This window comes from Doryrhamphus excisus, chromosome 4 (genome assembly GCF_030265055.1).
Source record: "Doryrhamphus excisus isolate RoL2022-K1 chromosome 4, RoL_Dexc_1.0, whole genome shotgun sequence".
In the NCBI taxonomy this organism is placed as follows: Eukaryota; Metazoa; Chordata; class Actinopteri; order Syngnathiformes; family Syngnathidae; genus Doryrhamphus; species Doryrhamphus excisus.
The window spans coordinates 27,477,995-27,550,083 of NC_080469.1; the positions used below are offsets into that span (position 1 = coordinate 27,477,995).

At 42.9% G+C, this 72,089-nt stretch overlaps 1 protein-coding gene across 2 annotated transcripts; it reads right to left on the reverse strand.

The window, feature by feature from the left end:
* Positions 1–3,225: 3,225 nt before the first annotated feature.
* On the reverse strand, positions 3,226–16,055 carry LOC131128719 (uncharacterized). Of its 2 annotated transcripts, none has more exons than XM_058071826.1 (3): positions 15,416–16,055; positions 5,519–13,804; positions 3,226–3,782 (listed from the first exon to the last, which is right to left on the reverse strand). In XM_058071826.1, exons 1-2 carry the CDS (start codon positions 15,578–15,580, stop codon positions 6,539–6,541), a joined length of 7,431 nt encoding a protein of 2,476 aa, XP_057927809.1. In that variant the 5' UTR covers positions 15,581–16,055; the 3' UTR covers positions 3,226–3,782; positions 5,519–6,538. The 2 variants fall into 2 exon arrangements, with proteins under 2 accessions (XP_057927809.1, XP_057927808.1); XM_058071825.1 differs by lacking the exon at positions 3,226–3,782 and adding an exon at positions 4,687–5,043.
* Between the last annotated feature and the right edge of the window lie 56,034 nt (positions 16,056–72,089).

Below are 72,089 nucleotides of genomic sequence, written 5' to 3' on the forward strand. Positions count from 1 at the left end.
CCTTCTTTTTATTAATTAGAGTTTAGGTGTGCCCTATTACATAGGTCTCAATCGTCTAAGGGAGGGGGAACAGTTCACATGGTTGAGACTGGTTTCAACATAGAAAGCAGAGACAGATAGTTCAAGGAGACATTCTGTTATTGAATGTCTCAAGGAGACATCAAGCATATTTTGAGAAAGCAGAATGTCTCAAGGAGACATCCTGTTATTGAGTGTCTAAAGGAATGTGATGAGTTATGCAAACGTGTGATCTATGTGCATGTAATAGTAACTTGGATAATATGAAGCAAGCTTATTGAATGTGATTACATGATATATACAGCTTTATTCCAACAGTGATCAAGGAATGTGCAGACATCTTCAACACCTCACTGGCCCAGGCTGTCCTCCCCCCGTGTTTCAAGTCTGCCACAATAATTCCGGTGCCCAAGAAATCCTCCATCACATGTCTAAATGACTTTCGGCCCCTTGCACTTACATCCACCATCATGAAATGCTTCGAGAGGGTGGTTAAGGACCATATCACCTCCAAACTCACCCCATCACTCGACCCATTCCAATTCGCATACCAGCCAAACCGCTCCACTGAGGACGCCATCTCCACTGCTCTCCACCTGAGCCTGGAGCACCTGGAGAGGAGAAACACCCACGCACGGATGCTGTTCCTGGACTTCAGCTCAGCATTCAACACGATCATCCCCCAGGACCTGGTATGCAAGTTGGAGCCGCTGGGCCTCAAGACCTCCCTGTGCAACTGGCTGCTTGACTTCCTCACAAATAGAACCCAGTATGTCAGAGTGGGCAACAACACATCCAGTGTCATCTCCCTGAACACAGGCTCACCTCAGGGATGTGTTCTCAGCCCCCTGTTGTTTACCCTAATGACCCATGACTGTCGCCCCAGATACAGCAGCAACCATATCCTGAAGTACGCGGACGACACAACAGTTGTGGGCCTCATTCAGAACAACAACGAACTGGCTTACAGGGAGGAAGTGAAATACCTTGTGGATTGGTGCAAGGCAACAACCTGATCCTGAATGTTGACAAAACAAAATAGATCATCGTCGACTTCAGGAGTTCCAGACCCAGCCACACTCCACTCTGCATCAACGACACAGCTGTAGAAGTTGTGAGCACAACCAAGTACTTGGGGGTGCACATCACGGACAACCTCGGCTGGTCACTTCACGCCTCCTCTCTGGCAAAGAAGGCACAGCAGCGACTGCACTTCCTGCGGCGGATGAGAAGAGCCTCCCTCTCCCCTCCTATCCTGACCACTTTCTACAGAGGGACCATCGAGAGCCTGCTGACCAGCTGCATCTCCGTCTGGTCTGGGAGCTGCAAGGCCTCGGACTGGATGTTACTGCAGAGAGTGGTGAGGACAGCGGAGAAGATCATTGGGACCCCGCTCCCCCCCATTAAGGACATAGCAAACAGCCGCTGCGTATCAAGAGCCCATCGGATCTACTCTGACCCCACACACCCCCAGCATGGACTGTTTTCTCGCCTGGCGTCAGGGAGAAGGCTCTGAACAGAACAACCAGGTTTAGAGACAGCTACTTCCCCCTGGCCATCAGACTGCTCAATGCCAAATAATCCCCTCTACCTGCCCACACGCACAACCAAAACTTTAAATTATTATTATTATGTGATGACTGCTCCTCCACAGTGAGACCCCCCCCCCCACCTCCACACACAAAAACACATCACACTGACACAATTTAGTACGATAAAAAAACATTTCTCTCATCATTAAAGTTTGTGTTGCGCACACTAAAGACTTCTGATAGCAGACACCGCTGCTCCAATTCATTCTGTGTGTGTGTGTGTGTGTGCGCACGCCTGTTCGGAGAGAGCGCACACACATAACACGACACGCATTTAACCCCAGCCCGGCGTTGGCTGAATGAAACTCTTACAAACACCATGGGACTGAATTGCCAAGGTTGCCATTAAAGCGGTGTTGGTAACAGCTGTACATATTAGCCTCCAACTACATCAACAGCTCCCCAATTCCAACGGTAGGCACTTTTAAAGATGAAGCATTCAGCAGCATTCCTGGTTTTCACACCCACAAACTAAACTATATTTTCAAGCACGTATATTGCATGCACTTGGCGTTCATGTTTCATATTTAAACTAAGTTTAACTGTTAAAGGCTAATAAAAGTTGAAGACTTACCGTTGTCGTGATTCACCACTCTTGCAGTGGGGAGGGTTACCACGACTGGTGTGTTGCAGGGTCCTCCGGCAACACAAAGCTGCCCGGTGGATGTCTGTCTGTGAATCATGCCGCGGAAAAATACATCGGCGAACCCACGCGCGTATCGGCCAATACGAATTCACGTAAAGAACAAAAATGCCGGCCCGATATATTGGCCGGCCAATGTATCGGTCGACCCTTAGTGGACAGTATCTCTGCCTGTCACATGGAGGACATGGGTTCGATTTCCCGACCTGGAGTTCCTGTTTTGTATGTCACAATGTCACGTTGAACCTTGAGCAGGGTTGCGGTTGCAACAACCAGTTGGGTAAAACAAACCCTTCTTACTAGAACAAGACCTCTATTAATCTTCTTCTCAAAGTGCTCAGCTGTGTTGTACAATCTTACAGTCATTTGCTGCCAAATCATTTCAGTTGTGGATAATGGACCTGTGACTGAAATCAAGTCAGCTTTTGAGCTGGTCATGCCTAATTCAATACAGAAAATCATTCTGGAAATGACTAATCTAGAAATGAGGCATGTTTTTGGGGAGAAGTGGAAAGAGTTGGACAAAACCCATTTAGATGCATATTTAGGGCTCCTCATCCTGGCTGGGGTCGATGAGTCAAAGGATGAATTGACAGCAAGTCTGTGGGATGCAGCGACAAGCAGAGAGAGCTACTATATTTCGAGCCACAATGTCTCTGGAGACTTTTCACATTTTCTCCAGAGTGATCCAATTTGATAATCAAGAAACATTGGCTGGGAGACAGGAGAGAGACAAGCTGGCAGGTATTAGGACAGTCGGGGACAAGTGGGTAGAGCAGCTTCCACTTCTCTGTAATCCAGGCCCTAATATCACAGTGGATGAAAGGCTGGTGGCATTCAGAGGTCGCTGCCCATTTAGGCAATACATGCCTTCCAAACCAGCTAAATACGGGATAAATATCTGGGCAGTGTCACGGTCTGTGTTGCGGTGCGACCCCAGGATGCAGAGAGCAGGACCAAATGGAGGTAAAATAATATTTATTTTAGCTATAATAGCAGCAGAAGAAAACACAACTCAACTAGCTGACGGACAAACTAACAATGATCCCACAAAGGGTGAAGCGCACACCTGAACTAAATAGAGGACAAATTAGGGACAGGTGTGGGTGGCCATGGCAACGAAGGCAGACGAGGCAAAACAGGAAGTCCAATACAAAATAAGTGTCCAAAACGGAAACCAAAGCCCAAGAAGGTAACCCAAACTCAACATGTCACGTGCAAACCCACACAGAGCGTGACAGTACACCCCCTCAAGGACGGATCCCAGACGTCCGAAACAGTTCAAAGTCAGAGCGATGGGTGGTGGGGGACCGGAGGTGGGTCGCCGACGGACCCCTCAGGGAGTCGGCCGGGGCGGCAGGCCAGCAAGACCCCTCCAAGTGATGGAGGGAATGGTTGGGTCGGCAGTCGTGGTAAACACCCTCCGGCGGGCCCCCTTGACCAAGCGCGAGGTAGGCATCCTCAGGGGGGCGCCCTGGGTGTAGAACCTGGGCTCCGGCAGAAAGTCTAGAAGCAGGCGGCGTCCGGCCCTGACGCGGCGACGGTGAAGCAGAGTTGTCAATATATGTCATAACACCCTGCGACACAGTCAATTATGGACAAATCTATATCCCAGCTATATTTCGATGAGAGGTGGGGTACATCCTGGACTGGTCCCAGCCCATGGCAGGGCACATATAGACAACCATTTACAGTCAATTTTTCATCAACATCAATTTTACATTGCAAGTATAAATACACACAAATGTAATTTTTTAATAATTACTTTAACAGCGCACATTTGCATCAAAGAGGTCTGGCTACTATATGTAGTTAATAAATTGGACATGACATTTTTCATAATTGTTGGTGTGTGCATGAGAGAAGTATGTAACTTACATGTACAGTAAAAACCAATCCCCTTAAGGAGTGGTGTCCACCTATTTATTAAATTAGTGGGGATTAAAGTGGCAATAAGGTGTTTTTTCCTCAAGACAACAGTTGTTAGTGGGTTGGAGCAAGTGTGATCCTACAATTTATCTTACGGTTACTTACTTTTATTTGGGGAGGTGACACATATCGAAGTAGCCAGAAAGCTTTGGAATATACAAATTATTGCATTTTGTATCATTTCTATTTTCACTAATTTATCAGTGGGCAGCCAGTATGCTGTGCTGGTGGACTGGCTTATGAATGTTGGTTAGCGGGCAGCCTGTGTGCCATGATGGTGGACTCGATCACGATTGCTGGTTGGGTCCTTGGTCTGTGAAGCATCTCTGTGGTCCACCCAGGGTCAAGTGGGTGGAGTGTTTTGCAGGATAGCAGCAGAGACTGAGTTGACATTGTAGATTGTCTAAACTATGAATGAACACGTGTGGGGTTATATACTAAACATGCAGAAATGACAAAATCAGTTATGTCAAGCCAATTTATTTCATATAGTGTCAATACAAATCATCATATGGAAGTTTTCTAGAATCACAGGCTCGAGAGAGGGAACCAACTGAACCCCACACAAACAAGCACTTGGCAACGGAGGCAAGGAAAAACTCTTTGAGAAACCTTGGACAGAACCCAGGCTCTATGGGGCGGCCTTCTGTCTCGACCGGTTGGGTTGAGAGGGATGACGGAGAGATGGTAGGTAGACAGTGGTGAAGAAAGGACAGAGGGTTAAGAATGGGTGGAGGAAAGGATCAGCAGTTGCAGTCCCATGATGACCAGTTCCCGGAATCACCAGTATCCTTTCCAGTCAGCAATGAGTGGATGTCAAGGTGCAACGGTGGGACCTCCTCTGGAAGCAGCCAGCATTCACTACAGGTCAGACAAAGCGTGAAACAAATGCGTTAGTAAACTTGCTATGATCATATAAAAAGGTCAACAAAGACAGCATGAGGAAGGTTTTTTTTTACTACAAGTACCATGGCATTCTATGTATAATTTTAGTAGCACAAGCACAAGGCCCCCATACATTTTGGTTAACAGGTTAACATTTTTCCCCTGCAGAACATAAACTCATGTAAGATTCTGTGTCCCATTTAGCATGGTGGAGGTGTTTCCAACGTCCAGCTAATTAAAGCTACTTGGTCAAAAAGAAAATGTTTTATGTGACTGGCAACATTTCAAGATGTATTTTATTTACTAAGCAAAGTTTAACTTGTGGTCTGGAGCTCGGTTTACGTATCGGGAGAAATCACATGAGTATAATGTCAAGTGGCAAAAAGTCAAGTGTTTCACACATGAACAGAATTTGACCAATATGAATAGTGAAAACAGCTCCATATCTTACCACATGCAGCAGTTGTCAGAGGACACTCACACCGTCAGAGGGGTCTTGTCCTGTTGATGAAACCTCACATGCATGCAAACGACTACATTGCTATTATAATAGTTGGTATGATGCACTTATGGGATTAGTTTTACTTCTATGCTATTCTACTGCTACTATGTTAATATAAAGATGATGTGCGTGGAACTGAAGACAGGCGGCAACTAGAAAGACAAGAGCAGAGGTTAGTCACAATATCCATTCACAGTATTCACATATTTACATTATTTACATTTTTACATATTTACATTGCCCTCATTGTCTTCATTACCGTGTCTGAAAAAGCGTATTTTTTCATCAGTGATTGACAAACACAATCCACCGTTCTTGTGGTTGAGTAAACTCGTGGATTGTAAATTGTCCACTGGTAAGAAAAATACCAACTATGTGTTCAGAAAAGTCCATAGTTTTAATCCCTTTGAATCTTAATTTTGGGCAGTGGTTGAATTTTGCGCCAGTGATTGACTAATACAATCTGGTTAGAAAAATATCAACTCTTTGTGTTCAAAAAGGTTTGAATCCCTTTAGTATTTAATTTTAAGGCAGACATGCGGTAACTATCAAGACAAGAGGACAGGTGAGTGAGGCAGCGCTGGGATCATTTCATCAGGTACTATTTACATATATACATATATACATATTTCCAATATGTATACTATTTAAAATATATGCAGAGGTTACAATATTTACATATTAACAATATGTACATGTTTACAATATGTACATGTTCACAAAATGTACATGTTTACAATATGTACAATGTTAATTTTCTGGTTTGACAAATAAGGAAAATAGTTACCATCCTAAACAGAAACTGGGATCTTAATTTTGGCCAGTGGTTTCACTTTTATTCAGTGATTGACAAATACAATCCACCGTTCTCGTGGGCAAGTAAACTCGTGGATTGTAAATTGTCCACTGGTCGAACCTGAACCTATTTTACACACTATAAGATGCTGAAGTGGAGTGTGTGTGTGCATTTTAAATTTGGTGTTTAAAAGAGCACAAAATCCCTTCATGGTTACTGAAATAAGTGGGCATCACAACCGATTCTACATCAAAGTGTGATGTTTTGACATAAACATGGTCAATTAGTGTACCCTTTTCTGTGGTTGGATGTTTGACTGACTGGCAGAACCCTTTCCTAGCCATGAATGTGCTGATAGTGGAAGATTTTAACAAATTTTCATTAAAATCTCCCAGTATGACAATGCTGGCGTACTTCTGGTGCAACCAATCCAGCAGCGTGCCAAGGTGACCTTGAAACAACGCCATTGGATAGGAGGGTGGTCGATACACAACTGCTATTAACACACTGGGTGAGGAGCAGTTCACCAGTAAAACTTCCAAGTTGAAGTTTGGGGCGGAGACAACACTACAGTGCAGGTGGTCTGCAATGTACATGCCAACTCCGCCATGCTGTTGCCCTTGTAATTCTACCAAAGCAGGGTTACTGCTGGAGTAAGACAAACATCGTGGTTGGCTATGGAAATGATACCCAGGAATGGTTACACTGCTGGGTGTACATGCCGTTGGCAGCCACGTTTCTGTCACAGCGATGCAGTTAGGCTGCAGGTGCTGTGTACATGCTGCCAAATCTGACGCATGTTTTGTCAAATTTTGGACATTCATCAAATAAATTGTGAAATGTGGTGGTTGTACATTTGTTTGTGTTGGTTCACTTTCTGTCAAAAATGCTGGCATCCTACCTACAGCATTCTTAATGGCATCATTACAGTAAATCTTTTCGGCATTAAACTTTTCAATAATCAAACCGTCTAAAGCTGTGACCCGACTCAATGCAACATACGCCTGCCCTGCGGAAAACACCCTGTCTAGAGACACAACTACATTGCTCACGGTAACACCCTGGACTTTATGTACCGTGCAAGCCCAAGCGAGCTTCAGAGGGAACTGGCGACGCATGCCACCACTTTTAGTTACTTTTTCTTCCTCTGGCAGAATAAATGTACTGTCTTTTAGCGTGACAGACTCAGCAGTTTGTGCGCGCCTTTGTTGACCTACTTTGGCATCATCAAACTTTATATAGATCTTACTCGGAAATGTGTCATCCTTTTGGAAAAGAACATCAGAGACAGTGCCACTAACCCTGTTAACTAAGCCGTCCTCAATATCAATGTGTTTGCAAAGCATTACACGTGCATCTTTAGCGATGTGCAGAGTTTCCTCTAAACACGTGTTGTAAACTTTGCTGTGGTGCCCTACTTTTCTTTCTAATTTACCGGATTTTTTGTTTTGGCTGAAATCCTCAGCTTTTATCGTCGTGTACTCCGGACAGATCCTGAAAAGCTGTTTTAGATTGTATTCGTTTACTTGTTGATTGGTTGGAAACACATGTAACGCGGAGCTGACCTCACCCGTTTCGCGCTGTTTCAAAAGTTCTATGTCTGTTTCCAACAACGCCGCGCCTTTTGGATGTTTGCGGAGTCTATTTAGCAATGCTGCAAACTGATTATCTTTTTGCCGGACTATCGTTGTCAGTTCGACAACACTGAAAAGATTTGTCCACAAGTTGAAAGTGGCGTCTTCGACATAAAGAGGCTTTCCTTTGACTGGCGGTAACTGGTAAAAATCACCGACTGCGATGATGCTGACGTTGCCAAATGCAGCATAGTCACCGGTTTGCTTAATTTGTCGGAGCCTACCATGAATGTACGTCAACAACTTGTGATCAACCATCGATATTTCATCGATAATCAAAATTTGGAGGTCCGCGAACTTGGCACGCAAGGAATTCACCGTTTCCTCACCCAGTGGTGTGTAAGGCAAACGGGTATCCTTGCCGATGCTCAATGTGCTGTGTATTGTTGTGGCATTCAAATTGTAAGCAGCAATCCCTGTTGGTGCAGCTAGACAGACAGAAATATTGTCCGGTTGCCGACACATTGTTGACAACAACCTGGTAGCCTCATATTGGATGGCTTTAATTAGGTGGCTTTTTCCTGTCCCGGCACCACCTGTGATGAATAAGTGTAAAGGCTCGGGTTTTCTCCCACCTACTTTATCAAGGCACCACTGTCTAATTTTGTAAAAAATGTCCATTTGAGTATTATTTAGGGAGCGGATTAATGCCAAGCCATCATTTCGACTCATTGACTTTTGCTTTTGTAAGTTTAGAGCGGTTCTATTTTCATTTGCCAAGTCAGGTATTACTTCTGCCTCTTCTTCGACCAACTGTTGTTTTTTCCGGCGTTCTTCTTCGCATTGTAGCCTTTCCAATTCTTGCTCTGGACACAGCAGACACCACGCATCCTCAGCAACACCGCTGTGATCAATAGATCTTTGGATGCTGTCCAGTTCATCCCCGCCGCTGTCGAAATGTTGTTTATTTGTTTCCACTATGGATCGAACAGAATGCATCGACCCATCATTTAATCGGACCGCACCATTGTCATAAAATTCTTCAAATGTTGGGCAGTTGGCAGGTCTTAACTGCAAATCCACCCGGTATGGCAGATACAACTGCAAAAGGCTACGATAATACAACTCTGGGTTTTTGGTTTCTGAAAAGCGCGCAGAGCGTACGACGGCAGGTTTGGTCCGTGTACGTTTTGTCACATGTCCGTAGTTGTTTTTAAGTTCTATTTTGGATGCCGACCTTTCGTTTTTGCTAATGATGCGGTATTCCGAAGCAAATTGTGCCAAGCACATGTCATTAAACGTGTCGTCGTTTGGTCTGTTTTTATAACGGTCGACAATGCTGGTCATCCACATGTCTTCCGTTGTTAATTCGGCCGATGAAGCTTTTTGACGCAAAACACTCACAGGCAAACTCATTTTGACCACATTGTCCCCTGTTGGAACAAAAACTACTTTGCGCGAGCATTCCTTAAGATGCATATTTGTCACCCGGTAAACGGCCTCTTGTGCACACACGTCTCTATTGTGCAGGTACACACTGCCAAGACTTTTTAAGGCCTCTTTGGCACTGACGTTTGCCTGTTTGGATGCTTCTTTCTGGGCATTACTCAGCAGCAATCCAATCTCCCTCTCAGCTTTGGAAATATACGAGATTATATAAACCACGCACGCATACGCATCAACGACATACTGGATGTCCATATTAGCATTCCAGCATTTAAGCAGAGGTTTGCTGTATGGATTGATCCAAACCTCATTGATTTGACGCTTCATTATGACTTCCGTACGACGACCCAAGCGGCGATGTGCGGCCTCAAAAGTATTTTGTGTTATACCGAGACTATGGAACAAATGTTCCACGCTTTGATATGCGTGGTTCTCGTCAGCCAGGGCTGTTTTAATGGATTTTATGATTTCCGACGCCTCTTCTGCTTTCATGTTTACGGCATTTTGGGATGCTTTTGGACATGTGCATGTTTTAACACCGGTTGATTGGCTAACCTGACAAGTGCATGTTTTTTGTCCCTGTCCGTCAAACTGATGGCTAATAAATGTTCGTCCTGACACAGGTTTGGGAAAACCGAAACGACACACTGTGTTTTTCTTTTTGCACGTTTTAGAGTGTCTCTTAGAATGCTGCTGTACGGAAGACACTGTCTCTGTCAATCCTTCATCCTGTGGCTGCAATTCACAAGTAACATATCTATCAATAAACTTTGTGACTTCTTCATCTGAGTTCACTTCAATACGTGGGGCATTCTCGACCCAGAACAAACAATGTACATGCGGGGAACCACGCTGCTGAAATTCCACCCGGTAAAAATAGTCTACAACTTTGCCAATCGGTTGGCTCGAAGACATTATCACCTCTCTGAGAAAGACATGCCACCGGAAATCAAACATCCGTGCAGCAGTCACAGGATTCCGTCTCAACAAATCACACCTGTCAGCCCACTCCAACTCTGCAGCCGTTTGCGTTCTACCCTCTTGCCTCAAAACACAGTCTACCAAGTTTTGCCACCGTAAATCAGCAGACGAAAAAGAGCAAAACCACGTGGGAACACCAAGCTGACGCACACAAGCCAAAATATCGCGCTGCGTACTCTGCCAAAAGGCTGGAGTACCTCTGATGGGCTTCAGAAAACGATAGCCCTGGTCACATTCCAACAATGTCTTTAACGACTCATCGTTGGTCAACAAATCCTTGGCCATTTTTGCCACCAAACCAGCAATTCCTTTGCGTAAAGCAATGGAAATGCTCGACACCACCTGCACAAGTTCACACAAGTACTGAGCATAGAATATGTATTCCACATTCTGCCCAAACCGCTTATCAGCATGCATGATACGATTATTGAAATATCGCGACGCCGTCAGCCTATATTGTCGAGTGTCATGAAACGTGAAACGGCCGCGTGGAAACAACACTGGGAAACATTTAGCTTCATTCGAATGGTCAGAAAGCAACCTCACAGGATTATTGCCTTCTGCCGGAGCCACATTCAATATATTGTCATAATACTGATCTAGCGCTTCCTGACCAATGTCAACTGGCATTAAACATGTGTCCTGAAACATGCAGTGTTGCTGTCTATCATGAAGAAGCTCATCTTCTGCATCTAGAGGCGGTGTGACATCTACTGCAGGAACACTGTCCTCCACCTGAGAGGCATCAGGTTCCCTACAAAAGTCATTGACCCACTCCTCGTTGTACTCTATATCTTCATAATGCACATTAGACTCTTTCAGATACCTCAAGGCTTCACGAATGTGCATGCTGTCAACAAAATGGTACTCGTAGTGTCCTTTGTAAGTCAGCTTCCTTTTGAGTTTGACACGGAGCATAGAGCCTTCCATATTGGACCGTGGCAACAAATTTGTCGTTTCTACAACATTGGCCGGAACACAAGTCACAGGCCCATGGACACCATTTTGCCCCCCTTTAGGCAAAGCTAGCATTTTCATGAAGGGGATATTTAGTGCAATTAAGTGTTGCTCTAAGCTGTTTAAGCAAGCCAGCTCAGGAGGAATCGGGTCCACCCCCAAATTATTTGCCACACATTCAGGTGGGAATTCCCCTTTGCTAATCTTGTAATGGCAAGTGTAGCAAACCCACAGCTGCCCTCTACCAGACTCCAACAACAAACAAGGCACCGTGCACTCTGCACTACATTTGTGCAAATAATCCTCATTAATGCACGTGTTCACAAGAGAAGCACTTGCACTTTTGCTGTAATGCTCTCTGTGACACTGCAGGACCTGATGTTTAAACATCAACCTATGGCACACACAGCAGACAAACTGGGGCCCATTCTTCACTTTCTCTAAAAAATTCTCAACAACAACATCAAATTCTTCCTCTCGCAACTTTGCAGCATGCCTTCGTGCCTTCACATCTGCAATGACACGCATTTTGCGTTCTAAATTACTGTGATATTTCTTCATACTGGCTAGTTTGACACTGGCCCGGTGCCTTGTATCAATTTTATATTTTTTGACGCCCTGCATAATGACCCTGGCCCGATGCAAGCTGTCACTTCTATACTTACTCGCACTATACATCTTGACCCTGTCCCGATGCAAGCTGTCATTCCTATACTTATAGATGCTAGATGTTTTAACTCTATTTTTATGAATGACATCATTTCTATACTTTTCAACACTCCTCGTCTTCTTTCTCTGCCTAAAGACTGCTTGTTCTCTGTAATTCTTCATAGTCATTACCTTCTTTGTCTCCCTTATGCTCATGTCAGCGACATATTTACATCTGTTGTCCAGGGCCCTTTTCCTTTTTAGATATTTGGACGGGCTTACACGTGGAACCATGGACTGATGTTTTTCTTTGCCTGTTTCAACAACATCATTCAAACCAACTGCTACTTCACTATCAGCGCTAATTACTTGATGCCGATGTGACCTGGTACCATACTGACTGACCTGAGATGTACCATTCTGACAAATGCCAAAGCAACTTCCTAACTGACCCTCATTGACACATGTCACACACTCATAGTGATTACCACTCGAGTTGTCCAAATAAATCCCACGACTGGATTCTGACGTTGAACTATATCTCAACCAATGACCACCGTAAAAAGTAAAGATATTTATTCCTAAACTATCCGCTGCAGCCTGAATTTCCACCTCAGTTGCCCAGCTATTGACATATTTCATTTTGGAAACACTAATATACTCTGTCAAACAATTGTACTCACTCCTGAGAAGCTTCTCATAATCTTCACAGTGGTTTTCCGTATGTTTAACCACATGGAGTCTAATTTTTCTGTGATTTTTCTGTGTGCCACTCACCGCTTGTGATATGGCACGGAAAAAACAGTTGCCGTCAGCAACAATGCTCTCCTTTTTACAGGGAGCTCCCAAGGGTCCAACACGCAAATTGACAGGCACAGTTTTGACTTCACAATCTATATTCAAAAGTTGGCACACATCTTTGGAGTCATTTTGAAGCATTGGACAAAAGGCATGCTGTGTGGTAACAACACTGATGACCTCAACATCAGATGCACATGTACTAGAAATGTCAGCCATTTTAAACTTTTTGCCATCATCACCAGTCATCATCTCCAAGTGACGTTTCCTGTCAGCCACAACAGTCACAACAACACCAGCTATTTCAAAAAGTTTCTCTGCTCCTCCAAACCCTGCAGCCAAATTGCTAATGTGATTAGCAAGGGCACCAAGACCACCAAAACACAGAACAACACTGGTTCCATCACTGCACACCATGCCATTACAGCTGCGCGAGTGCGAATCCACCAGACAATACTGACCAGCATCACAAATTATGGCACAACTACTTTGACAGACTGTAAGAATGCATGTGCTGTACTTGCCAAACATTGTGTGCAAAGCATCATGCAAAGTGACATGAATCCCGTTTTCAATATAATAGCCAGAAACTACATTGACATCACCTAAAGCATAATCATCCTTCACACAAAACTCAAATTTGTGTCCAGCAATCACCTCCTGTTTAGGCAATTCTGTGGCACACAAAAAGTGGGATTGGTGACAAATTACGTGACGTTCCCTTAGAGTGGTATACAACTGATCGCCTTCAACAACAGCCATGTCAAGATCAGCAGTATCCCACAACAAGACATTTTTAATACTGTGTAAAGCAGTGGCACAAAAGGCAATCGCCATACACTGTGTTCCTGCATACTTAAACCTTGTATTGCCTTGATGAAATGACCCTTTGACCACCTTTTGTAACCCACCTGTTGGTACCTCCACTGGTGACAGTGAAGATACTTCTTCCCTACCTTTTGTTGCAACTGCACAATCAACAGCTTGGGTAGCCTTGGGTGTGCGTCGCATACGGAAACCCTTCTTTCGTGGCATCTAAAAGAAAACAATGAAATCAATGTCAGTTCACACGCCATGTACTTAAGCTTCTAAATGCTCTTTTCCATGCTCTCTGGTTACCCCGTGTGTGCGTGGGATTTTTTTTGGCAATGCCATATTGTCCATAGGCAAGAAAGTGGGTGTGAATGGTTGTCTATACGTGCCCTGTGATTGGCTGACAACCAGGATGTACCCCTCCTCTCGCCCGAATACAACTGGGATAGACTCCAGCAGCAGAAAATGAATGAACATATCCATACATTTTACGTACTGCCTATCCTCACAAGGGTCGCGGGCATGCTGGAGCCTACCCCAGCTATATTCAGGCGAGAGGTGGACTACATCCTGGTCACCAGCAAAACACAGGGCACACAGACAACCATTCAAAGTCACATTCATGGCCACAGACAATATGGAGTGTGTGTGTGGGGTGGGGGTCAAATGAAAGTGAGTATAAATGGTTGTCTCTATGTGCCCTGTGATTGGTTGACAACCAGGATGTACCTGCCTCTCGCCTGAATACAACTGGGATAGGCTCCTGCAGCAGCGGTAGAAAATGAATGAATAAATCCATTTATTTTCTGTGCTGCTTATCCTCACAAGGGTCGTGGGCATGCTGGAGCCTACCCCAGCTGGCAAGAGGTGGACTACACACTGCTCACCAGCCAAGCATGGGTCACAGAGACAACCATTGACAGTCACATTAATGCATATGGACAATTTGGAGTCGCCAGTGGGGGAGGGGGTACACAGAGAAACACACACGCACAGAATACATGCAAACTCCACACAGAGATAAAATGATAAATCAAACTTTGTCAATAAATACAACTATTATGCAGAAAACAAATAAATAAACACCAGCTGTGTGTTTTACTGCAAGAGCACCATCTTCCCCCACCCCCCTCATATTGTGTGCGTTTGAGTGGGCACATGCACACTTGGGTGTGGCCCTTTGGATGAATGACGGATTAATCATTGCAAACAAGAAAAATGAAGAAAACGTAAGGTGGGCGTCTTCTCCTCCGCAACGCGGTAGTGGTTTAGATGAGTGACGGGGGTTAAAATAATTGGAAACAGAGAAAACAGGTAAAAAAGTTGAAAACCTTCCGTGAGAATTTATTTTCTCCCCGCCCGCTGCGATAAGATGGCGCGCGGGGGGGGGGGGGGCGATCGCCATTTTGGGGCCTGTGGCATCAACGACGCCATTTACGACGCCGCCATTTCGGGGCCTTTGTCATCAGTGCCGCCAATTTGCCCGCTAACGGCTCGTTTAAGGTGCGGCAACAACGAATATAATTTTAGCTATACAGCGTTAAGCTCCGACCGTTCGTGTATCCTGAACAAGCGGCCTACGTGCAGCACCACCGAATATAACTTGAGCTATATTGAGTTAAGTTCTGACCGTTAGTGTATCCCAAACATGCAGTTACCTTGCGGCGGCACCAACGACAACATACAAATACATAAAATTATACACATGTGGAGAAAAAGCCGAAGAAAAAACAAAATGGAGTTAAGCTCCAACCGGACGTGCATTCCTGCGATGGTGCTCATTCTTACAAATGAATATATTTCAGTTTACTAAGTCTATTTAAAAAAACTCACCTCTATGTCAGCAGATGAAGTCCAACACAATGGCAAACTGCAGTTTCCGTCGAATGTAGGTCCTTTGTCTTTGTCTTTGTCTGAGGCAATGCAAAAAGCGTTCTCTCGAAAAGTTTTCTGTTCGCTCGAGCAGAAAGGGGGGGGAGCGGGCACGCGAAGCAGCATTTATAGCACCATGCACCACACCGTGGAAGAACTGACCAATCGTAGCTCACAAAACCAACCTGTCAGGCTCCGCCTTTGGATAAATGACCAATCGTAAGTCACCAAACAAACAACCTATCAGCGATCGTCTGATTGAATGTAATGTGAAAGTTGGGCGGGTCAATATTTTTTAAATTGACCAATCGTGCCTCACTCACCTGTCAATCGATCAGCTATTGGCGGAATGAATGTAATTTGAAATTGGGCGCATTAAACCAAACAATGTTTACGTGGACGAACGGAGGGAAAACTAACCAATGGCATTGCGTGCTCACTGTATAAATAAGCGGAAGTGCGACTATCGCCATAACGATGAACAGGACTCAGAGGACAACGTTGTGGCTCATCGGCAGCTCCATTGTGACCCGGCTGGAAAGACACGTCAGGCGATATCGGCGGGACCCCAATTTCGGGCTCCCTTGCCAAGTCACCTGGCATGGACAAGGCGGCAGGAGGTGGGAGCATCTGGTGCCTTTTATACACCAGAAGCTGCAAACGGGAGCGACACCTCCACAGTTGCTGCTCATACACCTTGGTGGCAATAGTTTTGGCTACGGCGGCCAACATTGCTGCCAGCTTCTCCTCAAGATGATTGCGGATCTCGACTACATCATCCACTTGCTACCCGGCACAGTGGTGATGTTTTCGGATATCTTGCCTCGTTGGAACTGGCGTTACCAGACGGCACCCAAAATGTTCCAATGCATTCCACACACCGCAACGCACTGCTTCAGAATAAAACGTAAACAAATGGTTGTCGAAAGGATCTGACCGATTAGAATGATGTACAAAATACTACACTCAGAAAATGACCCAGAGCCTTATTAAATATAACAATAATAAAGTTTACTAACTTAGTAAAACCTCTGAAAATCATTTAATCGCTTACATAAATAAATGCTTAAGTCCAGCGCTTAAGCTTGGTGACGTAGACCGTCATGACGTGCCCCATTCGCGGCTATTAAACTAATAGCGACCTCGTCTTCCTTCAAATACGCTGGGTGTTGTTTTTTAATGTCACCGCTATTCTGTTCGTAAGCTAACTTTAGCTATGTTTGCTAGCCACCAAATTGCTCAGCTAACATGGTTCGTTGGGCGAACATACTTTAACAGGTAACGGACCATCGAACCGGAAAAGTGAAGCTTTTAACCGCGCTCTCTTTGTGTGTACGCCGTGTTTTGCTTGGTTTTACTTTGTTTTTGTAACATGACGTGATGTCGATATGCTCCGATGGGAATCTCTTGTGGGAACAGCCGAGCTACTTCCGGAGCTCATTACAAATGTAATACAAGAGTATTCAGCATTCGTTTTCTACCGCTCACCCTCACGAAGGTCGCGGGGGGTGCGACCTAGAGTCTACTTAGAATTAAATTTGCATGTTTTTGGAATGTGGGAGGAAACCGGAGTACCCAGAGAAAACCCACGCATGCACGGGGAGAACATGCAAACTCCACACAGAGATGGGCAACAGTATTCATTAAAATTATTTATTCATGGTTTCATATACAAAATATTAATTCTAATTATGAATTACTGCATGTTTTCCTGTAATTATATTTGCAGATATAATTAATGTCAATGTGCATTTTTGGCAGGCGAGTGATTAGCGTGCAGACCTCACAGCTAAAAGATGCCACTTCAATTCCACCCTCGGCCATCTCTGTGTGGAGTTTGCATGTTCTCCCCGTGCATGCGTGGGTTTTCTCCGGGTACTCCGGTTTCCTCCCACATTCCAAAAACATGTTAAGTTAATTGGCCATAGGTATGAATGTGGGTGGGAATGGTTGTTTGTCTATATGTGCCCTGGGATTGGCTGGCCACCAGTCCAGGGTGTACCCTGCATCACGCCCGAAGACAGCTGGGATAGGCTCCAGCACCCCTCGCGACCCTTGTGAGGATGAGCAATCAAAAATGAATGCATGAATGAATGTGCATTTTAATTCATTCTTTACAACTGTGGATTTAAAACACAATCCAAAAACGATGTACATGAAATTGGACAGCACTTTTAAAAACAAACCATCCTAACACTGTTTATGCTCCTTTTTAAGGTGGCGGCCCGTGGCCTGGCAATGTAGGCGCTGCACATTGGAGGATACAAAAGGGGAGCTTCTCAAGCATTACCAAGTCAAGCACAGTATTTATGGATGTGGCTGTAAGTACCCTGTCTTCATTTAAGATGTCCTTGCTCCCTTAAAACATGGAACAGTGGTGAAGTGGTATTCTTCCTCGCTATCCTCCAGGAGCTGAACCAAAACCAACTAATCACCAATTAAAGAAGAGAGACAGCCCAGTCATTAAGGACTTGATGTGGAGAACTTTTGCACATAGAGGAACATACGACATACAAATGAGCATCAGTGACATGAAGCACAGGTGGCCTACCTTGTTTAATGTCTCACAGGTGAGTATTTGGATCTTTTGTGTTAAACACATTAAGGACTGTAAACAACTACTGTATGTTTCACAGTTATACTTAAGTATGCACTTCACTTTTTGTTGTCACTGGTTCTTTTGTCTCTTCTTTCATATCTCTCAGGTTGGTGCAGAGTTTCTAATGCTCACAAAACAGAAGGGAGGCAAAAGGACATTGCGGTAATTGAACAGTCTTACTCATCTGTATTCCTAAGGAGAAGCTTACACAAGTGCAGCTTCATCTTGGAATGCCAAACAAGAAACTACTGCAGGAGGTTGAGACACGATGGAACAGCACATACTTAATGCTGCAATGATTGGTCGAATTAAGGGAGCCAGTTGGAGCAGCATCCGCAGGGCTCCAACACGACAGACCACTCCTGACATCTGATGAATTCACCATTGTTGGAGGGTGCCTTTCCCTGCTGTCTCCGTTTTATGATGCCACAGTTGAGCTGTCAGCAGAGAAACATGTGTGTGCCTCTAAAGTTGTCCCCCTCTTGAAAATGCTTGAGCAAACTCTTCAGGAGGAAGTGACAAAGCCGGCCTCAGTAGTTGCACGTGAAATGGGAGAGCAACTCATAAGGCTCCTCCGGGAGAAGCTCCACACTTTACAATCAATGAGCATCATGTCCCTAGCTACACTCCTGGACCCGCCATTTAAAGTGATAGGCTTCTTCAGCCCAAATAAGGCATCAGAAGCGATCAAGCGGCTGACCTCTGAGTGTGCCACGTTGATAAGGTCCAAACAGGACATTCCCCAAGCATCTACTTCTCATGATGACACCGGAGGTAATCTATTATTTTGAATGTTGAAATCTATCATTCCTTTCAGAACACTTATTCACATGATATGTGGTTTCTTCTAGGAAGCAAACTGTGGCTTCGTTTTGACACGAGTGTAAAGGAGGCACAGAAGACTCAAAACGTGACAGCAGATGCCACGGTAGAGGTCCAGCGCTACATATCGGAGCCAAATCTGAGCAGGATGGAAAATCCTTGGACTACTGGGAAAGACAAAAAACCCTGTACCCCAATTTATACATGTTGGCTTTAACCTATTTATGCACGCCTGCATCCTCTGTGTGTTAGAATAAAATGGAGATAGAATGAATATAGTATTAGTTATCACCCTTATATGACACCGTGCCATGCGAAAGAATTTTCTCAAAGGCCGGAGAGGTTGTATCAAAAAAGAGGAATCGCCTCAAACCACAAATTGTTGAAAAACTATTACTTTTCAATAAAATGTCCAACGTCTTGTCCAAGTTACACAAGCATACATCTTTAGCACTTTAACTGTCCTCTGCCTGTATGAGGCCATGCCAGGTAACATAAAACCATGATGAAGCAAGCCATATCACATGATGCTGGAAGCATTTCTTGACATTAAAACATTCAGCATTTCATATATACTGTATATGTTTTCCTACATGTTTTAGATGACTCATTTGTCAATGAAAATTGTGGAATACATAATTATAAGAGCCAAAACATATGAATTGCTGCCTGCAATTGTATCCAAGGCCAGCAGGTGTGTCGTGTGCACATGTAGCTTCAAGAAATGAATCCATTCTCGAACCAGTTGACTGAAATGGTTCCAAGCCTCATGGGGCTTCATCACACCAACACTAGCAAAAACTAAACTAAACAGCCAAACAAGAACAACAGCATGGTGCAGCCTGAAGTCTGAAGAAGGGGCAGGAGAGAGCTGTTGGAGGTGGAGCCCTTTTATCCTGGGAGCCTCCTCCCAGGTGCTGCACATCAGCAATCAGGCTCGGGTCCCATGGCAACCTCAGGGAAGCAGCATGTTAATGACGGGTCACATGGAACCCAAACAGGGCCATCACAAGGGAAAGGTTTTAATCATAAAGCTGTGATTTTACTTTTGCTTTTACTATCAGCTCTGTTTTTACCCCCCAAAGACATGTGCTTTTAGAACTGGATTGGGCCATCATTTATTTCCTTTGGGGCTCCAAGTGGGAAAGAGTGAGGAGAGACATCCTCAAAAGGCCAAAGGAAAAATGAGGAAAAGGAGTACCAGATCTCCAACGGTTCCTGGGAGCAAGATACTCATCCAGTACACCCAAGACCAAAGCCCTGGCACGACAAGGATGGGCTCCTACCTAAGAAAGCTAAAACTGATCCCAACAGACCTACGAGTACCTGTGGCATTGTTTAACACCAGCATATGTAGCCGGTCTAGCCGACCCTCTCTTGTCTCACGGTGATCAAACTCTGCGTTGTGTTGTGTGAACAGATGAGATGGGAATCACCGCTGTTTTGCCAGTGGAGCAGGATTTATTCCAAATCAGCTGTACGAACAAAATAAAATCAGTACAGGAGCTCGTCTCTCCTCAGCGGGATCTCGCGCCGTCTCAGCTAATGCACGTTTCTATAAGTTTGCTTAATCCATTCAACAGTGGCATTTTTCCTATGTTTCATCATGAACGTTATAACAAATGAACAAAAAAACCATGAGCTTACGTACCTGTACGAACAAAACAAAATCAGTACAGGAGCTCGTCTCTCCTCAGCGGGATCTCGCGCCGTCTGAGGAGAGTACCGCGAAACTGCGGGGAGTGCCTTCCTTACAGGAAGTCACCAAAATAAAACAAATTTCAAAATAAAATGACAATATACGTAAAATAAATAATTCAACATGAAAATTATATGACAAAATGAAAACAAATACTAAGGATGGACTTTTGGTGAATTACAACGCCATTGCTGGAACACACCTGTTACATCCACCCCTCCTAACTTCACCAAAATCCAGACTGTACATGTGAGCGTTTCAAAAAAAACAACAATTCACACACTCATTGAAACCCGACGGAGGTAGTTAAAAAGCTCTGAGCTTTACCTTCCATGAGAAACCCACAAAATAGGTTCAGAAAGAACATAAGGGTGATCAAGCCTTAGTCTCTCCTAGGTCGCTATGATGCCGTGTACACCATACACATTCTCCGTCACCTTAAACTTCGCAAAACATACCGCATACAAAATCACTACGGTAGTGACATTGTCCATTAATCACAACACATTTACATATCTGGACACCTTGATACACTAAAACAAAGTTAGGAGTGACTGAGATTTCCTGCTGAATGAACTTGCCATATCTTTTATATCAAAAGGCTTTTGAACCATGGATTCAATAAGACGATTGACCTTTCTACTGACTCTGCCAAACCGTGTCCTGACTACATGTTCCGTAGCTGCTGATGGGTTAACTTGTATGCCTCTGTCATGAACAGCATCTACTGATGGCACCTGTGAGTCTGTGGAAAGCACTGGGCTTGCCTGAAGTAACCCTGACTCTGTGTCACAGTCAGTGTCTGGATTAGACTTGGTGTCTGTGTCTACTGGAAGCATGTCTGACGGATGTAGGAAGTCTGAGTCAGGTTCTGCAGCTAGACTGTTAATGTCACTGTCTCTATTGGAGTCTCTGCCGTCTGGTGCGCACTGGATCAACTCATCTGCAGACAGCTCCTCATGATCCAACGCTGCAGCATCCTGACTGGGCTGGTCCAGTTCTGACTGTCCTCCACTCAGGCTGGCCTGACTCTCGGCATCTGCTGATTCACTCATAACCCATGCGCTTGTCCTCTCCTCTGAGTTCTCCTCCTCCAAAGAATCCAGGGAATTTGTCACACTTGATCCATCCTCATTCCCAGTGTCACACAGTTCTCTTTCAGTCGCCACCACAGGTAAGAAACTGATGTTGAGGACTAAGTTGCGGTGCACTACTTTCGTTTTGCCCTTATTGTCCTCCAGCCTGTACGTGTGGGTCTGCAGATTTCTGTCTTTGACCGTGTACACTGTAGGATCCCACTTATCAGCTAACTTTTTCTTCCCTTTTTCGCCTTTGTTTGCAATGAGTACTCGGTCTCCAATGCTGAGGTGAGTGCCTTTTACTTTTTTGTTGTACTCTCTTGCTTGTTTGTCTTGTTCCTTGATTGCATGTGTTTGAGCGATCCTGGCTGCTTCATTAAGATGTGACATCAGAGTGTTCACGTAGCTTTTGTGATCGACAACCACAGGGTCGTGCAGCACCTGTTTAAACATTACATCCACGGGGAGCCTTGGAATACGACCAAACATGAGCTGGAAAGGGGCATATCCAGTGGTTTCATGTACTGTTGCATTGTACGCAAACGTCAAAGTTTGTACTTGTTGTGTCCATTTGTGTTTCTCCTTGAGGGGCAACGATCTGAGCATGCTGCCTAACGTTCTGTTAAAGCGCTCAGTTCCTCCATTTCCCATCGGGTGATAAGCCGTAGTGTGTGACTTTGAGACTCCTGACAGTCTGAGCAGTTCGGCTATGAGCTCACTCTCAAAGTTAGCCCCCTGATCGGAGTGGATCCGTTCAGGGAACCCATACACACAGAAGACGTGATCCCATAGCTTTTTAGCTACTTGCTTGGCGGTCTGGTTTGTGCATGGAAAGGCATGGGCCAGCTTCGTAAAATGATCTGTCAGGACAAGAACATCGACGGAGCGCTGCCTGCTGTCTTCTGCACTCCAAAAGTCCAAACATACGAGCTCCATGGGAAAAGAGGTTCTGATGCTTTCAAGTGGTGCTCTAGCAGAAGGGTCTGGTGTTTTTGCTAGAATGCATCTTTGACAGCACTTGACGTAATCTCTTACGTCAGACTCCATCTTGGGCCAAAAGAAGCGTTGTCTCGCCAGGTGTAAAGTTCTCGCTTGCCCCTGGTGTCCAGCAATGTCATGGATACCATGCAGCGCTGTCTCCTTGAGAGTCTCTGGCAAGACAAACTGATGCCTCTTTTGTTTACTGAGGGGGTCTTTAGTCACACGGTACAGGACACCATTCTGAAAGTGAAGCCGGTCCCACTGTTTGAGCAACGTCACAGCTTTCGAGTCAAGACCTGCTCTTTCACGCCTGGATGGTCGTCTCTTTCGGATGACAAACGGCACCAGCTTCGAGACGGTGGCGTCGAGCTCTTGGCTTCGCTGGAGGTCTTCCAAGGTGAAGACAGGAAGTGAATCCTGGCCCTGTGTCAAAAGATCCTGCACAGACTGAAACAGCTCCACAGCCCTGGTCTCAGCAGCTGTATCCCATTGGTCATGAGCATCCAAAAGAGCCTTGACGGCCACAGAGTCACAAGGATGTCTATTTGGACTAACCTGAGATGATGGGCTGGTACGGGATGGTTTCTTTACCCGATGACACTGGACCTTTAAACGGAGAGTGTCCTGAATGCCATCATAGCTGACATCCTCAGCTTCAGCAAGCAGTTGGTCGTAGTGCTCTGTGATGAGCCGATGACCGACTGTCGTGGCAAAGGGATCTCTGCTAAGAGCATCAGCAACTGTGTTCTTTGTACCAGGTATGTGTTTCAGGTCGAATGTATAAGGAGCAAGCTTGGACACCCAACGCTGCTCACAAGCATCGAGCTTTGGCTTTGTCATGATATAGGTGAGTGGGTTGTTATCTGTCCATACTGTAAATGAATGACCCCTCAACCAATGGCTAAATTTCTCGCACACACTCCACTTCAAGGCTAAAAATTCTAGCCGGTGAGCTGGATACTTTTTCTGAGAACTGCTCAGGGTCTTACTGGCAAATGCTATGGGGCGGGCCTTCTCTTGTCCAGCTGGTACTTGTGACAGTACAGCGCCGAGTCCATCTAGCGAGGCATCAATGGACAAGATCAGGGGCAGCGTAAAATCCGGATGCGTGAGGACAACACAGTTCAAAAGACAGTCTTTAAGCTTCGACAGAGCTGCGTCACACTCACCGGACCAATCTGAGGGTTTGAGCTTCCTGAAAGAGCCAGCATTTGCTTGTGACTTGACTTTTCCTCTTTTCTTTTGTCCAGCAGTGAGAGCAAAGAGTGGCTTTGCTATGGCAGAGCAACTTGGAATGAAGTGTTGGTAGTAGAATACCATCCCAAGGAAAGACTTTATCCTCTTCACTGATGGGGTGCAGCCATCTTCTTCCATCAGATCACTTTTGGACATGTTTGTGATTACGTCAACTTTTGATGGATCCACAGCCACTCCATTGCCATCTATGACGTGACCAAGAAACTTGACTGAAGATCGCATCAGGTGACACTTTTTAGGACTTAGCTTAAGGTTGTGGAGTCGCAGCCTCTGAAACACAACCTCAAGCCTCTCCAAAGCTTCCTCTTCTGTTGAAGCAAACACCAGCAAATCGTCGAGATAGCATAACAGACTGCTGAAGTTCAAGTCACCAAATATGCTGAGCATCATGCGCATAAATGAGGCGGGGCTATTGCACAGACCCTGTGGCATTCTATTATACTCATACAAACCCACAGGGGTCGTGAATGCAGTGTACTTCTTGTCTCCCTCAGCCATCGGGATGTTATAAAACCCGGAGGTCAGGTCCATGGTGCTGAAGTAGGTGTTTCCTCCCAGCGCAGCAAGGCAGTCCGACTGATGTGGCAGTGGGTGCGCATCTTTGAATGTGCGAGCATTCAGCCACCTGAAGTCGGTGCACAGTCTTAAGCTGCCGTCCTTTTTCCACACCAAGACTAGAGGAGATGCATATTCACTCAAAGATTTCCGGATTATTTCCTGCTCCTCCATCTCAGACAGGACCTGCCGCAGTTTCTGGTAGTGGGCTGGTGGCACACGGCGGTAAGGAAGACGAAAAGGTTTCTCATCGGTAAGTCTGATGTGGTGGGTAAAGCCTTTCGCCTCACCACAATCCAACGTGTGTTTTGAGAAGATGTCATTGTACTTTTCGAGCAGCTCAACTAACTTCTTTTTCCCTTCATTACCAGCGTGACACAGGTCAATGTCAATGTTGCTGAGACCAATTTGTTGCAGCCGCTGTTTCAGATCTGTGAGCTTGACATAGTCATGACTGTTGTCTGTTTCAGCTTTTCCAGGCTGACTGGAACCCTGGAAAACTTCAAAATCTTCTACAGCTAGGCAGGGAGACACATCTGCCAGCTTACTGTTCCTCCTGAGGGTTATCGGTTTGTTGGACAGGTTAGTCACTTTCATGGGAACCCATCTGTCTCCCCAAAGTGGCGTAATGACACGGCCGACCATGATGTTGCGTGGCATGGACTTTGATGAGGTGGGTTCGACAATGACTGTGCTTCCTGGTGACATTGGGACATTATTCGGCAGCTTACCCCACACAAGGTGTTCTTGTCTCACCAGCAGGGTGACTGACTGTTGAAGCTTGACTGTGCCAATCCTTTCCGGGAGCTCCTCACCTCTCCACCTGGATGAGTTTGCCATGAGGTCAAGAAACTGCTCACACTCAGGAAGAAGATTGCCACTGGAGACGAGACGCCAATAGTCACTGCTTATTTTCAGCTGGTGCATAAGAAATCTGATGACATTTGTGCCCAAGATTAAATCATCACGTTGACCTGGCACAACAAGAACAGGAACAACACAGGTTTCTCCGTACGCTTTCATCTCAACTTCATACATGCACTTAGGCTTGCTGATTTTTCCACCACAGCCCACAAGAACAATCTCTTGAGTCAGAGGAATGGAATTTGATAGAACATTGTCACTTAACATCTGTAGTTCTGCTTGCTCACTTAGTGTGCAGGCCATGGAGCCAGAGTCCAGCATCCCCTTCACGTGTGACTTGTTGTTGATGCTGACAGGAGTGTAAAACAGTTCATCAAAAGGACCTATTCTCTGTGTATTCTGCACTATCACCTTTGCATTGACTGGAGCAGCTGCACATGCCCTAATATAATGCTGTTCAATGTTGTCTTTACTGAGGGTTGCTTCTCTAGCGTCCACATGACCCCTCTCCCAATGCGGACCACTTAGTTTAAAGGCTGGAAGTTTTGTGGTTGAGGGATGAACTGACTTTGAGCAGGCATGCGACGAGGGCAGTTTCTTTTGATGTGATTTGGCTCAAAACATGACAGACACAAGCGTTTCTGCCTGCAGTGTGCAAGGGTAGAGTGCTCAAGAGACTGACAGACTCTACAGGACCTTTGGTAAGTCTGTGCCGGATGGATCGGTTTGTCTGTGGCCAGGACATGTTGTGATAAAGCACGATCAAAGAGACCGATCAGTGTTCTCAAGCAACCATCATCGCAGGGGGGTTTGGCTGCTGGGTTATTCTCAACCTGCACAGGAGGCTCTCTGGGTTGACATGTCGGCGCCAAATTATCAGGTGCAGGGGTCTGGATGTTAACCGTGACAAGTGCAGGCTGCTTTGACTTGGAGAGTTTCTGTTCTCTGGCCTCGATCTGGTATTGATCTATCTGCTCTTGAATATCACTAACAGTCCACTTGTCCGGTGCTTTAAACTTGAGGACTGCTGCCAGTGAGGGATCTGGACAGTACTTAACAAACATCATAGCAACTTCTTGGCAGGGGTTGTCTAAACGTCGACCTAGCCTTTTCAAACCTTCTTCTGCTGCATCAACTGCCTTGTTTAGCCGAACCCAATACTCTAGAGGAGTTTCTCCTGCTGTTGGGACTGTACTGTAGAAGTCCGCCATGGGCATACATGAAAAACTCACCTCACCAAAATGTCGACTGAGGATGTTGTAGATCACTTCTGGGCTCTCTCCTGGTTTCAGTGAGGGACTGCTTCTCAGAGTGATTCTTACAATGTCTTTGGCTTTTCCCATTAACTTACACATTATCTCAGAATGTTGCTCTGCTACGGGTGTGGCTCGTTTCTTGAAGTAGGTTTTCATCAATTCTTCCCACTCACACAACGTGATCTTGTCCGACTCATCTCCTCTGAAGACAGGAGGCTCTTTCACATCTGACTGCAGGACTAACTTGGCACCGGTCAGGTTAAGGTAAGTAGAGTCACTAGGTAACTGGCCGACACTGCTCTGAGCTTGTGCGCCTCTAACACCACTTTCTCTACATTCTTCCTTTAACTGATCCCTTATAGTTTGTCCCACCTGCTGTGCAATGCTTGTTATCAAGTAATTTAATGCCAGGTCAGTTGTAGCTGAGTTGTCAGAGAGTGCGTTACTGGGCTGAACGGTTAACTCTGTACGGTTAAGAATGCGAGTAGAACAGAAAGCTGGGGAGCCTGCAGCATTCACATCTCTAACTGGTGTGGCAGGCAGCCTACCTCTCCCAAAACTGAAACTGTTAAGCTGACTGTTATCATCCATTTTTTCACAACAGACACATAAAGCTCACTTTTAACCACTTGAATAACCCTTTTTCCTTAGTTTTTTTTTTTTTTTTTAAACCTTGTGAATAAACATTTTAACACTAATATGTGAGACAAAGCAACCTCTGGTGACCAAGCTGATGTTGATCCACAGCTCCAGGAACCGCGATGACGATGAACCAGCCTGGAGCGGAGTGAATCCGGGTCACGGCACCACTGTAGCCGGTCTAGCCGACCCTCTCTTGTCTCACGGTGATCAAACTCTGCGTTGTGTTGTGTGAACAGATGAGATGGGAATCACCGCTGTTTTGCCAGTGGAGCAGGATTTATTCCAAATCAGCTGTACGAACAAAACAAAATCAGTACAGGAGCTCGTCTCTCCTCAGCGGGATCTCGCGCCGTCTCAGCTAATGCACGTTTCTATAAGTTTGCTTAATCCATTCAACAGTGGCATTTTTCCTATGTTTCATCATGAACGTTATAACAAATGAACAAAAAAACCATGAGCTTACGTACCTGTACGAACAAAACAAAATCAGTACAGGAGCTCGTCTCTCCTCAGCGGGATCTCGCGCCGTCTGAGGAGAGTACCGCGAAACTGCGGGGAGTGCCTTCCTTACAGGAAGTCACCAAAATAAAACAAATTTCAAAATAAAATGACAATATACGTAAAATAAATAATTCAACATGAAAATTATATGACAAAATGAAAACAAATACTAAGGATGGACTTTTGGTGAATTACAACGCCATTGCTGGAACACACCTGTTACACATACAACATTCTAACTACATTTATAGGTCAGAAAACTGGTAAAAGCATAATAGGTCCCCTTTGACGGACAAAATTAGTTTTTTCTTGACCTGACAGTTTCGACTGCCTGCTAGCAGTCTTCATCAGAGTGGTCACATGATGTTCTTGTGACGTGTCAGCTGGCTTATACAGATATAGGCGGTGACCACATCACTATAAATCAGCTGACATGACAGTCACAGACGTCACGGGAAGATTACGTGACCACTGTGATGAAGGCTGCTCACAAGCAGTTGAAAAAGCCAAATATGGAATAAACTAACCTGGTTTTGTTTGAATGTATGAATGTTGAATGGTGCTGACCATTTTGAAATCTGTAATCCATTTTTGGATTAAAAGTGGTTCAAGATGTTTAGCTTTCTTCACTTTATTAGGGCTCGAACACTGACCAGTGCGAAAGCCCTATTGTAATCGTAATGTTTATTATGGACTGGCTCAGTAGCCAGCCCATAGACTGCTACTTGCAGTAGCAGTCTATGGGCTGGCTACTGAGCCAGCCCATATTGTTATTCCTTGTGGTGTTTACCAATTTTTATTATGGACTGGCCCAGTAGCCAGCCCATAGACTGCTACTTGCAGTAGCAGTCTATGGGCTGGCTACTGAGCCAGCCCATATTGTTATTGCTGTTTAGTTATTATGGACTGGCCCAGTAGCCAGCCCATAGACTGCTACTTGCAGTAGCAGTCTATGGGCTGGCTACTGAGCCAGCCCATATTGTTATTGTTGTTTAGCTATTATTATTATTCTTATATCTTAATCTTCCCACTTTTGTGCGCGTAATGCGGCCAAAACCGCAGGAAGGATCCCCACACATGTTACACCGCCGGAAACGTGGCACTCGGGACTACAGCGGTATTTATTTTTTGGAACGTTTTGTGTAACCATGGCGACGCTATTCGCGTTTGAAAAACGCAAAAATCAATGGTTCAAAAAATTAGGGACATTTGGGCTATTTTTAGAACAGCTCATGCCAGTGAAAAGAATGAGAATTTACAGACTTTTCACAGCCTTGTAGCTCAGCCATACGGCCACGTAGAAACGTGATTGATGGCTAATTTTTGAGATAAACTTCTGAAGTCTCTCTGTGGCTAAATGCTAATTGCTAGCATGTTAGCATGTTAGCATTTAAGCTAATTTACTCACATCTAAAGGCAAATACACACATGGCATGATGTAGGGAGGTTATAGGACAACCTTGGCACTTTCTAAACTTGAGGCTCTCTTGCTAGGTGCTAGCATAATGATTGTTAGCATGTTAGCATTCAAGCTAATTTACTCACGTTAAAAGGCAAATACACACATGACATGATGTGGGGAGGTTATAGGACAACCTTGGCAGTTTCTAAACTTGAGGCTGTCTTGCTAGGTGCTAGCATGTTATCCGTTAGCATGTTAGCATTTAAGCTAATTTACTCATGTCTAAAGGCAAATACACACATGGCATGATGTCGGGAGGTTATAGGACAACCTTGGCACTTTCTAAACTTGGGACTCTCTTGCTAGGTGCTAGCATGATGACTGTTAGCATGTTAGCATTTAAGCTAATTTACTCATGTCTAAAGGCAAATACACACATGGCATGATGTAGGGAGGTTATAGGACAACCTTGGCACTTTCTAAACTTGAGGCTCTCTTGCTAGGTGCTAGCATGATAACTGTTAGCATGTTAGCATTTAAGCTAATTTACTCAGGTCTAAAGGCAAATACACACATGACATGATGTAGGGAGGTTATAGGACAACCTTGGCAGTTTTTAAACTTGAGGCCGTCTTGCTAGGTGCTAGCATGTTAGCCGTTAGCATGTTAGCATTTAAGCTAATTTACTCATGTCTAAAGGCAAATACACACATGGCATGATGTAGGGAGGTTATAGGACAACCTTGGTACTTTCTAAACTTGATGCTTTCTTTCTAGGTGCTAGCATGGTAGCCGTTAGCATGTTAGCATTTAAGCTAATTTACTCATGTCTTCAGGCAAATACACACATGGCATGGTGTAGGGAGGTTATAGGACAACCTTGGCGCTTTCTAAACTTGAGACTCTCTTGCTAGGTGCTAGCATGATAACTGTTAGCATGTTAGCATCTAAGCTAATTTACTCATGTTTAAAGGCATATACACACATGGCATGATATAGGGAGGTTATAGGACAACCTTGGCAGTTTCTAAACTTGAGGCTCTCTTGCTAGGTGCTAGCATGTTAGCCGTTAGCATGTTAGCATTTAAGCTAATTTACTCATGTCTAAAGGCAAATACACACATGGCATGATGTAGGGAGGTTATAGGACAACCTTGGCACTTTCTCAACTTGATGCTCTCTTGCTAGGTGCTAGCATGGTAGCCGTTAGCATGATAGCATTTAAGCTAATTTACTCATGTCTTCAGGCAAATACACACATGGCATGATGTAGGGATGTTATAGGACAACCTTGACACTTTCTAAACTTGAGGCTCTCTTGCTAGGTGCTAGCATGACGACTGTTAGCATGTTAGCATTTAAGCTAATTTACTCACATTTAAAAGCAAATACACACATGGCATGATGTAGGGAGGTTATAGGACAACCTTGGCACTTACTAAACTTGAGGCTCTCTTGCTAGGTGCTAGCATGACGACTGTTAGCATGTTAGCATTCAAGCTAATTTAATTACATTTAAAGGCAAATACACACATGGCATGATGTAGGGATGTTATAGGACAACCTTGGCACTTTCTAAACTTGGGACTCTCTTGCTAGGTGCTAGCATGATGACTGTTAGCATGTTAGCATTTAAGCTAATTTGCTCATGTTTAAAGGCAAATACACACATGCATGATGCAGGGACGTTATAGGACATCCTTGGCAGTTTCTAAACTTGAGGCTGTCTTGCTAGGTGCTAGCATAATGACTGTTAGCGTGTTAGCATTTAAGCTAATTTACTCACGTTTAAAGGCAAATACACACATGGCATGATATAGGGAGGTTATAGGACAACCTTGGCACTTTTTAAACTTGAGGGTCTCTTGCTAGGTGCTAGCATGATAACTGTTAGCATGTTAGCATTTAAGCTAATTTACCCACGTTTAAAGGCAAATACACACATGGCATGATATAGGGAGGTTGAAGGAAAACCTTGGCACTTTGTAAACTTGAAACTCTCTTGCTAGGTGCTAGCATGTTAGCCGTTAGCATGTTAGCATTTAAGCTAATTTACTCATGTCTAAAGGCAAATACACACATGACATGATGTAGGGAGGTTATAGGACAACCTTGCCACTTTCTAAACCTGAGGGTCTCTTGCTAGGTGCTAGCATGATGACTGTTAGCATGTTAGCATTTAAGCTAATTTGCTCATGTTTAAAGGCAAATACACACATGCATGATGCAGGGACGTTATAGGACATCCTTGGCACTTTCTAAACTTGAGGCTCTCTTGCTAGGTGCTAGCATAATGACTGTTAGCGTGTTAGCATATAAGCTAATTTACTCACAATTAAAGGCAAATACACACATGGCATGATGTGGGGAGGTTATAGGACAACCTTGGCAGTTTCTAAACTTCAGGCCCTCTTGCTAGGTGCTAGCATGGTAGCCGTTAGCATGTTAGCATTTAGGCTAATTTACTCACATTTAAAGGCAAATACACACATGGCATGATATAGGGAGGTTATAGGACAACCTTGGCACTTTCTAAACTTGAAACCCTCTTGCTAGGTGCTAGCATGGTAGCCGTTAGCATGTTAGCATTTAAGCTAATTTACTCATGTCTTCAGGCAAATACACATATGGCATGGTGTAGGGAGGTTATAGGACAACCTTGGCACTTTCTAAACTTGAGGCTCTCTTGCTAGGTGCTAGCATAATGATTGTTAGCATGTTAGCATTAAAGCTAATTTACTCATGTCTAAAGGCAAATACACACATGGCATGATGTAGGGAGGTTATAGGACAACCTTGGCACTTTCTAAACTTGAGGCTCTCTTGCTAGGTGCTAGCATGATAACTGTTAGCATGTTAGCATTTAAGCCAATTTACTCACGTTTAAAGGCAAATACACACATGGCATGATGTAGGGAGGTTATAGGACAACCTTGGCACTTTCTAAACTTGAGGCTCTCTTGCTAGGTGCTAGCATAATGATTGTTAGCATGTTAGCATTTAAGCTAATTTACTCAAGTTTAAAGGCAATTACACACTTGGCATGATGTGGGGACACTATGGGACTGCATCAACCTTTTCCGTACTTGAGGCTTTCTTGCTAGGTGCTATCGCGGTAGCCGTTGGCCCACCGGGCCCGAGGTTCACAGCACAGGTGGCCAGTCCATCAAAATTTCCGCGGGAATTTTCTAGTTATTCCGTATATCTTAATCTTCCACTTTTTGCGCGCGTAATGCGGCCAAAACCGCAAGAAGGACCCCCACACATGTTACACCGCCGGAAACGTGGCGCTCGGGACTACAGCGGTATTTAATTTTTGGAAAGTTTTGTGTAACCATGGCGACGCTATTAACGAAAACGTTAAAAAATGGGCCACTTGATTAGGGAATCGCTGTTCTATTTTTAGAACAGCACATAGAAAACGAGAATTTACAGACTTTTCACAGCCTTTTAGCTCAGCCATACGGCCACGTAGAAACTTGATTGATGGCTCATTTTTGAGATAAATGTCTGAACTCTCTCTGTGGCTAAATGCTAATTGCTAGCATGTTAGCATGTTAGCATTTAAGCTAATTTACTCATGTCTAAAGGCAAATACACACATGGCATGATGTAGGGAGGTCATAGGACAACCTTGGCAGTTTCTAAACTTGAGGCTCTCTTGCTAGGTGCTAGCATGTTAGCCGTTAGCATGTTAGCATTTAAGCTAATTTACTCATGTCTAAAGGCAAATACACACATGGCATGATGTAGGGAGGTTATAGGACAACCTTGGCACTTTCTAAACTTGAGGCTCTCTTGCTAGGTGCTAGCATGATAACTGTTAGCATGTTAGCCTTTAAGCTAATTTACTCATGTTTAAAGGCAAATACACACATGGCATGATATAGGGAGGTTATAGGACAACCTTGGCACTTTCTAAACTTGAAACCCTCTTGCTAGGTGCTAACATGGTAGCCGTTAGCATGTTAACATTTAAGCTAATTTACTCATGTCTTCAGGCAAATACACATATGGCATGGTGTAGGGAGGTTATAGGACAACCTTGGCACTTTCTAAACTTGAGGCTGTCTTGCTAGGTGCTAGCATAATGATTGTTAGCATGTTAGCATTTAAGCTAATTTACTCACGTTTAAAGGCAAATATACACATGACATGATGTGGGGAGGTTATAGGACAACCTTGGTAGTTTCTAAACTTGAGGCTGTCTTGCTAGGTGCTAGCATGTTAGCATGTTAGCATTTAAGCTAATTTACTCACGTCTAAAGGCAAATACACACATGGCATGATGTAGGGAGGTTATAGGACAACCTTGGCACTTTCTAAACTTGAGGGTCTCTTGCTAGGTGCTAGCATGGTAGCCGTTAGCATGTTAGCATTTAAGCTAATTTACTCATGTCTACAGGCAAATGCACACATGACATGATGTAGGGAGGTTATAGGAAACCTTGGCACTTTCTAAACTTGGGACTCTCTTGCTAGGTGCTAGCATGATGACTGTTAGCATGTTAGCATTTAAGCTAATTTGCTCATGTTTAAAGGCAAATACACACATGCATGATGCAGGGACGTCATAGGACATCCTTGGCAGTTTCTAAACTTGAGGCTGTCTTGCTAGGTGCTAGCATGTTAGCCGTTAGCATGTTAGCATTTAAGCTAATTTACTTATGTCTAAAGGCAAATACACACATGGCATGATGTAGGGAGGTTATAGGACAACCTTGGCACTTTCTAAACTTGAGGCTCTCTTGCTAGGTGCTAGCATGGTAGCCGTTAGCATGTTAGCATTTAAGCTAATTTACTCATGTCTAAAGGCAAATACACACATGGCATGATGTAGGGAGGTTATAGGACAACCTTGGCACTTTCTCAACTTGATGCTCTCTTGCTAGGTGCTAGCATGGTAGCCGTTAGCATGTTAGCATTTAAGCTAATTTACTCATGTCTTCAGGCAAATACACATATGGCATGGTGTAGGGAGGTTATAGGACAACCTTGGCACTTTCTAAACTTGAGGCTCTCTTGCTAGGTGCTAGCATAATGATTGTTAGCATGTTAGCATTTAAGCTAATTTACTCACGTTTAAAGGCAAATACACATATGGCATGGTGTAGGGAGGTTATAGGACAACCTTGGCACTTTCTAAACTTGAGGCTCTCTTGCTAGGTGCTAGCATAATGATTGTTAGCATGTTAGCATTTAAGCTAATTTACTCACGTTTAAAGGCAAATACACACATGACATGATGTGGGGAGGTTATAGGACAACCTTGGCACTTTCTCAACTTGATGCTCTCTTGCTAGGTGCTAGCATGGTAGCCGTTAGCATGTTAGCATTTAAGCTAATTTACTCATGTCTAAAGGCAAATACACACATGGCATGATGTAGGGAGGTTATAGGACAACCTTGGCACTTTCTAAACTTGAGGCTCTCTTGCTAGGTGCTAGCATAATGATTGTTAGCATGTGAGCATATAAGCTAATTTACTCACGTTTAAAGGCAAATACACACATGGCATGATGTAGGGAGGTGATAGGACAACCTTGGCACTTTCTAAACTTGGGACTCTCTTGCTAGGTGCTAGCATGATGACTGTTAGCATGTTAGCATTTAAGCTAATTTGCGCACGTTTAAAGGCAAATACACACATGCATGATGCAGGGACGTCATAGGACATCCTTGGCAGTTTCTAAACTTAAGGCTGTCTTGCTAGGTGCTAGCATGTTAGCATTTAAGCTAATTTACTCATGTCTAAAGGCAAATACACACATGGCATGATGTAGGGAGGTTATAGGACAACCTTGGCACTTTCTATACTTGAGGCTCTCTTCCTAGGTGCTAGCATGATAACTGTTAGCATGTTAGCATTTAAGCTAATTTACTCACGTTTAAAGGCAAATACACACATGGCATGATGTAGGGAGGTTATAGGACAACCTTGGCACTTTCTAAACTTGAGGCTCTCTTGCTAGGTGCTAGCATAATGATTGTTAGCATGTTAGCACTTAAGCTAATTTACTCAAGTTTAAAGGCAATTACACACTTGGCATGATGTGGGGACACTATGGGACTGCATCAACTTTTTCCGTACTTGAGGCTTTCTTGCTAGGTGCTACCGCGATAGCCGTTGGCCCACCGGGCCCGAGGTTCACAGCACAGGTGGCCAGTCCATCAAAATTTCCGCGGGAATTTTCTAGTTATTTTTCTTCTTATTATATCTTAATCTTCCCATTTTTGCGCGCGTAATGCGGCCAAAACCGCAAGAAGGACCCCCACACATGTTACACCGTCGGAATCGTGACGCTCGGGACTACAGCGGTATTTATTTTTTGGAACGTTTCGTGTAACCATGGCGACGCTATTCGCGATAGAAAAAAAAATCGGCCACTAGATTAGGTACACCATTCTATTTTTAGAACAGCCGCATTCCAGAGAAAACGAGAATTTACAGACTTTTCACAGCCTTGTAGCTCAGCCATACGGCCACGTAGAAACGTGATTGATGGCTCATTTTTTAGATAAACTTCTGAACTCTCTCTGTGGCTAAATGCTAATTGCTAGCATGTTAGCATGTTAGCATTTAAGCTAATTTACTCACGTTTAAAGGCAAATACACACATGGCATGATATAGGGAGGTTATAGGACGACCTTGGCACTTTCTAAACTTGAGGCTCTCTTGCTAGGTGCTAGCATGATAACTGTTAGCATGTTAGCATTTAAGCTAATTTACTCACGTTTAAAGGCAAATACACACATGCATGATATAGGGAGGTTATAGGACAACCTTGGAACTTTCTAAACTTGAAACCCTCTTGCTAGGTGCTAGCATGGTAGCCGTTAGCATGTTAGCATTTAAGCTAATTTACTCATGTCTAAAGGCAAATACACATATGGCATGGTGTAGGGAGGTTATAGGACAACCTTGGCACTTTCTAAACTTGAGGCTGTCTTGCTAGGTGCTAGCATAATGATTGTTAGCATGTTAGCATTTAAGCTAATTTACTCACATTTAAAGGCAAATATACACATGACATGATGTGGGGAGGTTATAGGACAACCTTGGTAGTTTCTAAACTTGAGGCTGTCTTGCTAGGTGCTAGCATGTTAGTCGTTAGCATGTTAGCATTTAAGCTAATTTACTCATGTCTAAAGGCAAATACACACATGGCATGATGTAGGGATGTTATAGGACAACCTTGGCACTTTCTAAACTTGGGACTCTCTTGCTAGGTGCTAGCATGATGACTGTTAGCATGTTAGCATTTAAGCTACTTTGCTCATGTTTAAAGGCAAATACACACATGCATGATGCTGGGACGTTATAGGGCATCCTTGGCAGTTTCTAAACTTGAGGCTGTCTTGCTAGGTGCTAGCATGTTAGCCGTTAGCATGTTAGCATTTAAGCTAATTTACTCATGTCTAAAGGCAAATACACACATGGCATGATGTAGGGAGGTTATAGGACAACCTTGGCACTTTCTAAACTTGAGGGTCTCTTGCTAGGTGCTAGCATGATAACTGTTAGCATGTTAGCATTTAAGCTAATTTACTCACGTTTAAAGGCATATACACACATGGCATGATATAGGGAGGTTGAAGGACAACCTTGGCACTTTGTAAACTTGAAACTCTCTTGCTAGATGATAGCATGTTAGCCATTAGCATGTTAGCATTTAAGCTAATTTACTCATGTCTTCAGACAAATACACACATGGCATGGTGTAGGGAGGTTATAGGACAACCTTGGCGCTTTCTAAACTTGAGGCTCTCTTGCTAGGTGCTAGCATGATAACTGTTAGCATGTTAGCATCTAAGCTAATTTACTCACGTTTAAAGGCAAATACACACATGGCATGATATAGGGAGGTTATAGGACAACCTTGGCACTTTGTAAACTTGAAACCCTCTTGCTAGGTGCTAACATGGTAGCCGTTAGCATGTTAGCATTTATGCTAATTTACTCATGTCTAAAGGTATATACACACATGGCATGATGTAGGGAGGTTATAGAACAACCTTGGCACTTTCTCAACTTGATGCTCTCTTGCTAGGTGCTAGCGTGGTAGCCGTTAGCATGTTAGCATTTAAGCTAATTTACTCATGTCTAAAGGCAAATACACACAACGCATGATGTAGGGAGGTTATAGGACAACCTTGGCACTTTCTAAACTTGAGGCTCTCTTGCTAGGTGCTAGCATAATGATTGTTAGCATGTTAGCATTTAAGCTAATTTACTCACGTTTAAAGGCAAATACACACATGGCATGATGTAGGGAGGTGAAAGGACAACCTTGGCACTTTCTAAACTTGAGGCTCTCTTGCTAGGTGCTAGCATGATAACTGTTAGCATGTTAGCCTTTAAGCTAATTTACTCATGTCTACAGGCAAATGCACACATGACATGATATAGGGAGGTTATAGGACAACCTTGGCACTTTCTCAACTTGAGGCCCTCTTGCTAGGTGCTAGCATGGTAGCCGTTAGCACGTTAGCATTTAAGCTAATTTACTTATGTCTAAAGGCAAATACACACATGGCATGATGTAGGGAGGTTATAGGACAACCTTGGCACTTTCTCAACTTGAGGCTCTCTTGCTAGGTGCTAGCATGACGATTGTTAGCATGTTAGCATTTAAGCTAATTTACTTATGTCTAAAGGCAAATACACACATGGCATGATGTAGGGAGGTTATAGAACAACCTTGGCACTTTCTCAACTTGATGCTCTCTTGCTAGGTGCTAGCGTGGTAGCCGTTAGCATGTTAGCATTTAAGCTAATTTACTCATGTCTAAAGGCAAATACACACAACGCATGATGTAGGGAGGTTATAGGACAACCTTGGCACTTTCTAAACTTGAGGCTCTCTTGCTAGGTGCTAGCATAATGATTGTTAGCATGTTAGCATTTAAGCTAATTTACTCACGTTTAAAGGCAAATACACACATGACATGATGTGGGGAGGTTATAGGACAACCTTGGTAGTTTCTAAACTTGAGGCTGTCTTGCTAGGTGCTAGCATGATAACTGTTAGCATGTTAGCCTTTAAGCTAATTTACTCACGTTTAAAGGCAAATACACACATGGCATGATATGGGGAGGTTATAGGACAACCTTGGCACTTTCTAAACTTGAAACCCTCTTGCTAGGTGCTAACATGGTAGCCGTTAGCATGTTAGCATTTAAGCTAATTTACTCATGTCTAAAGGCAAATACACACATGGCATGATGTAGGGAGGTTATAGGACAACCTTGGCACTTTCTCAACTTGATGCTCTCTTGCTAGGTGGTAGCATGGTAGCCGTTAGCATGTTAGCATTTTAGCTAATTTACTTATGTCTTCAGGCAAAAACACATATGGCATGGTGTAGGGAGGTTATAGGACAACCTTGGCACTTTCTAAACTTGAGGCTCTGTTGCTAGGTGCTAGCATAATGATTGTTAGCATGTTAGCATTTAAGCTAATTTACTCACGTTTAAAGGCAAATATACACATGACATGATGTGGGGAGGCTATAGGACAACCTTGGTAGTTTCTAAACTTGAGGCTGTCTTGCTAGGTGCTAGCATATTAGCCGTTAGCATGTTAGCATTTAACCTAATTTACTCATGTCTAAAGGCAAATACACACATGGCATGATGTAGGGAGGTTATAGGACAACCTTGGCACTTTCTAAACTTGGGACTCTCTTGCTAGGTGCTAGCATGATGACTGTTAGCATGTTAGCATTTAAGCTAATTTGCTCATGTTTAAAGGCAAATTAACACATGCATGATGCAGGGACGTTATAGGACATCCTTGGCAGTTTCTAAACTTGAGGCTGTCTTGCTAGGTGCTAGTATGTTAGCCGTTAGCATGTTAGCATTTAAGCTAATTTACTCATCTCTAAAGGCAAATACACACATGGCATGATGTAGGGAGGTTATAGGACAACCTTGGCACTTTCTAAACTTGAGGGTCTCTTGCTAGGTGCTAGCATGATAACTGTTAGCATGTTAGCATTTAAGCTAATTTACTCACGTTTAAAGGCAAATACACACATGGCATGATGTAGGGAGGTTATAGGACAACCTTGGCACTTTCTAAACTTGAAACCCTCTTGCTAGGTGCTAACATGGTAGCCGTTAGCGTGTTAGCATTTAAGCTAATTTACTCATGTCTAAAGGCAAATACACACATGGCATGATGTAGGGAGGTTATAGGACAACCTTGGCACTTTCTCAACTTGATGCTCTCTTGCTAGGTGCTAAAATGTTAGCCGTTAGCATGTTAGCATTTAAGCTAATTTACTCATGTCTTCAGGCAAATACACATATGGCATGGTGTAGGGAGGTTATAGGACAACCTTGGCACTTTCTAAACTTGAGGCTCTCTTGCTAGGTGCTGGCATGATAACTGTTAGCATGTTAGCATTTAAGCCGATTTACTCACATTTAAAGGCAAATACACACATGGCATGATGTAGGGAGGTTATAGGACAACCTTGGCACTTTCTAAACTTGAGGCTCTCTTGCTAGGTGCTAGCATAATGATTGTTAGCATGTTAGCATTTAAGCTAATTTACTCACGTTTAAAGGCAAATACACACATGACATGATGTGGAAAGGTTATAGGACAACCTTGGTAGTTTCTAAACTTGAGGCTGTCTTGCTAGGTGCTAGCATGTTAGCCGTTAGCATATTAGCATTTAAGCTAATTTACTCATGTCTAAAGGCAAATACACACATGGCATGATGTAGGGAGGTTATAGGACAACCTTGGCACTTTCTAAACTTGAGGCTCTCTTGGTAGGTGCTAGCATGGTAGCCGTTAGCATGTTAGCATTTAAGCTAATTTACTCATGTTTACAGGCAAATACACCCATGGCATGATGCAGGGAGGTTATCGGACAACCTTGGCAGTTTCTAAACTTGATGCCCTCTTGCTAGGTGCTAGCATGGTAGCTGTTAGCATGTTAGCATTTAAGCCAATTTACTCATGTCTAAAGGATAACACTGGGGAACACTCAAAATGTTGCATTTAAAGTAAGACTTGTTTTTAGTCAATTTAAGTGTGCTGAGTTCAAATCTGAAGTTAGTTTTTTTCTGCAAGCTACAGATTTTATGCAATCTTTAATTTTTATTAAAAATAGAAAAAAATCGAGCATTATTATAGGATATTGCAATGTCAGCCACAAATCAGTATATTTAACAAGGCAAAAGAAACAGAACATTAAAATGTGATTTTAGATTAAAGTACACCATTGTTAGAAGTGCCATATGTTTTTCTGGAAGCATTTCTCAGAAAACAGTCTTTATCGCAACGTGAAATAAGCATAATTTACAACGTTCTTCAGATAAGAGTCAATCACAGCTAATAACGCTTATCACTTTCTGTCAGTACAGTATTTTAGTCTGGCAGGAATTTGCGTTTGTAACTTTTGCGTTTGTACACTTCATCTGGGCAATCTCGTTTAATACTCCAGCAGTAGTCGGCCATCATACATAGCGACCTTGGTAGCGTTCTTCCATGATCTTTAGGTCTTGGTGGAACCGCTCTCCTTGTTCGTCACTCACAGCCCCCAGGTTTTCAGGGAACTGGTCAAGGTGGCTGTTCAAGAAATGAAGCTTGATGCTCATGTTGCACCTGAGAGCACGAAAAGCGAGGAGCATTCTGTTCACAAGTTCATTGTAGTTCTCTGCCTTGTTGTTTCCAAGGAAGTTCTAAGCGACTGCCACAAAGGATAACCATGCTGCCCTCTCCAAGGCGGTCATCTTGGCAACAAACTGATCATCACGAATGAGGGTTCGAATCTGTGGGCCATCAAACACACCTGCTTTGATCTTGTCGAACGACAACATTCACCTTCGGTATCCAGTGCCTTGACAAATTGTTTCATCAAACCTAGTTTGATGTGCAGAGGAGGAAAGATGATCCTATCTCTGTCAACAATTGGGTCATGTGTGATATTTGGCATGCCTGCTTCAAGGGTTTCACGAACAGGCCAGTCCTTCTGGACCCAGTGTCTGTCTCGTGCTCGACTGTCCCACATGCAGAGGAAACATGGAAACTTGGTGAAACCTTTCTGTTGACCAAGAAGGAAGTTTACCATTTTCAAGTCTACACAAATGATCCAGTTGTGCTCACGATATTTTAAGAATTCCATGACCATTCTGATGTCATCATAGTCTTCCCGCAGATGAACTGAATGACCTACAGGCACTGCCCCGTAAACATTGCCATTATGCAAAAGAACACACTTGAGACTGCGTTTAGAACTGTCTATAAAGAGCCGCCATTCAGTTGGATCTTAGTGAGGAACACCCAGTTCTTTGAGAAGACCTGGGATATCATGGCAGTAAACAAACTGTCTGTCTTCAGAAAAGAAGGTCACAAAAAGCTGGTCGCGCTTTCTGTAATATGACACTTTAACAGTGTGATCAACAAGATTTTTGCCTTGTAATCTTGATGCCAAAAGCTCAGCTGCTTTCTTTGAAAGACCTAAATCCCGAACTAAGTCATTCAGTTCAGTTTGGTGAAGAGGCTTGGGGACTGGGGGAGATTCAGTCTCTGAAGAACATTCCTCGGATTGTTCCCACTCAGTTTCTGGCAATGCATTGTCACAACTGTCTTCCTCGTTCGTATCATGTCCAATGTCTTTATCGTTTAATGAAGGCAAACCTTTGAAAACTGGAACAGGAATGGAATCTATGTATATAATCTCAAAACGCATAGATTTGGGTTACGTAAGTTCATATATTTAGACTATTTCATCTATCTCAAATTGCATGAAAACTAGAGCTTATGGAGAAAAACTAATTTCAGATTTGAAATCAGCACCTAAAAATCATTCAGAATCAGTTAAAAAATCCAATGCAACAGAAAGTTGAAAAAATATTGTTCCCCAGTGTAATACACACATGGCATGATGTAGGGAGGTTATAGGACAACCTTGGCACTTTCTAAACTTGAGGCTCTCTTGCTAGGTGCTAGCATGATGACTGTTAGCATGTTAGCATTTTAGCTAATTTACTCATGTCTAAGGGCAAATACACACATGGCATGATGTGGGGACACTGTAGGACTGCCCCAAACTTTTCAGGACCTGAGGCTGTTTTGCTAGGTGTTAGCATGGTAGCCGTTAGCATGTTAGCATTTTCGCTAATTTTCTAAAGTTTAAAGGCAAATACACACTTGGCATGATGTGGGGACACTGTAGGACTGCCCCAAACTTTTCAGGACCTGAGGCTGTTTTGCTAGGTGTTAGCATGTTAGCCGTTAGCATGTTAGCATTTAAGCTAATTTACTCATGTCTAAAGGCAAATACACACATGGCATGATGTAGGGAGGTTATAGGACAACCTTGGCACTTTCTAAACTTGAGGCTCTCTTGCTAGGTGCTAGCATGATAACTGTTAGCATGTTAGCATTTAAGCCAATTTACTCACGTTTAAAGGCAAATACACACATGGCATGATGTAGGGAGGTTATAGGACAACCTTGGCACTTTCTAAACTTGAGGCTCTCTTGCTAGGTGCTAGCATAATGATTGTTAGCATGTTAGCATTTTAGCTAATTTACTCAAGTTTAAAGGCAAATACACACTTGGCATGATGTGGGGACACTATGGGACTGCATCAACCTTTTCCGTACTTGAGGCTTTCTTGCTAGGTGCTACCGCGGTAGCCGTTGGCGCACCGGGCCCGAGGTTCACAGCACAGGTGGCCAGTCCATCAAAATTTCCGCGGGAATTTTCTAGTTATGGACTGGCTCAGTAGCCAGCCCATAGACTGCTACTTGCAGTAGCAGTCTATGGGCTGGCTACTGAGCCAGCCCATATTGTTATTGCTGTTTAGTTATTATTCCGTATATCTTAATCTTCCACTTTTTGCGCGCGTAATGCGGCCAAAACCGCAAGAAGGACCCCCACACATGTTACACCGCCGGAAACGTGGCGCTCGGGACTACAGCGGTATTTAATTTTTGGAAAGTTTTGTGTAACCATGGCGACGCTATTAACGAAAACGTTAAAAAATGGGCCACTTGATTAGGGAATCGCTGTTCTATTTTTAGAACAGCACATAGAAAACGAGAATTTACAGACTTTTCACAGCCTTTTAGCTCAGCCATACGGCCACGTAGAAACGTGATTGATGGCTCATTTTTGAGATAAACGTCTGAACTCTCTCTGTGGCTAAATGCTAATTGCTAGCATGTTAGCATGTTAGCATTTAAGCTAATTTACTCATGTCTAAAGGCAAATACACACATGGCATGATGTAGGGAGGTCATAGGACAACCTTGGCAGTTTCTAAACTTGAGGCTCTCTTGCTAGGTGCTAGCATGATGACTGTTAGCATGTTAGCATTTAAGCTAATTTGGTCATGTTTAAAGGCAAATACACACATGCATGACGCAGGGACGTTATAGGATATCCTTGGCACTTTCTAAACTTGAGGCTCTCTTGCTAGCTGCTAGCATAATGACTGTTAGCGTGTTAGCATATAAGCTAATTTACTCACGTTTAAAGGCAAATACACACATGGCATGATGTGGGGAGGTTATAGGACAACCTTGGCAGTTTCTAAACTTAAGGCCCTCTTGCTAGGTGCTAGCATGGTAGCCGTTAGCATGTTAGCATTTAAGCTAATTTACTCATGTCTACAGGCAAATGCACACATGGCATGATGTAGGGAGGTTATAGGACAACCTTGGCAGTTTCTGAACTTGAGGCCCTCTTGCTAGGTGCTAGCATGATATTTGTTAGCATGTTAGCATGTAAGCTAATTTACTCACATTTAAAGGCAAATACACACATGGCATGATGTAGGGAGGTTATTGGACAACCTTGGCACTTTCTAAACTTGAGGCTCTCTTGCTAGGTGCTAGAATGACGACTGTTAGCATGTTAGCATTTAAGCTAATTTATTCATGTTTAAAGGCAAATACACACATGACATGATGTGGGGAGGTTATAGGACAACCTTGGTAGTTTATAAACTTGGGGCTGTCTTGCTAGGTGCTAGCATGTTATCCGTTAGCATGTTAGCATTTAAGCTAATTTACTCACGTCTAAAGGCAAATACACACATGGCATGATGTAGGGAGGTTATAGGACAACCTTGGCACTTTCTAAACTTGGGACTCTCTTGCTAGGTGCTAGCATGATGACTGTTAGCATGTTAGCATTTAAGCTAATTTACTCACGTTTAAAGGCAAATATACACATGGCATGATGTAGGGAGGTGTTAGGACAACCTTGGCACTTTCTCAACTTGATGCTCCCTTGCTAGGTGCTAACATGGTAGCCGTTAGCATGTTAGCATTTAAGCTAATTTACTCATGTCTAAAGGCAAATACACACATGGCATGATGTAAGGAGGTTATAGGACAACCTTGGCACTTTCTCAACTTGATGCTCCCTTGCTAGGTGCTAGCATGGTAGCCGTTAGCATGTTAGCATTTAAGCTAATTTACTCATGTCTTCAGGCAAATACACATATGGCACGGTGTAGGGAGGTTATATGACAACCTTGGCACTTTCTTAACTTGAGGCTGTCTTGCTAGGTGCTAGCATAATGATTGTTAGCATGTTAGCATTTAAGCTAATTTACTCACGTTTAAAGGCAAATATACACATGACATGATGTGGGGAGGTTATAGGACAACCTTGGTAGTTTCTAAACTTGAGGCTGTCTTGCTAGGTGCTAGCATGTTAGCCGTTAGCATGTTAGCATTTAAGCTAATTTACTCATGTCTAAAGGCAAATACTCACATGGCAGGATGTAGGGAGGTTATAGGAAAACCTTGGCACTTTCTCAACTTGATGCTCTCTTGCTAGGTGCTAGCATGATGACTGTTAGCATGTTAGCATTTAAGCTAATTTACTCATGTCTAAAGGCAAATACACACATGGCATGATGTAGGGAGGTTATAGGACAACCTTGGCACTTTCTAAACTTGAGGTTCTCTTGCTAGGTGCTAGCATGTTAGCCGTTAGCATGTTAGCATTTAAGCTAATTTACTCATGTCTAAAGGCAAATACACACATGGCATGATGTAGGGAGGTTATAGGACAACCTTGGCACTTTCTAAACTTGAGGCTCTCTTGCTAGGTGCTAGCATGATAACTGTTAGCATTTTAGCATTTAAGCTAATTTACTCACGTTTAAAGGCAAATACACACATGGCATGATATAGGGAGGTTATAGGACAACCTTGGCACTTTCTAAACTTGAAACCCTCTTGCTAGGGGATAACATGGTAGCCGTTAGCATGTTAGCATTTAAGCTAATTTACTCATGTCTAAAGGCAAATACACACATGGCATGATGTAGGGAGGTTATAGGACAACCTTGGCACTTTCTCAACTTGATGCTCTCTTGCTAGGTGCTATCATGGTAGCCGTTAGCATGTTAGCATTTAAGCTAATTTACTCATGTCTTCAGGCAAATACACATATGGCACGGTGTAGGGAGGTTATAGGACAACCTTGGCAATTTCTAAACTTGAGGCTGTCTTGCTAGGTGCTAGCATAATGATTGTTAGCATGTTAGCATTTAAGCTAATTTACTCACGTTTAAAGGCAAATATACACATGACATGATGTGGGGAGGTTATAGGACAACCTTGGTAGTTTCTAAACTTGAGGCTGTCTTGCTAGGTGCTAGCATGTTAGCCGTTAGCATGTTAGCATTTAAGCTAATTTACTCATGTCTAAAGGCAAATACACACATGGCATGATGTAGGGATGTTATAGGACAACCTTGGCACTTTCTAAACTTGGGACTCTCTTGCTAGGTTCTAGCATGATGACTGTTAGCATGTTAGCATTTAAGCTAATTTGCTCATGTTTAAAGGCAAATACACATATGCATGATGCAGGGACGTTATAGGACATCCTTGGCAGTTTCTAAAATTGAGGCTGTCTTGCTAGGTGCTAGCATGTTAGCCGTTAGCATGTTAGCATTTAAGCTAATTTACTCATGTCTAAAGGCAAATACACACATGGCATGATGTAGGGAGGTTATAGGACAACCTTGGCACTTTCTAAACTTGAGGGTCTCTTGCTAGGTGCTAGCATGATAACTGTTAGCATGTTAGCATTTAAGCTAATTTACTCACGTTTAAAGGCATATACACACATGGCATGATATAGGGAGGTTGAAAGACAACCTTGGCACTTTGTAAACTTGAAACTCTCTTGCTAGGTGATAGCATGTTAGCCGTTAGCATGTTAGCATTTAAGCTAATTTACTCATGTCTAAAGGCAAATACACACATGGCATGATGTAGGGAGGTTATAGGACACCCTTGGCACTTTCTAAACTTGGGACTCTCTTGCTAGGTGCTAGCATGATGACTGTTAGCATGTTAGCATTTAAGCTAATTTGCTCATGTTTAAAGGCAAATACACACATGCATGATGCAGGGACGTTATAGGACATCCTTGGCACTTTCTAAACTTGAGGCTCTCTTGCTAGGTGCTAGCATAATGACTGTGAGCGTGTTAGCATATAAGCTAATTTACTCACGTTTAAAGGCAAATACACACATGGCATGATGTGGGGAGGTTATAGGACAACCTTGGCAGTTTCTAAACTTAAGGCCCTCTTGCTAGGTGCTAGCATGGTAGCCGTTAGCATGTTAGCATTTAAGCTACTTTACTCATGTCTACAGGCAAATGCACACATGACATGATGTAGGGAGGTTATAGGACAACCTTGGCACTTTCTAAACTTGAGGCCCTCTTGCTAGGTGCTAGCATGGTAGCCGTTAGCATTTAAGCTAATTTACTCATGTCTAAAGGCAAATACACACATGGCATGATGTGGGGAGGTTATAGGACAACCTTGGCACTTTCTAAACTTGAGGCTCTCTTGCTAGGTGCTAGCATAATGATTGTTAGCATGTTAGCATTTAAGCTAATTTATTCACATTTAAAGGCAAATACACACATGCATGATGCAGGGACGTCATAGGACATCCTTGTCAGTTTCTAAACTTAAGGCTGTCTTGCTAGGTGCTAGCATGTTAGCAATTAAGCTAATTTACTCATGTCTAAAGGCAAATACACAAATGGCATGATGTAGGGAGGTTACAGGACAACCTTGGCACTTTCTAAACTTGAGGCTCTCTTGCTAGGTGCTAGCATAATGATTGTTAGCATGTTAGCATTGAAGCTAATTTACTCATGTCTAAAGGCAAATACACACATGGCATGATGCAGGGAGGTCATAGGACAACCTTGGCAGTTTCTAAACTTGAGGCTCTCTTGCTAGGTGCTAGCATGTTAGCCGTTAGCATGTTAGCATTTAAGCTAATTTACTCATGTCTAAAGGCAAATACACACATGGCATGATGTCGGGAGGTTATAGGACAACCTTGGCGTTTTCTAAACTTGAGGCTCTCTTGCTAGGTGCTAGCATGATAACTGTTAGCATGTTAGCATCCAAGCTAATTTACTCACATTTAAAGGCAAATACACACATGGCATGATGTAGGGAGGTTATAGGACAACCTTGGCACTTTCTAAACTTGATGCTCTCTTGCTAGGTGCTAGCATGGTAGCCGTTAGCATGTTAGCATTTAAGCTAATTTACTCATGTCTTCAGGCAAATACACACATGGCATGATGTAGGGAGGTTATAGGACAACCTTGGCACTTTCTCAACTTGAGGCTCTCTTGCTAGGTGCTAGCATGAAGATTGTTAGCATGTTAGCATTTAAGCTAATTTACTCACGTTTAAAGGCAAATACACACATGACATGAATTGGGGAGGTTATAGGACAACCTTGGTAGTTTCTAAACTTGAGGCTGTCTTGCTAGGTGCTAGCATGTTAGCCGTTAGCATGTTAGCATTTAAGCTAATTTACTCATGTCTAAAGGCAAATCCACACATGGCATGGTGTAGGGAGGTTATAGGACAACCTTGGCACTTTCTAAACTTGAGGCTCTCTTGCTAGGTGCTAGCATGATAACTGTTAGCATGTTAGCATTTAAGCCAATTTACTCACGTTTAAAGGCAAATACACACATGGCATGATGTAGGGAGGTTATAGGACAACCTTGGCACTTTCTCAACTTGAGGCCCTCTTGCTAGGTGCTAGCATGGTAGCCGTTAGCACGTTAGCATTTAAGCTAATTTACTTATGTCTAAAGGCAAATACACACATGGCATGATGTAGGGAGGTTATAGGACAACCTTGGCACTTTCTCAACTTGAGGCTCTCTTGCTAGGTGCTAGCATGACGATTGTTAGCATGTTAGCATTTAAGCTAATTTACTCACGTTTAAAGGCAAATACACACATGACATGATGTGGGGAGGTTATAGGACAACCTTGGTAGTTTCTAAACTTGAGGCTGTCTTGCTAGGTGCTAGCATGATAACTGTTAGCATGTTAGCCTTTAAGCTAATTTACTCACGTTTAAAGGCAAATACACACATGGCATGATATGGGGAGGTTATAGGACAACCTTGGCACTTTCTAAACTTGAAACCCTCTTGCTAGGTGCTAACATGGTAGCCGTTAGCATGTTAGCATTTAAGCTAATTTACTCATGTCTAAAGGCAAATACACACATGGCATGATGTAGGGAGGTTATAGGACAACCTTGGCACTTTCTAAACTTGAAACCCTCTTGCTAGGTGCTAACATGGTAGCCGTTAGCGTGTTAGCATTTAAGCTAATTTACTCATGTCTAAAGGCAAATACACACATGGCATGATGTAGGGAGGTTATAGGACAACCTTGGCACTTTCTCAACTTGATGCTCTCTTGCTAGGTGCTAAAATGTTAGCCGTTAGCATGTTAGCATTTAAGCTAATTTACTCATGTCTTCAGGCAAATACACATATGGCATGGTGTAGGGAGGTTATAGGACAACCTTGGCACTTTCTAAACTTGAGGCTGTCTTGCTAGGTGCTAGCATAATGATTGTTAGCATGTTAGCATTTAAGCTAATTTACTCACGTTTAAAGGCAAATACACACTTGGCATGATGTGGGGACACTATGGGACTGCATCAACCTTTTCCGTACTTGAGGCTTTCTTGCTAGGTGCTACCGCGGTAGCCGTTGGCGCACCGGGCCCGAGGTTCACAGCACAGGTGGCCAGTCCATCAAAATTTCCGCGGGAATTTTCTAGTTATTCTTATATCTTAATCTTCCCATTTTTGTGCGCGTAATGCGGCCAAAACCGCAAGAAGGACCCCCACACATGTTACACCGTCGGAATCGTGACGCTCGGGACTACAGCGGTATTTACTTTTTGGAACGTTTCGTGTAACCATGGCGACGCTATTCGCGATAGAAAAAAAAATCGGCCACTAGATTAGGTACACCATTCTATTTTTAGAACAGCCGCATTCCAGAGAAAACGAGAATTTACAGACTTTTCACAGCCTTGTAGCTCAGCCATACGGCCACGTAGAAACGTGATTGATGGCTCATTTTTTAGATAAACTTCTGAACTCTCTCTGTGGCTAAATGCTAATTGCTAGCATGTTAGCATGTTAGCATTTAAGCTAATTTACTCACGTTTAAAGGCAATTGCACACATGGCATGATGTAGGGAGGTTATAGGACAACCTTAGCAGTTTCTAAACTTGAGGCTCTCTTGCTAGGTGCTAGCATGGCACCCGTTAGCATGTTAGCATTCAAGCTAATTTACTCACGTTTAAAGGCAATTGCACACATGGCATGATGTAGGGAGGTTATAGGACAACTTTGGCACTTTCTAAACTTGAGGCTCTCTTGCTAGGTGCTAGCATAATGATTGTTAGCATGTTAGCATTTAAGCTAATTTACTCACGTTTAAAGGCAAATACACAAATGGCATGATGTAGGGAGGTGATAGGACAACCTTGGCACTTTCTAAACTTGGGAGTCTCTTGCTAGGTGCTAGCATGATGACTGTTAGCATGTTAGCATTTAAGCTAATTTGCTCACGTTTAAAGGCAAATACACACATGCATGATGCAGGGACCTCATAGGACATCCTTGGCAGTTTCTAAACTTAAGACTGTCTTGCTAGGTGCTAGCATGTTAGCATTTAAGCTAATTTACTCATGTCTAAAGGCAAATACACACATGGCATGATGTAGGGAGGTTATAGGACAACCTTGGCACTTTCTAAACTTGAGGCTCTCTTGCTAGGTGCTAGCATGATAACTGTTAGCATGTTAGCATTTAAGCTAATTTACTCACGTTTAAAGGCAAATACACACATGGCATGATGTAGGGAGGTTATAGGACAACCTTGGCACTTTCTAAACTTGAGGCTGTCTTGCTAGGTGCTAGCATAATGATTGTTAGCATGTTAGCATTTAAGCTAATTTACTCATGTTTAAAGGCAAATATACACATGACATGATGTGGGGAGGTTATAGGACAACCTTGGTAGTTTCTAAACTTGAGGCTGTCTTGCTAGGTGCTAGCATGTTAGCCGTTAGCATGTTAGCATTTAAGCTAATTTACTCATGTCTAAAGGCAAATACACACATGGCATGATGTAGGAAGGTTATAGGACAACCTTGGCACTTTCTAAACTTGAGGGTCTCTTGCTAGGTGCTAGCATGATAACTGTTTGCATGTTAGCATTTAAGCTAATTTACTCACGTTTAAAGGCAAATACACACATGGCATGATATAGGGAGGTTGAAGGACAACCTTGGCACTTTGTAAACTTGAAACTCTCTTGCTAGGTGCTAGCATGTTAGCCGTTAGCGTGTTAGCATTTAAGCTAATTTACTAATGTCTAAATGCAAATACACACATGACATGATGTAGGGAGGTTATAGGACAACCTTGGCACTTTCTAAACTTGAGGGTCTCTTGCTAGGTGCTAGCATAATGACTGTTAGCGTGTTAGCATATAAGCTAATTTACTCACGTTTAAAGGCAAATACACACATGACATGATGTGGGGAGGTTATAGGACAACCTTGGCACTTTCTCAACTTGAAGCTCTCTTGCTAGGTGCTAGCGTGGTAGCCGTTAGCATGTTAGCATTTAAGCTAATTTACTCATGTCTAAAGGCAAATACACACAACGCATGATGTAGGGAGGTTATAGGACAACCTTGGCACTTTCTAAACTTGAGGCTCTCTTGCTAGGTGCTAGCATGACGACTGTTAGCATGTTAGCATTTAAGCTAATTTACTCACATTTAAAGGCAAATACACACATGGCATGATGTAGGGACGTTATAGGACAACCTTGGCACATTCTAAACTTGAGGCTTTCTTGCTAGGTGCTAGCATGGTAGCCGTTAGCATGTCAGCATTTAAGCTAATTTACTCATGTTTAAAGGCAAATACACACATGGCATGATGTAGGGAGGTTATAGGACAACCTTGGCACTTTCTAAACTTGAGGCTCTCTTGCTAGGTGCTAGCATGACGACTGTTAGCATATTAGCATTTAAGCTAATTTACTCACGTTTAAAGGCAAATACACACATGGCATGATGTAGGGAGGTTATAGGACAACCTTGGCACTTTCTAAACTTGATGCTCTCTTGCTAGGTGCTAGCATGGTAGCCGTTAGCATGCTAGCATTTAAGCTAATTCATTCATGTCTTCAGGCAAATACACATATGGCATGGTGTAGGGAGGTTATAGGACAACCTTGGCACTTTCTAAACTTGAGGCTCTCTTGCTAGGTGCTAGCATGACGACTGTTAGCATATTGGCATTTAAGCTAATTTACTCACGTTTAAAGGCAAATACACACATGGCATGATGTAGGGATGTTATAGGACAACCTTGGTAGTTTCTAAACTTGAGGGTCTCTTGCTAGGTGCTAGCATGATAACTGTTAGCATGTTAGCATTTAAGCTAATTTACTCAGGTCTAAAGGCAAATACACACATGGCATGATGTCGGGAGGTTATAGGACAACCTTGGCACTTTCTAAACTTGGGACTCTCTTGCTAGGTGCTAGCATGATGACTGTTAGCATGTTAGCATTTAAGCTAATTTACTCATGTCTAAAGGCAAATACACACATGGCATGATGTAGGGAGGTTATAGGACAACCTTGGCACTTTCTAAACTTGAGGCTCTCTTGCTAGGTGCTAGCATGATAACTGTTAGCATGTTAGCATTTAAGCTAATTTACTCAGGTCTAAAGGCAAATACACACATGGCATGATGTAGGGAGGTTATAGGACAACCTTGGCAGTTTCTAAACCTGAGGCCGTCTTGCTAGGTGCTAGCATGTTAGCCGTTAGCATGTTAGCATTTAAGCTAATTTACTCATGTCTAAAGGCAAATACACACATGGCATGATGTAGGGAGGTTATAGGACAACCTTGGCACTTTCTAAACTTGATGCTCTCTTGCTAGGTGCTAGCATGGTAGCCGTTAGCATGTTAGCATTTAAGCTAATTTACTCATGTCTTCAGGCAAATACACACATGGCATGGTGTAGGGAGGTTATAGGACAACCTTGGCGCTTTCTAAACTTGAGGCTCTCTTGCTAGGTGCTAGCATGATAACTGTTAGCATGTTAGCATCTAAGCTAATTTACTCACGTTTAAAGGCAAATACACACATGGCATGATGTAGGGAGGTTATAGGACAACCTTGGCACTTTGTAAACTTGAAACCCTCTTGCTTGGTGCTAGCATGGTAGCCGTTAGCATGTTAGCATTTAAGCTAATTTACTCATGTCTAAAGGCAAATACACACATGGCATGATGTAGGGAGGTTATAGGACAACCTTGGCACTTTCTCAACTTGATGCTCTCTTGCTAGGTGCTAGCATGGTAGCCGTTAGCATGTTAGCATTTAAGCTAATTTACTCATGTCTTCAGGCAAATACACATATGGCATAGTGTAGGGAGGTTATAGGACAACCTTGGCACTTTCTAAACTTGAGGCTCTCTTGCTAGGTGCTAGCATGATGACTGTTAGCATGTTAGCATTTAAGCTAATTTGCTCACGTTTAAAGGCAAATACACACATGCATGATGCAGGGACGTCATAGGACATCCTTGGCAGTTTCTAAACTTGAGGCTGTCTTGCTCGGTGCTAGCATGTTAGCCGTTAGCATGTTAGCATTTAAGCTAATTTACTCATGTCTAAAGGCAAATACACACATGGCATGATGTAGGGAGGTTATAGGACAACCTTGGCAGTTTCTAAACTTGAGGCTGTCTTGCTAGGTGCTAGCATGTTAGCCGTTAGCATGTTAGCATTTAAGCTAATTTACTAATGTCTAAAGGCAAATACACACATGGCATGATGTAGGGAGGTTATAGGACAACCTTGGCACTCTCTAAACTTGGGACTCTCTTGCTAGGTGCTAGCATGATGACTGTTAGCATGTTAGCATTTAAGCTAATTTGCTTATGTTTAAAGGCAAATACACACATGCATGATGCAGGGACGTTATAGGACAACCTTGGCAGTTTCTAAACTTGAGGCTGTCTTGCTAGGTGCTAGCATGTTAGCCGTTAGCATGTTAGCATTTAAGCTAATTTGCTCATGTTTAAAGGCAAATACACACATATATGATGCAGGGACGTTATAGGACATCCTTGGCACTTTCTAAACTTGAGGCCCTCTTGCTAGTTGCTAGCATGGTAGCCGTTAGCATGTTAGCATTTAAGCTAATTTACTTATGTCTACAGGCAAATTCACACATGGCATGATGTAGGGAGGTTATAGGACAACCTTGGCACTTTCTAAACTTGAGGCCCTCTTCCTAGTTGCTAGCATGTTAGCCGTTAGCATGTTAGCATTTAAGCTAATTTCCTCATGTCTAAAGGCAAATACACACATGGCATGATGTAGGGAGGTTATAGGACAACCTTGGTACTTTCTAAACTTGAGGCCCTCTTGCTAGGTGCTAGCATGATGACTGTTAGCATGTTAGCATTTTAGCTAATTTACTCATGTCTAGAGGAAAATACACACATGGCATGATGTGGGGACACTGTAGGACTGCCCCAAACTTTTCAGGACCTGAGGCTGTTTTGCTATGTGTTAGCACGGTAGCCGTTAGCATGTTAGCATTTTAGCTAATTTACTCAAGTTTAAAGGCAAATACACACTTGGCATGATGTGGGGACACTATGGGACTGCATCAACCTTTTCCGCACTTGAGGCTTTCTTGCTACGTGCTACCGCGGTACCGAGGTTCACAGCACAGGTGGCCAGTCCATCAAAATTTCCGCGGGAATTTTCTAGTTATGGACTGGCTCAGTAGCCAGCCCATAGACTGCTACTTGCAGTAGCAGTCTATGGGCTGGCTACTGAGCCAGCCCATATTGTTATTGCTGTTTAGTTATTATTCCGTATATCTTAATCTTCCACTTTTTGCGCGCGTAATGCGGCCAAAACCGCAAGAAGGACCCCCACACATGTTACACCGCCGGAAACGTGGCGCTCGGGACTACAGCGGTATTTAATTTTTGGAAAGTTTTGTGTAACCATGGCGACGCTATTAACGAAAACGTTAAAAAATGGGCCACTTGATTAGGGAATCGCTGTTCTATTTTTAGAACAGCACATAGAAAACGAGAATTTACAGACATTTCACAGCCTTTTAGCTCAGCCATACGGCCACGTAGAAACGTGATTGATGGCTCATTTTTGAGATAAACGTCTGAACTCTCTCTGTGGCTAAATGCTAATTGCTAGCATGTTAGCATGTTAGCATTTAAGCTAATTTACGCATGTCTAAAGGCAAATACACACATGGCATGATGTAGGGAGGTCATAGGACAACCTTGGCAGTTTCTAAACTTGAGGCTCTCTTGCTAGGTGCTAGCATGTTAGCCGTTAGCATGTTAGCATTTAAACTAATTTACTCATGTCTAAAGGCAAATACACACATGGCATGATGTAGGGAGGTTATAGGACAACCTTGGCACTTTCTAAACTTGAGGCTCTCTTGCTAGGTGCTAGCATGATAACTGTTAGCATGTTAGCCTTTAAGCTAATTTACTCACGTTTAAAGGCAAATACACACATGGCATGATATAGGGAGGTTATAGGACAACCTTGGCACTTTCTAAACTTGAAACCCTCTTGCTAGGTGCTAACATGGTAGCCGTTAGCATGTTAGCATTTAAGCTAATTTACTCATGTCTTCAGGCAAATACACATATGGCATGGTGTAGGGAGGTTATAGGACAAACTTGGCACTTTCTAAACTTGAGGCTGTCTTGCTAGGTGCTAGCATAATGATTGTTAGCATGTTAGCATTTAAGCTAATTTACTCACGTTTAAAGGCAAATATACACATGACATGATGTGGGGAGGTTATAGGACAACCTTGGTAGTTTCTAAACTTGAGGCTGTCTTGCTAGGTGCTAGCATGTTAGCCGTTAGCATGTTAGCATTTAAGCTAATTTACTCATGTCTAAAGGCAAATACACACATGGCATGATGTAGGGATGTTATAGGACAACCTTGGCACTTTCTAAACTTGGGACTCTCTTGCTAGGTGCTAGCATGATGACTGTTAGCATGTTAGCATTTAAGCTAATTTGCTCATGTTTAAAGGCAAATACACATATGCATGATGCAGGGACGTTATAGGACATCCTTGGCAGTTTCTAAACTGGAGGCTGTCTTGCTAGGTGCTAGCATGTTAGCCGTTAGCATGTTAGCATTTAAGCTAATTTACTCATGTCTAAAGGCAAATACACACATGGCATGATGTAGGGAGGTTATAGGACAACCTTGGCACTTTCTAAACTTGAGGCTCTCTTGCTAGGTGCTAGCATGATAACTGTTAGCATGTTAGCCTTTAAGCTAATTTACTCACGTTTAAAGGCAAATACACACATGGCATGATATAGGGAGGTTATAGGACAACCTTGGCACTTTCTAAACTTGAAACCCTCTTGCTAGGTGCTAACATGGTAGCCGTTAGCATGTTAGCATTTAAGCTAATTTACTCATGTCTTCAGGCAAATACACATATGGCATGGTGTAGGGAGGTTATAGGACAACCTTGGCACTTTCTAAACTTGAGGCTGTCTTGCTAGGTGCTAGCATAATGATTGTTAGCATGTTAGCATTTAAGCTAATTTACTCACGTTTAAAGGCAAATATACACATGACATGATGTGGGGAGGTTATAGGACAACCTTGGTAGTTTCTAAACTTGAGGCTGTCTTGCTAGGTGCTAGCATGTTAGCCGTTAGCATGTTAGCATTTAAGCTAATTTACTCATGTCTAAAGGCAAATACACACATGGCATGATGTAGGGATGTTATAGGACCACCTTGGCACTTTCTAAACTTGGGACTCGCTTGCTAGGTGCTAGCATGATGACTGTTAGCATGTTAGCATTTAAGCTAATTTGCTCATGTTTAAAGGCAAATACACATATGCATGATGCAGGGACGTTATAGGACATCCTTGGCAGTTTCTAAACTTGAGGCTGTCTTGCTAGGTGCTAGCATGTTAGCCGTTAGCATGTTAGCATTTAAGCTAATTTACTCATGTCTAAAGGCAAATACACACATGGCATAATGTAGGGAGGTTATAGGACAACCTTGGCAGTTTCTAAACTTGAGGCCGTCTTGCTAGGTGCTAGCATGTTACCCGTTAGCATGTTAGCATTTAAGCTAATTTACTCATGTCTAAAGGCAAATACACACATGGCATGATGTCGGGAGGTTATAGGACAACCTTGGCACTTTCTAAACTTGAGGCCCTCTTGCTAGGTGCTAGCATGGTAGCCGTTAGCATGTTAGCATTTAAGCTAATTTAGTCATGTCTAACGGCAAATACACACATGGCATGATGTCGGGAGGTTATAGGACAACCTTGGCACTTTCTAATCTTGAGGCTCTCTTGCTAGGTGCTAGCATGATAACTGTTAGCATGTTAGCATTTAAGCTAATTTACTCACGTTTAAAGGCAAATACACACATGGCATGATATAGGGAGGTTATAGGTCAACCTTGGCACTTTCTTAACTTGAAACCCTCTTGCTAGGTGCTAGCATGGTAGCCGTTAGCATGTTAGCATTTAAGCTAATTTAGTCATGTCTAAAGGCAAATACACACATGGTATGATGTAGGGAGGTTATAGGACAACCTTGGCACTTTCTAAACTTGAGGCTCTCTTGCTAGGTGCTAGCATAATGACTGTTAGCATGTTAGCATTTAAGCTAATTTGCTCATGTTTAAAGGCAAATACACATATGCATGATGCAGGGACGTTATAGGACATCCTTGGCAGTTTCTAAACTTGAGGCTGTCTTGCTAGGTGCTAGCATGTTAGCCGTTAGCATGTTAGCATTTAAGCTAATTTACTCATGTCTAAAGGCAAATACACACATGGCATGATGTAGGGAGGTTATAGGACAACCTTGGCACTTTCTAAACTTGAGGGTCTCTTGCTAGGTGCTAGCATGATAACTGTTAGCATGTTAGCATTTAAGCTAATTTACTCACGTTTAAAGGCATATACACACATGGCATGATATAGGGAGGTTGAAGGACAACCTTGGCACTTTGTAAACTTGAAACTCTCTTGCTAGGTGATAGCATGTTAGCCATTAGCATGTTAGCATTTAAGCTAATTTACTCATGTCTAAAGGCAAATACACACATGGCATGATGTAGGGAGGTTATAGGACACCCTTGGCACTTTCTAAACTTGGGACTCTCTTGCTAGGTGCTAGCATGATGACTGTTAGCATGTTAGCATTTAAGCTAATTTGCTCATGTTTAAAGGCAAATACACACATGCATGATGCAGGGACGTTATAGGACATCCTTGGCACTTTCTAAACTTGAGGCTCTCTTGCTAGGTGCTAGCATAATGACTGTTAGCGTGTTAGCATATAAGCTAATTTACTCACGTTTAAAGGCAAATACACACATGGCATGATGTGGGGAGGTTATAGGACAACCTTGGCAGTTTCTAAACTTAAGGCCCTCTTGCTAGGTGCTAGCATGGTAGCCGTTAGCATGTTAGCATTTAAGCTACTTTACTCATGTCTACAGGCAAATGCACACATGACATGATGTAGGGAGGTTATAGGACAACCTTGGCACTTTCTAAACTTGAGGCCCTCTTGCTAGGTGCTAGCATGGTAGCCGTTAGCACGTTAGCATTTAAGCTAATTTACTCATGTCTAAAGGCAAATACACACATGGCATGATGTAGGGAGGTTATAGGACAACCTTGGCACTTTCTAAACTTGAGGCTCTCTTGCTAGGTGCTAGCATAATGATTGTTAGCATGTTAGCATTTAAGCTAATTTATTCACATTTAAAGGCAAATACACACATGCATGATGCAGGGACGTCATAGGACATCCTTGGCAGTTTCTAAACTTAAGGCTGTCTTGCTAGGTGCTAGCATGTTAGCAATTAAGCTAATTTACTCATGTCTAAAGGCAAATACACAAATGGCATGATGTAGGGAGGTTATAGGACAACCTTGGCACTTTCTAAACTTGAGGCTCTCTTGCTAGGTGCTAGCATGATAACTGTTAGCATGTTAGCATTTAAGCTAATTTACTCATGTTTAAAGGCAAATACACACATGGCATGATGTAGGGAGGTTATAGGACAACCTTGGCACTTTCTAAACTTGAGGCTCTCTTGCTAGGTGCTAGCATAATGATTGTTAGCATGTTAGCATTTAAGCTAATTTACTCAAGTTTAAAGGCAATTACACACTTGGCATGATGTGGGGACACTATGGGACTGCATCAACTTTTTCCGTACTTGAGGCTTTCTTGCGAGGTGCTACCGCGGTAGCCGTTGGCGCACCGGGCCCGAGGTTCACAGCACAGGTGGCCAGTCCATCAAAATTTCCGCGGGAATTTTCTAGTTATGGACTGGCCCAGTAGCCAGCCCATAGACTGCTACTTGCAGTAGCAGTCTATGGGCTGGCTACTGAGCCAGCCCATATTGTTATTGCTGTTTAGTTATAATTATTTTTATTCTTATATCTTAATCTTCCACTTTTTGCGCGCGTAATGCGGCCAAAACCGCAAGAAGGACCCCCACACATGTTACACCGTCGGAATCGTGACGCTCGGGACTACAGCGGTATTTATTTTTTGGAACGTTTCGTGTAACCATGGCGACGGTATTCGCGATAGAAAAAATAATCGGCCACTATATTAGGGACACCCCTGTTCTATTTTTAGAACAGCTCATGCCAGTGAAAGAAACGAGAATTTACAGACTTTTCACAGCCTTGTAGCTCAGCCATACGGCCACGTAGAAACGTGATTGATGGCTCATTTTTTAGATAAACTTCTGAACTCTCTCTGTGGCTAAATGCTAATTGCTAGCATGTTAGCATGTTAGCATTTAAGCTAATTTACTCATGTCTAAAGGCAAATACACACATGGCATGATGTAGGGAGGTCATAGGACAACCTTGGCAGTTTCTAAACTTGAGGCTCTCTTGCTAGGTGCTAGCATGATGACTATTAGCATGTTAGCATTTAAGCTAATTTACTCACGTTTAAAGGCAAATACACACATGGCATGATGTAGGGAGGTTATAGGACAACCTTGGCACTTTCTGAACTTGAAACCCTCTTGCTAGGTGCTAGCATGGTAGCCGTTAGCATGTTAGCATTTAAGCTAATTTACTCATGTCTAAAGGCAAATACACACATGGCATGATGTCTGGAGGTTATAGGACAACCTTGGCGCTTTCTAAACTTGAGGCTCTCTTGCTAGGTGCTAGCATGATAACTGTTAGCATGTTAGCATCTAAGCTAATTTACGCACGTTTAAAGGCAAATACACACACGGCATGATATAGGGAGGTTATAGGACAACCTTGGCACTTTGTAAACTTGAAACCCTCTTGCTAGGTGCTAGCATAGTAGCCGTTAGCATGTTAGCATTTACGCTAATTTACTCATGTCTAAAGGCAAATACACACATGGCATGATGTAGGGAGGTTATAGGACAACCTTGGCACTTTCTAAACTTGATGCTCTCTTGCTAGGTGCTAGCATGGTAGCCGTTAGCATGTTAGCATTTAAGCTAATTTACTCATGTCTTCAGGCAAATATACACATGGCATGGTGTAGGGAGGTTATAGGACAACCTTGGCGCTTTCTAAACTTGAGGCTCTCTTGCTAGGTGCTAGCATGATAACAGTTAGCATGTTAGCATCTAAGCTAATTTACTCACGTTTAAAGGCAAATACACACATGGCATGATATAGGGAGGTTATAGGACAACCTTGGCACTTTGTAAACTTGAAACCCTCTTGCGAGGTGCTAGCATGGTAGCCGTTAGCATGTTAGCATGTTAGCTAATTTACTCTTGTCTAAAGGCAAATACACACATGACATGATGTAGGGAGGTTATAGGACAACCTTGGCACTTTCTCAACTTGATGCTCTCTTGCTAGGTGCTAGCATGGTAGCCGTTAGCATGTTAGCATTTAAGCTAATTTACTCATGTCTTCAGGCAAATATACACATGGCATGATGTAGGGAGGTTATAGGACAACCTTGGCACTTTCTAAACTTGAGGCTCTCTTGCTAGGTGCTAGCATGATAACTGTTAGCATGTTAGCATCTAAGCTAATTTACTCACGTTTAAAGGCAAATACACACATGGCATGATATAGGGAGGTTATAGGACAACCTTGGCACTTTGTAAACTTGAAACCCTCTTGCTAGGTGCTAGCATGGTAGCCGTTAGCATGTTAGCATTTAAGCTAATTTACTCATGTCTAAAGGCAAATACACACATGGCATGATGTAGGGAGGTTATAGGACAACCTTGGCACTTTCTCAACTTGATGCTCTCTTGCTAGGTGCTAGCATGTTAGCCATTAGCATGTTAGCATTTAAGCTAATTTACTCATGTCTAAAGGCAAATACACACATGGCATGATGTAGGGAGGTTATAGGACAACCTTGGCACTTTCTAAACTTGGGACTCTCTTGCTAGGTGCTAGCATGATGACTGTTAGCATGTTAGCATTTAAGCTATTTTACTCACGTTTAAAGGCAAATACACACATGGCATGATATGGGGAGGTTTTAGGACAACCTTGGCACTTTGTAAACTTGAAACCCTCTTGCTAGGTGCTAGCATGGTAGCCGTTAGCATGTTAGCATTTAAGCTAATTTATTCATGTCTAAAGGCAAATACACACATGGCATGATGTAGGGAGGTTATAGGACAACCTTGACACTTTCTCAACTTGATGCTCTCTTGCTAGGTGCTAGCATGCTAGCCGTTAGCATGTTAGCATTTAAGCTAATTTACTCATGTCTTCAGGCAAATACACATATGGCATGGTGTAAGGAGGTTATAGGACAACCTTGGCACTTTCTAAACTTGAGGCTCTCTTGCTAGGTGCTAGCATAATGATTGTTAGCATGTTAGCATTTAAGCTAATTTACTCACGTTTAAAGGCAAATACACACATGACATGATGTGGGGAGGTTATAGGACAACCTTGGCACTTTCTCAACTTGATGCTCTCTTGCTAGGTGCTAGCATGGTAGCCGTTAGCATGTTAGCATTTAAGCTAATTTACTCATGTCTAAAGGCAAATACACACATGGCATGATGTAGGGAGGTTATAGGACAACCTTGGCACTTTCTAAACTTGGGACTCTCTTGCTAGGTGCTAGCATGATGACTGTTAGCATGTTAGCATTTAAGGTAATTTGCTCACGTTTAAAGGCAAATACACACATGCATGATGCAGGGACGTCATAGGACATCCTTGGCAGTTTCTAAACTTAAGGCTGTCTTGCTAGGTGCTAGCATGATAACTGTTAGCATGTTAGCATTTAAGCTAATTTACTCACGTTTAAAGGCAAATACACACATGGCATGATGTAGGGAGGTTATAAGACAACCTTGGCACTTTCTAAACTTGAGGCTCTCTTGCTAGGTGCTAGCTTAATGATTGTTAGCATGTTAGCATTTAAGCTAATTTACTCACGTTTAAAGGCAAATACACACATGACATGATGTGGGGAGGTTATAGGACAACCTTGGCACTTTCTCAATTTGATGCTCTCTTGCTAGGTGCTAGCATGGTAGCCGTTAGCATGTTAGCATTTAAGCTAATTTACTCATGTCTTCAGGCAAATACACATATGGCATGTTGTAGGGAGGTTATAGGACAACCTTGGCACTTTCTAAACTTGAGGCTCTCTTGCTAGGTGCTAGCATAATGATTGTTAGCATGTTAGCATTCAAGCTAATTTACTCACGTTAAAAGGCAAATACACACATGACATGATGTGGGGAGGTTATAGGACAACCTTGGCAGTTTCTAAACTTGAGGCTGTCTTGCTAGGTGCTAGCATGTTATCCGTTAGCATGTTAGCATTTTAGCTAATTTACTCATGTCTAAAGGCAAATACACACATGGCATGATGTCGGGAGGTTATAGGACAACCTTGGCACTTTCTAAACTTGGGACTCTCTTGCTAGGTGCTAGCATGATGACTGTTAGCATGTTAGCATTTAAGCTAATTTGCTCATGTTTAAAGGCAAATACACACATGCATGATGCAGGGACGTTATAGGACATCCTTGGCAGTTTCTAAACTTGAGGCTGTCTTGCTAGGTGCTAGCATAATGACTGTTAGCGTGTTAGCATTTAAGCTAATTTACTCACGTTTAAAGGCAAATACACACATGGCATGATATAGGGAGGTTATAGGACAACCTTGGCACTTTTTAAACTTGAGGGTCTCTTGCTAGGTGCTAGCATGATAACTGTTAGCATGTTAGCATTTAAGCTAATTTACCCACGTTTAAAGGCAAATACACACATGGCATGATATAGGGAGGTTGAAGGACAACCTTGGCACTTTGTAAACTTGAAACTCTCTTGCTAGGTGCTAGCATGTTAGCCGTTAGCATGTTAGCATTTAAGCTAATTTACTCATGTCTAAAGGCAAATACACACATGACATGATGTAGGGAGGTTATAGGACAACCTTGGCACTTTCTAAACCTGAGGGTCTCTTGCTAGGTGCTAGCATGATGACTGTTAGCATGTTAGCATTTAAGCTAATTTGCTCATGTTTAAAGGCAAATACACACATGCATGATGCAGGGACGTTATAGGACATCCTTGGCACTTTCTAAACTTGAGGCTCTCTTGCTAGGTGCTAGCATAATGACTGTTAGCGTGTTAGCATATAAGCCAATTTACTCACGTTTAAAGGCAAATACACACATGGCATGATGTGGGGAGGTTATAGGACAACCTTGGCAGTTTCTAAACTTCAGGCCCTCTTGCTAGGTGCTAGCATGGTAGCCGTTAGCATGTTAGCATGTAAGCTAATTTACTCACATTTAAAGGCAAATACACACATGGCATGATATAGGGAGGTTATAGGACAACCTTGGCACTTTTTAAACTTGAGGGTCTCTTGCTAGGTGCTAGCATGATAACTGTTAGCATGTTAGCATTTAAGCTAATTTACCCACGTTTAAAGGCAAATACACACATGGCATGATATAGGGAGGTTGAAGGACAACCTTGGCACTTTGTAAACTTGAAACTCTCTTGCTAGGTGCTAGCATGTTAGCCGTTAGCATGTTAGCATTTAAGCTAATTTACTCATGTCTAAAGGCAAATACACACATGACATGATGTAGGGAGGTTATAGGACAACCTTGGCACTTTCTAAACCTGAGGGTCTCTTGCTAGGTGCTAGCATGATGACTGTTAGCATGTTAGCATTTAAGCTAATTTGCTCATGTTTAAAGGCAAATACACACATGCATGATGCAGGGACGTTATAGGACATCCTTGGCACTTTCTAAACTTGAGGCTCTCTTGCTAGGTGCTAGCATAATGACTGTTAGCGTGTTAGCATATAAGCCAATTTACTCACGTTTAAAGGCAAATACACACATGGCATGATGTGGGGAGGTTATAGGACAACCTTGGCAGTTTCTAAACTTCAGGCCCTCTTGCTAGGTGCTAGCATGGTAGCCGTTAGCATGTTAGCATTTAAGCTAATTTACCCACATTTAAAGGCAAATACACACATGGCATGATATGGGGAGGTTATAGGACAACCTTGGCACTTTCTAAACTTGAAACCCTCTTGCTAGGTGCTAGCATGGTAGCCGTTAGCATGTTAGCATTTAAGCTAATTTACTCATGTCTTCAGGCAAATACACATATGGCATGGTGTAGGGAGGTTATAGGACAACTTTGGCACTTTCTAAACCTGAGGGTCTCTTGCTAGGTGCTAGCATGATGACTGTTAGCATGTTAGCATTTAAGCTAATTTGCTCATGTTTAAAGGCAAATACACACATGCATGATGCAGGGACGTTATAGGACATCCTTGGCACTTTCTAAACTTGAGGCTCTCTTGCTAGGTGCTAGCATAATGATTGTTAGCATGTTAGCATTAAAGCTAATTTACTCATGTCTAAAGGCAAATACACACATGGCGTGATGTAGGGAGGTTATAGGACAACCTTGGCACTTTCTAAACTTGAGGCTCTCTTGCTAGGTGCTAGCATGATAACTGTTAGCATGTTAGCATTTAAGCCAATTTACTCACGTTTAAAGGCAAATACACACATGGCATGATGTAGGGAGGTTATAGGACAACCTTGGCACTTTCTAAACTTGAGGCTCTCTTGCTAGGTGCTAGCATAATGATTGTTAGCATGTTAGCATTTAAGCTAATTTACTCAAGTTTAAAGGCAATTACACACTTGGCATGATGTGGGGACTGCATCAACTTTTTCCGTACTTGAGGCTTTCTTGCTAGGTGCTACCGCGGTAGCCGTTGGCCCACCGGGCCCGAGGTTCACAGCACAGGTGGCCAGTCCATCAAAATTTCCGCGGGAATTTTCTAGTTATGGACTGGCTCAGTAGCCAGCCCATAGACTGCTACTTGCAGTAGCAGTCTATGGGCTGGCTACTGAGCCAGCCCATATTGTTATTCCTTGTGGTGTTTACCAATTTTTATTATTCTTATATCTTAATCTTCCACTTTTTGTGCGCGTAATGCGGCCAAAACCGCAAGAAGGACCCCCACACATGTTACACCGTCGGAATCGTGACGCTCGGGACTACAGCGGTATTTATTTTTTGGAACGTTTCGTGTAACCATGGCGACGCTATTTGCGATAGAAAAAAAAATCGGCCACTAGATTAGGTACACCATTCTATTTTTAGAACAGCCGCATTCCAGAGAAAACGAGAATTTACAGACTTTTCACAGCCTTGTAGCTCAGCCATACGGCCACGTAGAAACGTGGTTGATGGCTCATTTTTTAGATAAACTTCTGAACTCTCTCTGTGGCTAAATGCTAATTGCTAGCATGTTAGCATGTTAGCATTTAAGCTAATTTGCTCATGTTTAAAGGCAAATACACCCATGGCATTATGCAGGGAGGTTCTAGGACAACCTTGGCAGTTTCTAAACTTGAGGCTCTCTTGCTAGGTGCTAGCATGGACCCGTTAGCATGTTAGCATTTAAGCTAATTTACTCACGTTTAAAGGCAATTGCACACATGGCATGATGTAGGGAGGTTATAGGACAACCTTAGCAGTTTCTAAACTTGAGGCTCTCTTGCTAGGTGCTAGCATGGTAGCCATTAGCATGTTAGCATTTAAGCTAATTTACTCATGTCTAAAGGCAAATACACACATGGCATGATGTAGGGAGGTTATAGGACAACCTTGGCACTTTCTAAACTTGAGGTTCTCTTGCTAGGTGCTAGCATGATGACTGTTAGCATGTTAGCATTTTAGCTAATTTACTCATGTCTAAAGGCAAATACACACATGGCATGATGTAGGGAGGTTATAGGACAACCTTGGCACTTTCTAAACTTCAGGCCCTCTTGCTAGGTGCTAGCATGGTAGCCGTTAGCACGTTAGCATTTAAGCTAATTTACTCACATTTAAAGGCAAATACACACATGGCATGATATAGGGAGGTTATAGGACAACCTTGGCACTTTCTGAACTTGAAACCCTCTTGCTAGGTGCTAGCATGGTAGCCGTTAGCATGTTAGCATTTAAGCTAATTTACTCATGTCTAAAGGCAAATACACACATGGCATGATGTCGGGAGGTTATAAGACAACCTTGGCGCTTTCTAAACTTGAGGCTCTCTTGCTAGGTGCTAGCATGATGACTGTTAGCATGTTAGCATCTAAGCTAATTTACTCACGTTTAAAGGCAAATACACACATGGCATGATGTAGGGAGGTTATAGGACAACCTTGGCACTTTGTAAACTTGAAACCCTCTTGCTAGGTGCTAGCATGGTAGCCGTTAGCATGTTTGCATTTAAGCTAATTTACTCATGTCTAAAGGCAAATACACACATGGCATGATGTAGGGATGTTATAGGACAACCTTGGCACTTTCTAAACTTGATGCTCTCTTGCTAGGTGCTAGCATGGTAGCCGTTAGCATCTTAGCATTTAAGCTAATTTACTCATGTCTTCAGGCAAATACACATATGGCATGGTGTAGGGAGGTTATAGGACAACCTTGGCACTTTCTAAACTTGAGGCTCTCTTGCTAGGTGCTAGTATAATGATTGTTAGCATGTTAGCATTTAAGCTAATTTACTCACGTTTAAAGGCAAATACACACATGACATGATGTGGGGAGGTTTTAGGACAACCTTGGCACTTTCTCAACTTGATGCTCTCTTGCTAGGTGCTAGCATGATAACTGTTAGCATGTTAGCATGTAAGCAAATTTACTCACGTTTAAAGGCAAATACACACATGGTATGATATAGGGAGGTTATAGGACAACCTTGGCACTTTCTAAACTTGAGGCTCTCTTGCTAGGTGCTAGCATAATGATTGTTAGCATGTTAGCATTTAAGCTAATTTACTCACGTTTAAAGGCAAATACACACATGACATGATGTGGGGAGGCTATAGGACAACCTTGGTAGTTTCTAAACTTGAGGCTGTCTTGCTAGGTGCTAGCATGTTAGCCGTTAGCATGTTAGCATTTAAGCTAATTTACTCACGTCTTCAGGCAAATACACACATGGCATGGTGTAGGGAGGTTATAGGACAACCCTGGCGCTTTCTAAACTTGAGGCTCTCTTGCTAGGTGCTAGCATGATAACTGTTAGCATGTTAGCATCTAAGCTAATTTACTCACGTTTAAAGGCAAATACACACATGGCATGATATAGGGAGGTTATAGGAAAACCTTGGCACTTTGTAAACTTGAAACCCTCTTGCTAGGTGCTAGCATGGTAGCCGTTAGCATGTTAGCATTTAAGCTAATTTACTCATGTCTAAAGGCAAATACACACATGGCATGATGTAGGGAGGTTATAGGACAACCTTGGCACTTTCTCAACTTGATGCTCTCTTGCTAGGTGCTAGCATGGTAGCCGTTAGCATGTTAGCATTTAAGCTAATTTACTCATGTCTTCAGCAAATACACATATGGCATGGTGTAGGGAGGTTATAGGACAACCTTGGCACTTTCTAAACTTGAGGCTCTCTTGCTAGGTGCTAGCTAAATGATTGTTAGCATGTTAGCATTTAAGCTAATTTACTCATGTTTAAAGGCAAATACACACATGACATGATGTGGGGAGGTTATAGGACAACCTAGGCACTTTCTCAACTTCATGCTCTCTTGCTAGGTGCTAGCATGGTAGCCGTTAGCATGTTAGCATTTAAGCTAATTTACTCATGTCTAAAGGCAAATACACACATGACATGATGTCGGGAGGTTATAGGACAACCTTGGCGCTTTCTAAACTTGAGGCTCTCTTGCTAGGTGCTAGCATGATAACTGTTAGCATGTTAGCATCTAAGCTAATTTACTCATGTTTAAAGGCAAATACACACATGGCATGATAGAGGGAGGTTATAGGACAACCTTGGCACTTTGTAAACTTGAAACCCTCTTGCTAGGTGCTAGCATTGTAGCCGTTAGCATGTTAGCATTTAAGCTAATTCACTCATGTCTAAAGGCAAATTCACACATGGCATGATGTAGGGAGGTTATAGGACAACCTTGGCACTTTCTAAACTTGATGCTCTCTTGCTAGGTGCTAGCATGGTAGCCGTTAGCATGTTAGCATTTAAGCTAATTTACTCATGTCTAAAGGCAAATACACACATGGCATGATGTAGGGAGGTTCTAGGACAACCTTGGCGCTTTCTAAACTTGAGGCTCTCTTGCTAGGTGCTAGCATAATCATTGTTAGCGGGTTAGCATTTAAGCTAATTTACTCACGTTTAAAGGCAAATACACACATGGCATGATGTAGGGAGGTGATAGGACAACCTTGGCACTTTCTAAACTTGGGACTCTCTTGCTCGGTGCTAGCATGATGACTGTTAGCATGTTAGCATTTAAGCTAATTTGCTCACGTTTAAAGGCAAATACACACATGCATGATGCAGGGACGTCATAGGACATCCTTGGCAGTTTTTAAACTTAAGGCTGTCTTGCTATGTGCTAGCATGTTAGCATTTAAGCTAATTTACTCATGTCTAAAGGCAAATACACACATGGCATGATGTAGGGAGGTTATAGGACAACCTTGGCACTTTCTAAACTTGAGGCTCTCTTGCTAGGTGCTAGCATAATGATTGTTAGTATGTTAGCATTTAAGCTAATTTACTCACGTTTAAAGGCAAATACAAACATGCATGATGCAGGGATGTTATAGGACATCCTTGGCAGTTTCTAAACTTAAGGCTGTCTTGCTAGGTGCTAGCATGTTAGCATTTAAGCTAATTTACTCATGTCTTCAGGCAAATACACATATGGAATGGTGTAGGGAGGTTATAGGACAACCTTGGCACTTTCTAAACTTGAGGCTGGATTGCTAGGTGCTAGCATAATGATTGTTAGCATGTTAGCATTTAAGCTAATTTACTCACGTTTAAAGGCAAATATACACATGACATGATGTTGGGAGGTTATAGGACAACCTTGGTATTTTCTAAACTTGAGGCTGTCTTGCTAGGTGCTAGCATGTTAGCCGTTAGCATGTTAGCATTTAAGCTAATTTACTCATGTCTAAAGGCAAATACACACATGGCATGATGTAGGGAGGTTATTGGACAACCTTGGCACTTTCTAAACTTGAGGCTCTCTTGCTAGGTGCTAGCATGATAACTGTTAGCATGTTAGCATTTAAGCTAAATTACTCACATTTAAAGGCAAATACACACATGGCATGATATAGGGAGGTAATAGGACAACATTGGCACTTTCTGAACTTGAAACCCTCTTGCTAGGTGCTAGCATGGTAGCCGTTAGCATGTTAGCATTTAAGCTAATTTACTCATGTCTAAAGGCAAATACACACATGGCATGATGTCTGGAGGTTATAGGACAACCTTGGCGCTTTCTAAACTTAAGGCTCTCTGGCTAGGTGCTAGCATGATAACTGTTAGCATGTTAGCATCTAAGCTAATTTACTCACGTTTAAAGGCAAATACACACACGGCATGATATAGGGAGGTTATAGGACAACCTTGGCACTTTCTCAACTTGATGCTCTCTTGCTAGGTGCTAGCATGGTAGCCGTTAGCATGTTAGCATTTAAGCTAATTTACTCATGTCTTCAGCAAATACACATATGGCATGGTGTAGGGAGGTTATAGGACAACCTTGGCACTTTCTAAACTTGAGGCTCTCTTGCTAGGTGCTAGCTAAATGATTGTTAGCATGTTAGCATTTAAGCTAATTTACTCATGTTTAAAGGCAAATACACACATGACATGATGTGGGGAGGTTATAGGACAACCTAGGCACTTTCTCAACTTCATGCTCTCTTGCTAGGTGCTAGCATGGTAGCCGTTAGCATGTTAGCATTTAAGCTAATTTACTCATGTCTAAAGGCAAATACACACATGACATGATGTCGGGAGGTTATAGGACAACCTTGGCGCTTTCTAAACTTGAGGCTCTCTTGCTAGGTGCTAGCATGATAACTGTTAGCATGTTAGCATCTAAGCTAATTTACTCATGTTTAAAGGCAAATACACACATGGCATGATAGAGGGAGGTTATAGGACAACCTTGGCACTTTGTAAACTTGAAACCCTCTTGCTAGGTGCTAGCATGGTAGCCGTTAGCATGTTAGCATTTAAGCTAATTCACTCATGTCTAAAGGCAAATTCACACATGGCATGATGTAGGGAGGTTATAGGACAACCTTGGCACTTTCTAAACTTGATGCTCTCTTGCTAGGTGCTAGCATGGTAGCCGTTAGCATGTTAGCATTTAAGCTAATTTACTCATGTCTAAAGGCAAATACACACATGGCATGATGTAGGGAGGTTCTAGGACAACCTTGGCGCTTTCTAAACTTGAGGCTCTCTTGCTAGGTGCTAGCATAATCATTGTTAGCGGGTTAGCATTTAAGCTAATTTACTCACGTTTAAAGGCAAATACACACATGGCATGATGTAGGGAGGTGATAGGACAACCTTGGCACTTTCTAAACTTGGGACTCTCTTGCTCGGTGCTAGCATGATGACTGTTAGCATGTTAGCATTTAAGCTAATTTGCTCACGTTTAAAGGCAAATACACACATGCATGATGCAGGGACGTCATAGGACATCCTTGGCAGTTTTTAAACTTAAGGCTGTCTTGCTATGTGCTAGCATGTTAGCATTTAAGCTAATTTACTCATGTCTAAAGGCAAATACACACATGGCATGATGTAGGGAGGTTATAGGACAACCTTGGCACTTTCTAAACTTGGGACTCTCTTGCTAGGTGCTAGCATGATGACTGTTAGCATGTTAGCATTTAAGCTAATTTGCTCACGTTTAAAGGCAAATACAAACATGCATGATGCAGGGATGTTATAGGACATCCTTGGCAGTTTCTAAACTTAAGGCTGTCTTGCTAGGTGCTAGCATGTTAGCATTTAAGCTAATTTACTCATGTCTTCAGGCAAATACACATATGGAATGGTGTAGGGAGGTTATAGGACAACCTTGGCACTTTCTAAACTTGAGGCTGGATTGCTAGGTGCTAGCATAATGATTGTTAGCATGTTAGCATTTAAGCTAATTTACTCACGTTTAAAGGCAAATATACACATGACATGATGTTGGGAGGTTATAGGACAACCTTGGTATTTTCTAAACTTGAGGCTGTCTTGCTAGGTGCTAGCATGTTAGCCGTTAGCATGTTAGCATTTAAGCTAATTTACTCATGTCTAAAGGCAAATACACACATGGCATGATGTAGGGAGGTTATTGGACAACCTTGGCACTTTCTAAACTTGAGGCTCTCTTGCTAGGTGCTAGCATGATAACTGTTAGCATGTTAGCATTTAAGCTAAATTACTCACATTTAAAGGCAAATACACACATGGCATGATATAGGGAGGTAATAGGACAACATTGGCACTTTCTGAACTTGAAACCCTCTTGCTAGGTGCTAGCATGGTAGCCGTTAGCATGTTAGCATTTAAGCTAATTTACTCATGTCTAAAGGCAAATACACACATGGCATGATGTCTGGAGGTTATAGGACAACCTTGGCGCTTTCTAAACTTAAGGCTCTCTGGCTAGGTGCTAGCATGATAACTGTTAGCATGTTAGCATCTAAGCTAATTTACTCACGTTTAAAGGCAAATACACACACGGCATGATATAGGGAGGTTATAGGACAACCTTGGCACTTTGTAAACTTGAAACCCTCTTGCTAGGTGCTAGCATGGTAGCCGTTAGCATGTTAACATTTAAGCTAATTTACTCATGTCTAAAGGCAAATACACACATGGCATGATGTAGGGAGGTTATAGGACAACCTTGGCACTTTCTAAACTTGATGCTCTCTTGGTAGGTGCTGGCATGGTAGCCGTTAGCATGTTAGCATTTAAGCTAATTTACTCATGTCTTCAGGCAAATACACACATGGCATGGTGCAGGGAGGTTATAGGACAACCTTGGCACTTTCTAAACTTGGGACTCTCTTGCTAGGTGCTAGCATGATGACTGTTAGCATGTTAGCATTTAAGCTAATTTGCTCATGTTTAAAGGCAAATACACACATGA

Excerpts from the sequence above, each read along its gene's own strand:
- LOC131128719 (XM_058071826.1), bottom strand. The coding sequence starts at position 15,580 with ATGCTGCTTCGCGTGCCCGCTCCCCCCCCTTTCTGCTCGAGCGAACAG. Across the intron at positions 13,805-15,415 it reads CTTCATCTGCTGACATAGAG|ATGCCACGAAAGAAGGGTTT; the intron begins GTGAGTTTTTTT and ends GTTTTCTTTTAG.